At 34.9% G+C, this 72,089-nt stretch overlaps 4 protein-coding genes and 1 long non-coding RNA gene across 5 annotated transcripts; 3 read left to right on the top strand and 2 right to left on the bottom strand.

Moving 5' to 3' along the window:
* Positions 1 to 32,180: 32,180 nt before the first annotated feature.
* On the top strand, positions 32,181 to 33,653 carry LOC110867695 (protein FAR1-RELATED SEQUENCE 5-like). Its single transcript, XM_022116698.2, has 3 exons — positions 32,181 to 32,506; positions 32,602 to 32,860; positions 33,144 to 33,653. The coding sequence occupies exons 1-3, from the start codon at positions 32,193 to 32,195 to the stop codon at positions 33,336 to 33,338; spliced, it is 768 nt and encodes a 255-aa protein (XP_021972390.1). The 5' UTR covers positions 32,181 to 32,192; the 3' UTR covers positions 33,339 to 33,653.
* LOC110866166 (protein FAR-RED IMPAIRED RESPONSE 1-like) lies at positions 33,389 to 34,381 on the top strand. The gene is made up of 2 exons (XM_035975689.1): positions 33,389 to 33,631; positions 33,752 to 34,381. The coding sequence occupies exons 1-2, from the start codon at positions 33,389 to 33,391 to the stop codon at positions 34,379 to 34,381; spliced, it is 873 nt and encodes a 290-aa protein (XP_035831582.1).
* A 4,516-nt stretch (positions 34,382 to 38,897) lies between these two features.
* Positions 38,898 to 40,310, bottom strand: LOC118480542. The gene is made up of 3 exons (XM_035975521.1): positions 40,138 to 40,310; positions 39,984 to 40,046; positions 38,898 to 39,410 (listed from the first exon to the last, which is right to left on the bottom strand). The coding sequence occupies exons 1-3, from the start codon at positions 40,226 to 40,228 to the stop codon at positions 39,046 to 39,048; spliced, it is 519 nt and encodes a 172-aa protein (XP_035831414.1). The 5' UTR covers positions 40,229 to 40,310; the 3' UTR covers positions 38,898 to 39,045.
* A 4,555-nt stretch (positions 40,311 to 44,865) lies between these two features.
* On the top strand, positions 44,866 to 46,762 carry LOC110867693 (tubulin beta chain). Its single transcript, XM_022116697.2, has 3 exons — positions 44,866 to 45,322; positions 45,415 to 45,684; positions 45,827 to 46,762. Exons 1-3 carry the CDS (start codon positions 44,929 to 44,931, stop codon positions 46,504 to 46,506), a joined length of 1,344 nt encoding a protein of 447 aa, XP_021972389.1. The 5' UTR covers positions 44,866 to 44,928; the 3' UTR covers positions 46,507 to 46,762.
* Positions 46,763 to 48,141: 1,379 nt separating this feature from the next.
* Positions 48,142 to 50,698, bottom strand: LOC110867694. The gene is made up of 3 exons (XR_002551791.2): positions 50,573 to 50,698; positions 49,818 to 49,906; positions 48,142 to 48,229 (listed from the first exon to the last, which is right to left on the bottom strand). It is a non-coding gene; the product is annotated as an uncharacterized LOC110867694 (long non-coding RNA).
* Positions 50,699 to 72,089: the final 21,391 nt, after the last annotated feature.

Genomic DNA, 72,089 nt, shown 5'->3' with positions numbered 1-72,089 from the left:
TTCCAAGAAAGTACTTAAGTCTTCCCAAGTCTTTCATTTCGAATTCTGTGAATAGACTTTCCTTTAACTTCTTCATTTCTTCTTCATCGTTCCCTGTAATGATCATATCATCAACATATATAATCAAACAAGTAACCAGTTTACCTCTGTGTTTAAGGAACAACGTATGATCGAAGTTGCTTTGTTGAAATCCATATCCTTTCATTGCATGAGTAAATCTGCCAAACCAAGCTCGAGGAGATTGTTTGAGTCCATAAAGAGTTTTTTTCAACCGACATACTTCCTTTGTCTTGAAGGTTTTTATAAACCCAGGTGGCGCTTCCATGTACACTTCTTCTTTTAATTCTCCATGAAGGAAGGCATTCTTAACATCAAACTGATGAAGAGGCCATCCTTCATTTGCGGCAATCGAAAAAAGGACCCGGATTGTATCAATCTTGGCTACCGGAGAGAATGTCTCTGAGTAGTCAATACCGTACGTTTGAGTATAGCCTTTCGCCACTAACCGTGCTTTATATCTTTCAATGGTTCCATCTGCTTTGTGTTTGATTGTGAAGACCCAACGGCATCCCACTGGATTCTTTCCAGGAGGAAGGTTACACTTTTCCCACGTGTCTTTCCTTATAAGTGCTTCCATCTCTGTTTCCATAGCATCCTTCCAGTTCTTTGAATCCAAGGCTTGTTCCACAGAATTTGGAATTTGTTCATTGTATAAAGAGGAAGTGAACGCCTTAGCTTCTTTGGATAAGTTCCCTTTGGAAATGTTTGCCATCGGGTACTTGGAAGATCTAGTTTGTTTCTCTGGAGAGTACCGTTTTGGTGGGACTCCTCGATTGACTCTTGGAGGAAGGACATATCTCTCTATTGTTTCTTCTTGTATTTGCTCCCCCTGTTATTCCTGCACTGTGTTTTCTATAGGCATCTCATGATTGTCAGATATATCAATGTTCTGATTTTCATGTGATACATCATCCTCGTGTGTTTGAGAATTACTTACCTCAGACACTGGACTAGGAGGATCTTGGTTAGTAGCACTGATTGTTGGTTCACCAGATTGTTCGGAAGCTAGTGACTCGTGTTGGGTACTGTGATTAACTTCTTCAGATGATGGGGCCCATTTTAACCAACTCAGTGTGTCATCATACTGCTTCTCCCCCTGACCACTGTGTTGTGAGGTATAGAAAAAATTGGTTTCAAGGAAGTCACAGTTCATTGTAGTGTAAATGTGACATATTTCCGGGCTGTAGCATTTATATCCTTTTTATTGACACCATAGCCCACAAACACACATTTTTCGGCACAAGGGCCAAGTTTTCCCTGATCTATTTTTGGTATGTGAACGAAGGCGGTGCACCCAAAAACTCGAGGTTGTAATGTGAAGGCAGGTGGGAGTTTGGTAAATTCAGAAAGTGCTTGGAGAGGAGTTTTTAGATCAAGAGCTTTAGTTGGTAGCCAATTTATAAGATAAGTGGCAGTGTTAAGAGCTTCGGGCCAAAAAGACGTAGGTACTTGAGATTCAATTAGAAAGGCCCGAGTTATTTCTAAGAGAATGCGGTTTTTCCGCTCGACTGTGCCGTTTTGTTCGGGAGTGTGAGGACAGGAAGTTTGGTGAATCACTCCTTTTGTTTGACAAAATTGTTTCATTGAATCATTTATATACTCACCTCCATTATCTGACCGGAGGATTTGAATGCTTGTTTTAAATTGTGTTTGTACCATAGCATAAAACATAGTAAATTTATCAAAAACTTCATATTTGTGTTTTAGAAAACAAATCCACGTCATACGAGTGCAATCATCAACAAATAATACAAAATAACGAAAGTTTTACCCCCCAATCACTTCCACCGGTCCCCAAACGTCCGAATGGATAAGTGGATCAACTTTTATGTTATTTGGTTTATATGTTTGTTTGTGACTTTTAGCCCAAACACAAGTTTCGCAATTTAAAGTTTTATTATAAGGAAATAACTTTGGAAATAAAAGATGTAAATAGCCAGTGGAAGGGTTTCCCAATCTTCTATGCCATAACCAAGCTTCTCTATCTGTAGTCCCGTGAGCCAACATCATAGTACCATGTTGAGTCACTTCTTCCACGTAATACAATCCTTGACGTTCAGTGCCACGCCCAATAATCGTCCCCGTCCTTATGTCCTGTAAGAAACAAAACGTGGGATGCATTAATACGGAACAATTTAATTCTTTTATCACATGACTTATTGATAACAATTTATGGGACAAAGATGGTACATAAAGACAATTTGAAAGTTTTAAAGTTGGGGAGATTTCAATAGTTCCCCCTCTCTTAACGGGAACTGCTTCTCCATTTGCGGTTTTGATGTGATTAATTTTAGGTTTAGTTTTAGAAACCATGTCGGATAGTTTAAACGTCATGGTGTCGGTAGCACCATAATCAAATATCCAAGCTTTGTCGAAATTCTCATTCGTTTTAACCATATTAACTTGCCCAATAAATTCTAAGAAATTTTCTTTTGTCTTAGACTTCCCCATAATTTCACTTTTATTTTTTTCATTAAAAACACATTTTTGAAGGGTTTCACTTGGCAAAGTATAACTATTTTTAATGTTTTGATGGTTTTTGTTATTTTCATAAAAAAACAAAATCTTTATGAGATCCATTTGGCAACGTGTATTTATTTTAAAACTTTGACTAGGAGTATCAAAGTATATTTATTTTTTAAACTTTGACCAGTGGGAATATCACAATTTTGATCGGTATCGTAATCAGCAGAATTATTCATGGTCTCTATAGGGGGCCTAATTAACATTTTATAAACATTAGGGTCAAAGAAGCAAGGGTTAAAAAGAGAGGGGTTTGAGAATATATCCTCAAACCCGTTACCTCCATCCTCATTCATATCCTTGCTGCTAGTTCCGTCTCCGGCAAAGGCGATGCTGCCGAATCCACCACTTTTCTGCTGATCTTCACTGCTACTAGTGTTTTCTAAGTTGCCAACGACGACAGCCGCTTTCCCCCAACCTTTATTTCCCTTTTTATGTCCGTCATTCCACCACTCCGGGTAACCGACGAGTTGGAAACACTAATCCTTGGTGTGTTTCATCATACTGCAATGATCGCATTTTAGGTTGATTTTATCAGCCCGGAATGATGGTCCTTTACCTGCGCTTTTCTGACCGGTTCGCCCTTTTGACAGGAGACCCAATCCTCCGAATTCGTTGGACCTGTTGGCGACTAAACCTGCCGCAACACCGTTTTGGGAGGATGGGTTGTCGATGGTTGTTCCCAAAATACCCCGGTGTGCTATCTCTTTCCGAACGGCTGCGTAGGCGCCTTCAGCCGAGGGTAGCGGGTCCCACCGGAGTATCTCTCTTTTTATAGTGTCGTATTGTCGGTCAAGGGCGTTCAAGAATTGGAATAGTTTTTGTTCTGACCGGAGTTTATTGTAGGTCGTTATGTCAACCGTACAGGTCATCGGGTTCGGATCTCTCCTTTCAATCTCTCCCCAAATACCTTGCAAAACGATCCAAAAATCTTCAAGTGGCGAGCCATTCTGTTTTATCCCGTTGGCCTTGATATGGAGATCAAAAGTTTGCAATTTGTCTTTCCCGCTACTGTAAGTGACAACTAACGCGTCCCATAACGTTTTGGCCGTGGGAAATTCGGTAAGGTTACTTGCAAGCGCGGGTTCGATATTTTGGATTAACCATGAGAACACGACTAAGTCGTCTTATTCCCATTGTTCATATTTTTCATCTGTTGGTTCGGGTGGTGCCGGATTTCCCGACTGGTGACCCAATAGGCTTTTTGATTTCCCCCCGATTGCTACTCGAATCATTTGAGCCCACAATGCATAGTTTTGACTGTTAAGTTTGAGGCTTATTTTCAAGCTATCAGAAAGGTTCTGTTTTGGGGTTTGGTTTTGGCTATTGAAACTGCTTTTGAGAAGATTGGTGATTTGTAAAGCAAGATCATCATTTTTATTGTTTTCGTCTGTCATGATGGCTTTGTCGGGATCGATTACGGGATTGAAGGGTTTGAAATGGAAGGGTAGATGATGAGCATGCTAATCTTAAGATCGTGTGCTCTGCTCTGATACCATATTCTCTAATGGTAAAATTGAGAATTGTATATATTGTTGTTAATTGTTTTTACAAGGAAGAAGAATACAAAGATATATAGGTGGGCATATGGTAATAAACAAGGAAATACAATCTCTAAATTGAGGAGATTGATTCCAACGATCCTTGATTGAGAGAAGGTAGCTGTCCATATCCACAATAAAGGAAATGATTATTATAGTCTGATCCTTTTTATTTCTCCATTTTCAAACACCTTCCCCCAAAACCACCAGTACCTTCCCCTCACCACTTGTGCCCCTGCACTATTTAATTCTGCATACCACTCTCGTCCTCTTGTGGTTCCACTTTTGCCACCATTATCTTTTCTATATAATTCTCTACTTGTATGCATTCATCTCCTTCATCAAACCCTGGTTTCGAATCGATTTGATTTGATGATTTATTTTGTGATTCAGGATGAAGTAAAATCAGACGGTGTTTTTGATCCTCAAATTTAGGTTTTTTTTATCAATTTCTGGTCTCGATTAGTGTATCATTTGTGAATGATGTTTTTGAAGCTTGAATTTAGGTTTTATGGTCGATTTGTGTAGTATGATATTGTGAGCGATTCAGACCATTTTGAATCGGAGATCTATACGTTGTAGATCTTGATTTTCGGTACCCAATAAGAACGTTGCAGATCTTGAATCAAAGATTTGTGGTGTTGGTGTGGTGGTGCCATGGTCTCTGGTGACAACCAGTCACCGGCTTCCAAGTTATGGTGTGGGCTGGAATGAGGGTGGTGCTGGCATGGTCGTCAATGAACCTATTGTCGGCTTCAAGGTTGTGGTGTGGGGTGGGGTGGTGTTGGTGTGAGAGTGATGGTGGCAGGTGATGGTGTTAAAGAGAGAGAGAGTGTGTGTGTTAGAGAGAGAGAGAGACAGAGTGTGTGAGAGAGAGTAGATATATATAATTCTTTTTTGTTTTTTGTTATTAAAATCATTAAAATTGGTTTTCTAAATAAATAAATAAGTAAAAAGACCAATCTGCCCTTCACGTAATAGTTAAAGTTAACTGGGTTTGGACTAAAGGGCATAACGTGCAAGGGTTTGCGAACATTAAGTATGTTTTTTGTAATTTTTGAAAGAGAAAAATGCTCGGATAGTCCTTGTGGTTTGCCTATTTTTCACCTTTAGTCCCTAACTTTCCAAAATTACAGCTATAGTCCTCAACTTTTGCAATTTTGTTCCCGAATAGTCCCTGGCGTGGATGGAGGTTAGTTTTTTCTGTTAAATGGGTGTGAAATGACAAATTTACCCTCAATTTAAAACAAAACAAATTGATTAAATACATATATTATATAAATATGGGACCCACTAGTTATAAAAATAAAAAAACAATCTCACCACATCCCCTTCTCTCTATTGTCTCTCTACTCTCTCTCCACAACAACTTGCAACAAAGAAGTTTATCAAACCCATTATTTTGCAACCCAAAATCTTTTCCATTCAAACCAAAATCTTCAAATCCAAGTTTAACAAGACAACAGTAAAGAAGTTTACCAAACCCACCATGAACCCACCACCGAATCCAAGTTTAACAAGACAACAGTAAAGAAGTTTACCTCCACCTTTGACCGCCCACCGCATCCCACCACGAACCACCACCGCCTGAACACCTTGTTCCACCATCAACGACCAACAACCACCAGTGAACCACTGGAAAAACCGACCACCCTCCATCGCTTCTTTCACGATTTTGATTTCGATTTGTAGCGGCTGTTTGAATCCAATGAAGATTCAGATCTGGAACTGGATACGGAGGCGGACGAAGGTGGAGAGGAAGACGGTGGTGACATCAGACGTCGGTGCCAAAGCAGGAGCAAAAGCGTCAGCGGCTGAGACGGAGACGACGGCGAAGGACGTCATCATCACCAGCATTACGACGAAAAGGTTGAGCATCTTCATTGCCTCCATGAAAGAGTTTTGTGATATGAATCCAAAGATAATGAAATTGCAAGAGAGTGGGAAATAAAAGCAATTGAAAATTGGGGTTTTATAGACAAGAAGGGTTGCCTGCCAGCTGCCCGTTTATGAAATTGGTTTGAGGTCTTTTTAGGAATTCCGATGAGTGGTGGTGGTGGTGGTGGTGGTGTGGAGTGGAGTGGAGTGGGGAAGATGATGTGGGTGGTGGGTCCCACATAAATTGGTAGTCACAATTGGTGGAGAGTGACTGTGGCGGTGACGGTGGAGGAGGGTGATGGTGGGTGGAAGTTGAAGATGAAGTGTGGTGGTGGGGTTTTACAAATAAAAATGAAGAAGATGCCCGGATAGTCCCTGTGGTTTGATCTTTTTAAGGAAAGGGTATTTTTGTCATTTCACACCCTCTTAACTGAGGGAACTAACTGATGTTAGGCATAGGGACTATCCGGGAACGAAAATTGAAAAGTTGGGGACTATAGCTGTAATTTTAGAAAGTTAGGGACTAAAGGTGAAAAAGTGGCAAACCACAGGGACTATCCGGGCATTTTTCTCTTTTTGAAGATAAAGGGCATAGTCTGCAATTTGATGTCAACATAAAGGACGATCTTTGTACTTTACTCTTTTGTTAATTTTCTTTGTAGTTTTTAAAAAAAATTCCACATGGCTGGCCCCCAGCTAAGTGACGCCCCACTACACCTCTAGTTTTTGAGTATTAGCTTGTGGTTTCCACCTTCGCTTTTACCTAGCCAACTTGTGACATTTATATGCTTAAGTTTTTCTTATTAAGTGACAAGTGTATGCTATTTTTTTCTTACGGATGGCAGTAATTAGGGACGGATGTAGTGTGGTGGACCAAACCTACCTAAGTCTAGTCCAAAAGGGAACCTTATTCAATGCAGTTGAGCCTCCAACACATAATAAAGTAGTGATTGTGGGTTGGATCAATGGGCCAAACCTACCTAAGTCTAGGCCCATATGTTAAGTTCAATTCAACCCACACTATCTGAATTCATAATAGTTTTTTTATTTAAAAGTCATCTAAAAGTTGAAAACCCCCCATTGTTTTATCCGCAAAAACATGGGTTAAAGTTTGAAACCCATTTCTACATATTTAAATCCATCACTTAGAAGCGATCGTTCATGTGGAGAGACACACATCGTAACTCTTTTCTAACCTCGTACCTAAATTGAACAAAGTGTAGCATCTATGTGAGGTCCCATTAGTTGTATCAAGTTTAACTACGTACTGTTCAAATTTAAACTTGAAACCAGATGCAAGACGCTATGTATATGTTCGGACTAGCTATGGCATATGGTATGGCAACAAACTCCCTTGTCTTAATAACAATTTTGTGACAACAAGAATATACCTTATAGTTTAGATCAATATAAATGAAATACATCTCCAAGACTCCAAGTGTGGGTATAACTAGCGGTGGTGTATCAAGGAGGCAAAGAGCCTTTAACCCATCTTTAAATGTTTTTTTTTTTGGGTAAAGGCCCATCTTTAAATGTTTGTGTGAAAGAACAGGTAAAATAGTATTATCGGCCAGGTCGTTCCAGGTTCAAATACGTTGGACATCAATATAGTTTTCCAGGTCCTCCTGCTTCGTTCGTGTATGGGGGTTGCTAACTGTTGTTTGGGCTCAGGGCGTGTCAGCCTTCTTATGTTGGAGAAGCCATCTCTGTTTTTGACAAAGGGCTTCAGAATGCGATCGAGGACATTTTTGTTTATGGGAGTGCCTTTTTTGGGGACCTACAATGGAGGTTAGCTTCCCTCCCGACACGCTTTGGGGGGCTTGGGATTTGCTCTGCAGAGGATGCCTCTTCCTACGCTTTTGTGGCTTCAAGGGCCCAATCTTGGGTTCTTCAAGACCACATCCTTCGTGAATGTGGGGGTAGGCTGTTGGACTCTGATTACAAGGGTGCGTTGGACAATCTGCATAGTTCTCTTCCCGATCTTGATCTTGGCGGTTTCTACATTAAAGATACCGCCCCCATTAAAGCCCAGAAAATACTGGCGAATGCCTTATATGGAGAAATCGTCAGGACAGTTGAAGAGAAGTTTGCCTTTTCCCCTCGACAGCGAGCCGCGTTTGAGTGTTTACGAGCCCCCCATGCTCAGGATTTCCTGTCTGTTGTTCCCATCGAAGTTTAGGGCAATGTATGTCGGCTGTGGAATACCGGGCTATCCTCAAGTACTAATTGATGATACCCCTTTTCCCGGTTGATGACCCGTGTCCTGTATGTCGGAAGTGTTGCTTGGATTCTTTTGGGGAGCATGCAGTCCATTGCAAAGAATTACCGGGCTTTAAATATCGACATGATTTAGTCCGAGATGTGCTGTATGATATCCTTAAGCGAGCAGGGATCTCGGCAAAAAAGGAAGCTCCAGTGAACTTTTTGACTGGTCCGTTAGAAGGGAGATCTACCCTACGGCCCGCTGACATTCTTGTTTTTTGATGGGAGGGAGGGAAACACGCGTGTGTCGATTTAACAGGTGTGTCCCCCTTCGTTGGGCTAAGGGACCATGGGTTTGTGGCAGGACAGGCGATAACCAAGGCAGAGGCGGGCAAAGTAGCTAAACACGAAAAAGCTTGCATTGAGAATCAGCACGTGTTCGTCCCGTTTGCTTTCGATACCTTTGGCACTCTCGCCCCTGACGCGGTGCGGTTCCTAAAGTGGGTTCAACAGGTGGTAAGCAGTAACACCGCACATGTTAAGGGGCAGAATTTTGTGTTTAGAAGGGTAGGGTTTGCTATTCAGAAGGGGGTATCGGCGCAGCTTGTTGCTCGCCTACCTGCCATTAGTTTGTAATCGTATTGAACTTGTTCCTAGTATTTAAAAAAGTAACAATTTTTTTTTAAATTTTAAAATTACATTAACTTTCAATGGAGGAACTAATTAAGCTTTAATGTTGGTTATAATTTAATTTTTATGTATTTAATAGTTTGAGAGGTCTAAGAGTATTTACACCATTTCCATCATTTCTACCCTATAATTACACTAAAAACAACTTAATTTTTTTCTCTCATTTCAATTAAATAACAATGTTTTATACTTTTATCATTATCTTTTCTCTCTCCTCCATTTCCAACCAGTTTTAAAATATACTAAAAAATTATAGAGGATGAAAAGTGTCCTCTCAAATATACAAATGAAAATTAACATGTTTTCTCTCCTACACTCATAACTACTTTTTTATAATATAAAGACCACCATCATGGTGTAAGGGATGTGAATGCTGTAACAAGTTACTTCATAATTCCTTTTTGTATAGATATGATTTTTAAAGTATATATCGTACATTACGGCTTAACATACTTCACGTACGACAACGTGCGTGATTTGTTCTATAACATGCGTGATTAATGTTTTCTATATGCGTGATTATTGTGTTTCAACATGTGTGATTTTGGATTTTCGAGTTATAACATGCGTGATTTTAAAATGAACATGCGTAATTACCTGTCATACGTGATGTACGTTAAGCCGTAATGTACGTTAACCTTCCTCTCTCTCTCTCTCTCTCTCTCTATATATATATATATATATATATATATATATATATATATATATATATATATATATATATATATATTGAAAGTGTAAAATACAGTGTCTCTTAACGTACAATACGTACGATATAGTGAAATCACATGTTATAAAATAGCATGGATGAAATCGCATGTGATAATTTTGATGAAATCGCATGTTGGTTTTTTGTAGCAATTTCGCATGTGATAATTTTGATGAAATCTCATGTTGGTTTTTTGTAACAATTTCGCATGTGGTAATTTTGATAAAATCGTATGTTAAAAAACCAACATGCGAAATTGTTACAAAAAAACCAACATGCGATTTCAATGTGGGATGAAGATATGACGGCTGAGATGGGCGAGTACATATTGTACGATAAGGGATATTGAACGTTAACCTAACCCTATATATATATATATATAGGGGTCCGCTAAAATGAGAACCACCTCGAGTTGTAAGAACCGTGAGAACTACACCGTACGGGGCGAGGTGGACCATATTTTTTTTTCACAAACGTAGATGCGTGTATTATAAACACATTTGTAAAAAAAATTCAAAAAAAAAGTTTTTGAGCACCACAAGTGTATGTTTACGGGTACCGTAAATTTTCCGGTAGGATTTACGGTACCCGTAAACACAAACTTGTGGTGCTCAAAACTACACACACGACATTTATTTTTTTGAATTTTTTTTACAAATGTGTTTATAATACACGCATCTACGTTTATGAAAAAAAATTTTGGTCCATCTCGCCTCGTACGGTGTAGTTCTCACGGTTCTTACAACTCGAGGTGGTTCTCATTTTAGCGGTCCCCTATATATATATATATATATATATGTAGGGTAGGGATCCTAATAGAAATCCACCCTATTTGAGAAACTTGAGAAATTCTAGACCACACATTTTCCCTAAGCAAAAAATGCAAAAAAAGGTGAAAAAAATGCAATTTTTTTTTTTAAATCGGAGCTTTTTCTCTAAGGTTTTAATTTTCTATTTTAATTTTTTTTTGGGATTTATACACATGTGTATATTGTTAATCTTTTAACTATACATATATGTATATTGTCAATTATACATATATGTATATACATGTTTATAATTGAAAAATATATGTTATAAACCCTAAACCCTAAAACTAAACCTTAATGCTAAACCCTAAACCCTAAAGCTAAACCCTAATTCTAAACCCTAAAGCTAAACCCTAATTCTAAACCCTAAAGCTAAACCCTAATACTAAACCCTAAAGCTAAAGCTAAAGCTAAATCCTTAATGCTAAACCCTAATGCAAACACTAAAGCTAAAGCTAAACCCAAAAGCTAAAGCTAAACCCTAAATACTATTGTTAAACCCTAATGCTAAACCCTAAATACTAATGATAAACCATAAACCCTAATGCTAAACCCTAAATAACACTTATTTTTCAATTTTAAACATGTATATACATATATGTATATTTGACAATATACACATATGTATAGTTAAAAGATTAACAATATACACATGTGTATAAATCACAAATTTAAAACAAAAAACAAAACCTTAAAGAAAAAGCTCCGATTTTTCAAAAAATAAAAATTTGCATTCTTTTACATTTTTTTGCTTAGGGAAAATGTGTGGTCCAGAATGCTTCTCAAGTTTCTCAATTAGCCTACTACTTCTCTCATGATCCTTATCCTATATATATGTATATATGTATGTATATGTATGTATGGTGGGAGTTGGCTACAAAGTCATTTTTTTCTACAAAGTGTAGGATGTGATCTTGTGGTGACATGTGGCATCTAGAGAATTTTAATAAAAGGGTACAAAGGTAATTCAATAAATAAGTTATTTTTGGAAGTGATAATATTAAAACAATAAAATGAGATTTTTAAGGAAACTCTTTATCATTAACAATTCAAATATATGAGTTACGTAATTAATCATTCATGCATCATTTTATCATCATTCAATGATTTCAGTTCATTTTCACATAACACACCAGTTGATCATTCATTAACAATTTCTTGACAATGTGTTTTACCATTTACATGTTCACTGGCAATGTGTTATATAAGTTTATGGTTTAAGAAGGTTATGTAGATGATTTTTGTTCAACTTCACCTAACACGCTAGTTGACCATTTACTAACAATTTCTTGACGATGTGTTTTACCAGTTACAAGTTGACTCACAATGTGTTATAGGAGTTTATGTTTTTAAGAAGGACATGTAGTTAAAATTATTGACGTTGTGTTTTATCAGTTATTGGTTTCATCACGATGTGTTATATCAATTATAATTCGCGAATGACATGTCTTTATATCTTCTTGATGTTGTGTTTTATAAATATTAGGGTCTTCATGGTGTGTTATATTGTATATTCTTGACGATGTGTTTTACGAGTTACATGTTTACTCATAATGTGTATAGCAGTTTATGTTTTTAAGAACACGTAGTTGCAATTATTGGCGTTGTGTCTTATCAGTTATCGGTTTCATCACGATGTGTTATACTAATTATGATTCATGAAGGATATGTCTTTGTATTTTCCTTACGTGTTTTATAAATACGAATGTTCTTCTTGGTGTATTATATTGTATACTTTTTTTACAGGTACTAGTTTCATCAAGATTTATCAAATGCTTTCACAATGTGTCACACACAAATAAAAAAACATTACTACATGGCCACTAATAATCTGTAGTTAAATTTTATCATAATAAATCACTAGCCATTAACATTTTTTTCTTCTAATTCATGAGAGCAATTGCTAAGATTTCATATCATGTTCTCATGGCATATATAAATCTCCTTCACGTGATCCAAGAAATATAATACATACTAAAGATTAAGCATTATTTACTTAGTTTGTTCTTCCATTAAAAAATATAATAATGCTTAATTCATGCCATATGAAATTGTTATAAAAAGATTTATCAGTTATACTAAACCTTTACATGTATGTACGTATCTATGTTGAAATTATCCATTGTAGGTTTGGTATATTTGGGTGTTTAAGAAAAGAGAAGTTAGATAGAGAGAGAGTATCGTGAGAAAGATGGTATGTGTTATGATATAATGGTTATTTCCATATTTAAAACTAGTTAAATGACACATTTACCCTCAACTAATCAATTATCCTATTATTAAAACACTCATATTACCAAAATGCCATCAAGATGATCTCAACCATTAAACACACCCATCCAATGGTCAAGATCACTTCCTACATTTTGTAGGAAAAACACACTTTGTAGAGGAATATAAATGATTAATGTGGTGTCAATTATATGCTTTAATATAATGGATATATACAAGGTGGGTGGGAGTTGGCTACAAAGTCTATTTTTCCTACAAAGTGTAAAAAGTCACAAAAGTTACGCCGATAGACGATCTGTTGAAAGCTCGGAGTCATCAAAAAAGTTCTCCAAATTCGAGACAATATGCTGAAAGCTCGGGGTTGTCAGAAAAGTTACACCGATAGACGACGCAAGCCCCTTGAATTTGACGTTGGCGACTACGTACTCCTAAAGGGATCACCTTGGAAGGGTGTGGTCAGTTTCGGCAAGAAAGGGAAACTAGCGCCTCGATATGTTGGACCTTTTAAGATTCTGGAAAGGATCGGAAAAGTCGCCTGCAGACTCGAACTACAGGAGGAACTTAGCAACGTCCACCCGACTTTCCACATTTCGAACCTCCGAAAGTACCTGGCTGAGCATGATTTAATTGTACCCCTTGACGATCTCCAAATAAACGAAACACTACACTTCGTGGAGAAGCCTGTCGAGATTATGGATCGCCAAACCAAGCAGCTCAGATGCTCGCGCATTCCTATTGTGAAAGTCCGATGGGAAGGCAAACGAGGCGCAGAGTTCACTTGGGAACTCGAAAGCGACATGAAGGCAAAGTACCCGCAGTTGTTTGTTACGGCTGAAGCCTAATTTCGGGACGAAATTCCCTTATGTGGGGGAGGCTGTAACACCCCGTGTTTCGAAAGTCAAAGTCAAAGTCAAGATTGAAGTCAAAGGAAGAGAAGATTGCTAATTGCGATATGTCACTCCTTGCTCAATTCCTATTTTGACTTCTTTGACTCGTAGCTAGTCTATGTAATTGTTTACGTCAGTTGTATTATGTGGAGTACTTATTAACAATCGAGGTTTATCGATGCTTATCGCGTGTTTTATCGCTTTATCGCTTATCGCAATCGCGCTCGCAACTGGAATTACGCGTTCTGGATATTATTTTGTGTGTGTGTGTGCCTTATGTGTTACTTGTGCTTGTTTATTTATGTTTATGTTTATGTTTTGGTGATTAATCGAAACGCAATCGCAAACGCTAAAGGCAAGTCAATTAAGGATGATTGTATGTTGATATAGTAGTTGGGATTAAAAGTAATTTGAATGGGAAACTCTATCGTATCGCAATGCTCGCAATCGCAATCGCAATCGAAACGGCAAAAACTCGTCACACCGAACACTTGAATCAAGTGGCTAATCAACCAAGTAACCAGCCGCTCGATCGAGCTACTACTCGATCGACCAACCATTTGATCGGGTTGCCACCCGGTCGACCAGCCCCTCTCCTCCCCTTTCCTTTTTGGGAAACCCTACAAATACCCCTGTCAACATCACAACTTACCACTTTTGCACTCTCCTGTCCGACCAGTGCTCCAACCTCACCTTTTCTTCGATTTCTCGCAATTCCGGTAAGATCTCGTCCTAAATCTTGTACTTTCTTAATCTATACGCACTCCTACACCTTTCTATCTTTCGAATCTTAACTTTTAACCGTGAAATCACTAGATTTAAGGTATTTTAGGATGATGTCATCATGGTGCTCTTAGGAACTTCATGTTTCGACTTCAATCCACCAAGAACAACTTAGATCTGAACGATTTCCACACAAATAAACAAAGATCTTTCATAGATCTAAACATATTCATGGTGAAAAGGACTGAAAGATAGATTTCCAACTTTCTTTCAACTCTTTTACACTCAATGCACCCAAGACCGATAGAATCAGAGCTCGTACTGACCTTCTACTCATTCTTGTGGTTGTGTTGTTCAAAATCTGGATTCTATCCACGAGATTTTCGATTTCGGGTAAACATGGAACACCGTCTCGAACAGTTAACGGGTCGGATTTGGGTGATTCCTGTCCGATCAGGATTACCAAGTATGGACGAGGTTTCTGTTGCTTAATACCTTATCAAAACATCTTGATAGAACGACAAACTACCAAAATGACCAAGGAAGAAGACGACTGGGACACCGGAACAGAGTGCCGCCCGATCGGACTGCTGTCCGATCGGATTGTCACCCGACCGGCTTGCACCTTGGTGTAACAACTCTCATTGAAATTAATATTTAGTATGGTAATTAGCTATTAAGGAAACCCTAATTGAGAAACCCAAGTAATTCCGCATAAACCCTAAAATTTTCGAAACAATCGGAATCAGGATCAGGGCCCCTAAAACTCAGGGGGGCTAAACCCTATGGGACATTTATCCTTCTAATTTGCTGTAAATGTTGAAATTGTTCGTACACTTACTCATCTAGGCTATCTGGGACACGAAACACCCTAGGCCAGAAAATAGACCCGTCGCGCCACGCGACGCGCGCAAGGGAATCCTTCGCGTGGCGCGAAGGGGGGCATTTTCCAGATATAAATAGGGGATGTTGGCACTTGAAATTTGTTGTTCATTCGACGTTAAAACTCAAATTACACACGGAGATATCATCTGTATACTGCACAAAACACACACTAATCTCGAAACGCTGCCGCACTCAGGGTAATAACTCGATCGCTATTACGATTCAACGTCCGATCGATTGTAACTATCCAACGATTGTTTAAGTGCTGCTCAAATTGAGTTTATACTTTGTTATTCATCATGATTTCGACTTGAATGTTTGAGTGTTGTTCGAACTCGGACTATACTCTGTCATTCGTTGTGAATCCGCTGAATTGTTAATTATTGCACTTGTAAATCGTTGTGAGGGTTTAATCTCGTGAATTGTCGTAACTGCTGTATTAGTTACTAACCCATTTGTGTGTGCATTGTTATTTAAATTAGGTTAATCAGGGCTATTCAGTAGGCTTATACTCAGCTCGTTAAATCTGCAATGTGAGTCATTCTCTTTTTATCAACTGTTTTACAAAACTCCAAATTATTTTCCAAAGTTATAATTACAGGGATTAAGTCTATGTAATCACCAAATTACAGCCGGTATGTGGGGGTTTTGTATACATTACTTGTTTCCCATCACACTTGGACAAACGGGTGGCCAAGGGGTGATCTGACCACAGTCACAGACACCATTGGACAAATGGGCTAGCCAATGGATGGTCAAGTGACAAATACTGTGGGTAGTTGGATTGATATCAGAAACATTGTAATCGCTCTTAATACTGTGAATTATAACAAATGCGTCATTTTAAGTAAACTGAATGATTCACTCAGTATTTCCCCGCTGACAAAATCTTTTTCAAACATGTTTCAGGTGATCTGTTGTGAGCAAAGAAAAGTGCCATGGAGCACTACCAGCTTAGAAAAGTGGCTCAATGTAAATCATCATCATCATCATACTCAGTATATCCCACCAATAGCAAAGCTAAGGTAGGGTCTGAGGAGGGTGAGATGTAGACAGCCTTACCTCTACCCCGTAGGAATAGAGAGGCTGCTTCCAATGAGACCCCCGGCTCGATTGTAGTTTTGCATCAATGTAAATAAATAAAGAAACATGTTTTGAGAAATAAAGATTTCCCTGTGAAATCACCTTATTGTAAATTATGGGATTTTATCCCTAAAATTATGTAAACGGGCAGAGATCCTATTTTAAAAAGACTTCCGCTGTCGCCTAAATTAAATACCACGGGATTTCTGTCCCGCGGCTCCTGGAACGGGTTAAACCGGGCTGGGGGCCGTGACAGAAAAGGTGGTATCAGAGCCACTGTTTTAAGCTTACTGATTTAAGCCACTGTTTTAAGCTTATTACTAATTTAAGCCTATTACAGTAATTAAGGAATATCTAAGAAATTCTAATTGCCATTCTGTGAATATATGTTTATTAACTGATTAATTGTTAAATTACAGTATGGGTAAACAAAAGCTTTCCGCTATCTACCACAAATTAGATAGTACACCTAAAGAAAAGGGAACTTCTTCCTCAAAACGCCCAGCAAATCTGGAAGAAGGGATTTTTTTCCGTAAGGCAAACTATGAAAATCCTCTTACCCCAGAGAAAAGAAATTCGATTATTAGAAAGGGTCAGGAGAAAAAGAAAACCCAAGTCAAGAAAGTGAGGTTTAATCCAGAAATCCAGGAATTAGGCAATGATTTACCTTGGGAAAATAGACTAGATGAGAAATGGGCAAATCTGTATATGCTAGCTACCGTAGCAGAAAATGCAAATCTTTAAATTACCAACACCCTAAATCTAGTAATAGCACTTCCCATTACCCAGTAAATAAATAAATAAATCCTAGTGTGTTCTCTTTCCTATTATCTTTTGTACAAAGTAGTATGCAATAAAACTTCAATGTTTATTTGTTAAACTTTGTTCCAAAGTTTTAACTTAGCATTTTTGTGCATTTTGCATATATGCTACACAGCATGAGTGAGCTATCTGAAGCATTTCAGAATTTCAACCTCTACCCAGTGCCAATTAAAGTCTCCCACAACTTCACTGGTTACATTGCTGACATAGAGGAACCTCTGGAATTCCAAGCTCCACCGCTGGAAAAAGCAAAACCTAAAAAGAGAAGAAGATATGTAGGATGGAGGAAAGTGCGTAGGAGAAAGCCAGCCACTAGGAGACTTCCTAAAATAGAAAATCCTATAAGCAAAGGAAAAGAAATAGAGACCGGAGAGAGTTCCAAACAAGCAGAAATAGAAATAAGGGAAGATACTAGGCAAAAGGGAATAGAGATCGGAGAGAGCTCTAAACAACCTGAGGAGATCACATTCCAAGACAAAATAGACCGTCTATTGGCAAATTGTGATGTCATAGAACCTGTCAACAATAATCTCTACTCTTACCCTGCCACAGCCCAACTCCCAATAAACCTAGAACCAGCGATTCCAGACCCACTAATCCACACACGACCTTTAGGCCAAATGGAAGAATGGTGGATAAATGACTGGCAATTCCAAAACATGATAAATAGTCCTTATACTTTTCTCCCACAGTTTGATCCAGAACCTATCCCCAACCCGCCAATGAGCTATGAAAACTTAGCTGAACTTCGTCAGTTTGGTGAAGAACTGATAGGCACCGGGAATTGGATCCGGGAAATAGGAGAACAAATTTCCTGGAAGTATGACGAGAGGGAGCGTCACTATTAAACTGCCAGTTGACCAAAGAATAGTGGGGTTGAAAAGTCTGTTTGTATCATAACCATAATAGTAAAATCTAACTCTGTAAAATGGGAAATAAAACATTATAAGATAAAAAGTGTGTATGAAAGCATATATAATCTATAAAACAAAATAGAAGTCGAGGCATCGACAATTTTGGTTATAGATATGTGTTGTACGAATTTATGTGTTTATGTGTGCTTATTTTGTTATCAATAATTAGATACTAATAATTCATACCAATACTCATTAGTAGATGGAAAACGCTAATAATGAACCAGTTAATGAAGTAAATCAATCTGAGCAAAATCAGGAAAATCAATACATGACTAGGCAAGATATCGAGAACATTGTTGCTCAAGGGATAGCCAATGCTATTCCAGAAATTATGGCTGCTGCTCAAAAACCTGCCGAACCACAATAATTAATTCCTAGTAAACGTACTTCGGAAGATAACGGCAGTAACAGCATAAATGAAGGCGGCAATCATGACGATCAGGAACCACGACAGGCCCCACTTCCTAAGAAAATGAAAGCTGCAACGCCTGGTTGCACTTACAAAGAATTTCTTGCCTGTAACCCAGCAGAATTTGCAGGTAATGAAGGGGCAACTGCAACACTGCGTTGGTTAGAGAAAACCGAAGCAGTAATTGCAATAAGTAAGTGTGCCGAAGAAGATATGGTGATGTATGCGTCCAATTTGTTCAAAGAAGGGGCGCTAGAATGGTGGAACACAGTGCTACAAGCAAAAGGAAGAAGGATGGCCTATGCGATGAACTGGGAAAAATTTAAGAATCTTGTAGAAAGAAAATTTTGTCCCGAATACGAAAAGGAACAAATGGCAAACAAGTTCCTGAGTCATCGTATGATAGGCGTAGACTGTCGAAGATATACTTCGACATTCTTCGAATATGCGAGAGTGGTACCTACCTTGGCTTCGCCGGAACCGGTACTCATTTCCCGTTATATTTGGGGATTAATCGGAGAAATCCGTAGCATCGTTAAAGCTGCGAGACCACGCACTATTGACGATGCTGTGGAGTTAACTAATACCTTAACCGATGAACTGGTACGCACAAGAGAAGAAGATCGAAAGAAGGAATTGGCTCAGAAGATTACACAAGGATTTCGTGTGGATAATACTAAGAAAAGAGGAACAGGGCAATCCTCATCACCTCCTTTCTGCAGAAATTGCAAGAAGAAACACTATGGACAATGCAATATAATCTGCAACTTTTGCAAGGCAAGAGGACATCGTGAAGAAGACTGCAAAAGGAAAACAAGAATCTGTTATAACTGCAGAGAAACGGGACATTTCCAATCTGAATGTCCTAAGTTAGCCAAACCAGCAGACAATAAAGCTAAAACGGCTGACGGAACAACCAAGAAGAATGCCCGAGCATTTCAATTAACTACTCAGGAAGCCGAACTGATTCCTGATGTTATAGCTGGTACGTTTTTAGTTCACGACGTATATGCAAAAGTATTATTTGACCCTGGTGCAAACCAAAGTTTTATTAATACTTCATTCTGCCAAGCTCTTAATTTACCTTTAACCACCCTTAGGCAGATTTTTACTGTCGAAACGGCAGATGGGAATTCTGTCAACATAGACAAGGTTTTGCAAGAAGGAAAGATAGAACTTTTAGGCCATAAGTTTTCTGCAAACCTGTTACCTATGAAATTAGCCGGATTCGATGTAGTGTTAGGAATGGATTGGTTAGTAGCCAACCATGCTCGAATCCTTTGTGATAAGAATTCCGTAGAAATCCGTACCTCCGCAGGAGAAGTAATTTTAATTACAGGAGATAGACCTCGAAAACCACTGAAATTCATTTCAGTAATGAAGTTGGCTAGTTATTCAAGAAAACAAGAAATGGTGTATATGATTTCTGTAATCATTAACACTAAAAGTAAGGAACTTCAGGACATTCCTGTAGTCTCAGAATACCCAGATGTTTTTCTAGAAGAATTACCGGGGTTACCACCCGATAGAGAAGTAGAGTTTAGAATTCATTTAATCCCAGGAACTACACCAATAGCCAAAACACCTTATCGATTAGCACCCACGGAAATGCTAGAACTGAAAAAGCAATTAGATGAATTATTAAGCCAAGGATTTATACAACCTAGTTCAACCCCTTGGGGAGCACCAGTATTGTTTGTGAAAAAGAAAGACGGATCAATGAGAATGTGTATCGATTATAGGGAACTGAATAAGGTTACAATTAAGAATCGGTACCCATTACCTAGGATTGATGATCTTTTTGATCAATTGCAAGGAGCTAGGTATTTTTCTAAGATAGACTTACGATCTGGATATCATCAGTTGAAAGTACAAGAAGAAGACATACCTAAAACTGCTTTCAGAACTAGGTATGGTCATTATGAGTTTACAGTCATGCCCTTCGGACTAACAAATGCTCTAGCAGCATTTATGGACATGATGAATCGGATCTGTAAACCATACTTGGATAAATTTGTAATCGTTTTCATCGACGATATACTTATTTATTCCAAAAGTCAGAAGGAACATTGTGAACACCTACATGCACTCTTAACTTTGTTAAGAAAAGAAAAGCTTTATGCCAAATTCTCGAAGTGCGAATTCTGGTTACAAGAAGTGCAATTTTTAGGTCACATGGTGAATCACGAAGGAATTCACGTAGATCCTGCTAAAATAGAAGCAATCACCAAATGGAAGGTTCCACAAACAGCTATGGAAATTAGAAGTTTTCTAGGCTTAGCTGGATACTATAGACGATTTATTAAGGATTTCTCTAAGATAGCTGTACCTTTGACTAAGCTAACTTATAAAGCAGTTAAGTTTGAATGGGGACCTAAACAAGAAGAAGCTTTTAAGATTCTAAAGCAAAGATTGACAAATGCTCCAATTTTAGCTTTACCCGAAGGAACAAAAGATTTTGAAGTATATTGTGATGTTTCAAAATTAGGATTCGGATGTGTGTTGATGCAACGCAAGAAGGTAATTGCGTATGCTTCCAGGCAGTTGAAAAAGCACGAGGAAAATTATACGACTCATGACCTAGAGTTAGGAGCCATAATTTTTGCCCTTAAAATCTGGAGACATTATCTGTATGGAAGTAAGTTTACTATCTATACAGATCATAAAAGTTTAAGGTATATATTTGGGCAAAAAGAGTTAAATATGAGGCAAAGAAGGTGGATGGAAATCCTAAGCGATTACGACTGTGATATTCAATATCACGAAGGAAAGGCTAACGTAGTCGCAGACGCCTTAAGTCGTAAGTATCATGAAAAGCAAAAGCGAGTCCGTGCTCTTAGGTTAAATCTACAATTAGATTTAATGGAACAATTGAAGAAAGTTCAGGAAACGGCAATCAATGACGATTCTGAAGGAATGAAAGGTTACATAAAAGAACTAGAGCAAGGAAATGATGGAATTTGGAGATTCCACAAGAAACGAATTTGGGTACCTAAGCAGGGAGAATTAAGAAATAAGATTTTAGAAGAAGCTCATAAATCTAGGTATACCGTACATCCAGGAAACAATAAGATGTACCAAGATTTAAGAAACAATTTCTGGTGGAAAGGAATGAAAAAGGACATAGCTGAATACGTAACCAAGTGTCTTACTTGTTCACAAGTTAAGGCTGAACACCAGAAACCTTCAGGACTACTACAACAGTTAGAAATGCCTGTATGGAAATGGGAACTAATAACAATGGATTTTGTTACTAAGCTACCCAAAACCGGAAAAGGTAATGATGCTATTTGGGTAATTGTAAACCGATTAACCAAATCAGCTCATTTTCTACCAACAAAGGAAACCTTTAACATGGAAAGGTTAGCAAAGTTGTACGTAGACGAAGTGGTATCCTTACATGGAGTCCCACTCTCCATTGTATCAGATAGGGATAGTCGTTTCACTTCCCATTTCTGGACAAGTTTCCAGGAAGCAATGGGAACCCGACTAAATTTAAGTACTGCATATCATCCTCAAACAGACGGACAAAGTGAAAGGACGATACAAACCTTGGAAGACATGCTCCGAGCATGTGTAATTGACTTTGGTGGTAATTGGGATAACCACCTACCCTTAATTGAATTCTCCTATAATAATAGTTATCATTCAAGCATCGAAGCTGCTCCATTCGAAGCACTGTATGGACGCAAGTGCAGGACCCCAGTTTGTTGGGCAGAAATAGGAGAAAGTCAATTATCAGGTCCAGAAATCGTACAAGAAACCATTGACAAGATAACACAAATCAAGGAAAGACTAAAGACAGCTAGAGATCGCCAGAAGAGCTATGCAGACAATCGCTACAAGCCACTAGAGTTTCAGGTAGGAGACAAAGTACTCTTGAAAGTTTCTCCTTGGAAAGGAGTGGTACGATTTGGTAAAAAAGGAAAACTGAGTCCAAGGTATGTTGCACCATTCCCAGTAATCCAACGAATAGGACCAGTAGCTTACCGTCTACAACTACCAGAAGAATTAGCTGGAGTACATGATGTATTTCATGTATCCAATCTCAAGAAATGTCTATCCGACGAATCCCTGGTAGTACCTCTTCAAGATATAGAGGTAAATGAAAAGCTGAAATTCGTAGAGAAACCCCTACAGATAGAAGATAGAAAAATCAAGTTTCTCAAGCACAAGCGACTAGTACTAGTGAAGATCAAATGGGATTCAAAGAGAGGACCAGAATACACTTGGGAACTGGAATCAGAAATGAAGCGAAAATACCCTCATCTATTTCGCTAATCTCGAGGACGAGATTTTTCTTAAGGTGGGGAGGATGTAACAACTCTCATTGAAATTAATATTTAGTATGGTAATTGGCTATTAAGGAAACCCTAATTGAGAAACCCAAGTAATTCCGCATAAACCCTAAAATTTTCGAAACAATCGGAATCAGGATCAGGGCCCCTAAAACTCAGGGGGGCTAAACCCTATGGGACATTTATCCTTCTAATTTGCTGTAAATGTTGAAATTGTTCGTACACTTACTCATCTAGGCTATCTGGGACACGAAACACCTTAGGCTAGAAAATAGACCCGTCGCGCCACGCGACGCGCGCAAGGGAATCCTTCGTGTGGCGCGAAGGGGGGCATTTTCCAGATATAAATAGGGGATGTTGGCACTTGAAATTTGCTGTTCATTCGACGTTAAAACTCAAATTACACATGGAGATATCATCTGTATACTGCACAAAACACACACTAATCTCGAAACGCTGCCGCAATCAGGGTAATAACTCGATCGCTATTACGATTCAACGTCCGATCGATTGTAACTATCCAACGATTGTTTAAGTGCTGCTCAAATTGAGTTTATACTTTGTTATTCATCGTGATTTCGACTTGAATGTTTGAGTGCTGTTCGAACTCGGACTATACTCTGTCATTCGTTGTGAATCCGCTGAATTGTTAAGTATTGCACTTGTAAATCGTTGTGAGGGTTTAATCTCGTGAATTGTCGTAACTGCTGTATTAGTTACTAACCCGTTTGTGTGTGCATTGTTATTTAAATTAGGTTAATCAGGGCTATTCAGTAGGCTTATACTCTGCTCGTTAAATCTGCAATGTGAGTCATTCTCTTTTTATCAACTATTTTACAAAACTCCAAATTATTTTCCAAAGTTATAATTACAGGGATTAAGTCTATGTAATCACCAAATTATAGCCGGTATGTGGGGTTTTGTATACATTACTTGTTTCCCGTCACACTTGGACACACGGGTGGCCAAGGGGTGATCTGACCACAGTCACAGACACCATTGGACAAATGGGCTAGCCAATGGATGGTCAAGTGACAAATACTGTGGGTAGTTGGATTGATATCAGAAACATTGTAATCGCTCTTAATACTGTGAATTATAACAAATGCGTCATTTTAAGTAAACTGAATGATTCACTCAGTATTTCCCCGCTGACAAAATCTTTTTCAAACATGTTTCAGGTGATCTGTTGTGAGCAAAGAAAAGTGCCATGGAGCACTGCCAGCTTAGAAAAGTGGCTCAATGTAAATAAATAGAGAAACATGTTTTGAGAAATAAAGATTTCCCTGTGAAATCACCTTATTGTAAATTATGGGATTTTATCCCTAAAATTATGTAAACGGGCAGAGATCCTGTTTTAAAAAGACTTCCGCTGTCGCCTAAATTAAATACCACGGGATTTCTGTCCCGCGGCTCCTGAAACGGGTTAAACCGGGCCGGGGGCCGTGACACTTGGCCCCCACACGTAACTCTTATTTTCAAACCTTGAAGGATAAATATTGAACAAAGTGTTGCCCGATCGGATTACCTCCCGATCGGACTACCACTCGACCATGTAATGCTCTGACTTCAACACTTAAACGATTTTCAAACATGATCAAGAAAACGGGTTGCCACCCAATCGGACTACAATCCGATCAAGTGACAAACTGTTGTGAACTTGTTCTCACTAATTGTCCCACCTATCGGATTGTTGCCCGATCGGACGGTTGTTCGATCGATCGACCTGAAGGGAAGAGACACTTCTCTGTTTTCTAAATGCTACAACGAAAACTTCAAAAGGCAAGCCATCATACACAAACACATCCTTCCCAAAGGAAGTAATAATCCACTCGAAAGGTCACCCGATCGGACAACCATCCGAGCAGATTGTCACTCAAACGACCGGCTACCCGATCAGATTGCCATCCGATCGGATTGTTGTTCGACCCACTGACACCTTGTTTCGTTTTACGCGCCGCTTATCGTTATGCTCTCGTTCTGATCAGGCTAATCTTACTCTCTAGCGCTCCCTTCAATCCACCAATCGCGATGAGTATACTCAATCCATTTTTGCTTTACGCACTTTTGGGTGTTACATACGTTGCTTATTCTAAATCACATCAATCACACTACGAACTACTTTAAACCCTAACCGTTACTGCATGTTATACGTGGCTTAATGAATGCTTGTTTGTTATGTTTACACATGGAATGCTGTCTACCTGCCTTAGCAACGGTAGTACTATTTGTTTGGACTTAGCGCTTGTTCACTCAGGGGTTGTTAAGGACAATTTGTTACATGGCTCACAGTGGTGAGTGTGTATTACGAACTGCCTTGGGCAGTCAACCCGCAATCATTGGTATCGATAGGTTCATGTCGATAACTAACATGCCTCATTTTACACTGTGTACGTGCTGGTTATGCGTAACGATTTCTAACTCTATTATATCTGTTAAACTTGTATGCTCACATTTACACTATGTGTATTGACTTTTACTTTAACGTATGTGACAGGTACTTAGGATGCTTATGTGCTTAGCTTGCTGTGAAATCGAGGCTAGGAAAGGTCTAGAAACAAATAAACAATTGTCTATATTTTGAAATCTGAGTTGTTGGAACAGAACAATTTGACTAGATCATGTCTGTATAATTATGTTATCTTTTATGACATGGTATGGGACGTGTTGCTTTAAATAATTGGTAATTATAGTTGTTATAGAAACTTCTGGACAATCTGTTTCGCTCAGTGTCGTGCTCCGATGATTCCGCCATCGGTTGGAGTGTGACAAAGGTAGCCTTACAAAAATAAAATGTTTGTGGTTGTTAGGGGAAAGATCAAATAAAAAGTGTATTTTGCCTAAGTAGGATGGGAAAGAATTTTAACCATTCATTTTTCAACACAATGGTTAAGTTGAAAGTGTAGGAGAAAGGAAGAGTGTAAGGGTATCTTAGGAAAATCTTATTTATAGACTTTCTCTCTCCATATGCAATACACATGCATATTCCACCCTCATTTTTTAAACGTTCATAACTTTTCTATACGAGATTATTTTTTCATAAAAATTTCACTGTAAAATCGAGCGTCTTTTTATCTTTAATTTGAGTACCATATTGCTATATAAAATATGAAGATTATAAAAACCCACTAAAATGTGTTGTATTTCTATGTTGTATAACATTTTTTTGCTGAATTTTTGTACTATATTTTTGTGCTAAATTTTTTGTACTGAATTTTTTTGTCTTAAATTTTTTTTTCTCAATTTTTTGTGCTGGAATTTTTTGTACTACATTTTTTTGCTGAATTTTTCCGTGCTAGATTTTTTTTGTGCTATATTTTTTTGTATTATATTTTTTGTGCTTTAATTTTTTGTACTAGATTTTTGATGCAGTTTCGCATGCGATCAAATGGCTCAAGAACGATTGATAATCATACGTCTCAAAAGGAACCAAAAAGGTTCAAGAACAAAGTTCTTATACATTCAATTCAATCAAAAACTGTCTAAACAATAACCCTAAACACCCTATTTATAAGATATGAATCATAATTCGAAAAGGAAACAAAATAAGATAAAATATTAAATTCAAATAAAAAGATAATTAAAGAGATCGGGTCTATCCGCATCATTCTCCCCGTCTTAAAAAAAACTCGTCCTTGAGTTTTGTCTTCAAACCAAAGCCACCTGGGTCGAAAGGAACATCAATCCGATTCCGATCTATTATTATCACACGCCACCCAAAGAATTCTACTTCACGATTCGTCTCGCCTAACTCTTGACCTGAACTGAGTAGTACACAAGTCCACCGACTTTTTTATTTTATTTGAGATTCCTGAAGACGTGTTCCCATTAGCCTTAATGTGCGACACCTGATCTTTAATCCCAAAACCATGTGGGTCATCGCTGAGTGTTAAAATTACAACCGCCAAGATGGGCTTCAGTGGATGATGACTCTCAGTCTCATTAACCAATGGGCTCCTACAACCTTTAGATCCTCCATTAATATCTAAAATATTATTTTCAATAAAGCCCACAAACACAAGCTTACTTGTCTCGTGACTTTCCACCTTTGACATAATTAAGGCATCATCAATATTAGCTGTCAAATTGTGATGATTCATTCAATTTAAATCATCCTTATCGCATGCATGTCCTTTAAATATCACGTTCACAATATCTTCACTAATTTGAAAACTATTTCCAATTTCAAATTCCAAGATTTTGGGATCATTTTTCAACTCAATCTTCGGCAATGGAAAAGGGATCTCCACCCGCTCTTGAGGAGGTTCCTTAATCACCGTTCGTCCACCCAGAGCCACCTCTATGACACCGGCAGGAATACCACTACCGAAGGCTTTATCCTCTTTCAAAAATTCAACAAAATTACTCGAAAAAATTGTCGGATATTTCTGTACTTCAAGCCTAGCATCACAATCAGTATCGTCTGTTTTTGTCACTTGTTTATCCTCTTGAACGGTAATTCCGCTAAGAACCTTCCGCACAAATGAACATTCTTCCTCATCGGGTTCAATCTCGTCTTGATCGAATTTGGGTTGGTTTTCTGATGGGAAATCCGGATAGGTTGGTTTAGAGAACCGGTGTGGATGACCGCTACACGGCTGCTGCTCTCTGTCACCACCTTTGTCCCAGACAACGGTCGGACTCGTTGATGGAGCCGTCTGATCTCTTCAAGATCTCGGACTCGTTGTTGGAGCCGTTTGATCTCTTCAAGATCTCGGACTCGTTGTCAGAGTCTTTTGATCTGAATAATATCCCGTGGATCACGGTTTCCGATCTCGTTGCCTCGCACGGCGGATCTACGGTCACGGTTTAATCGATCACCACGAACACGTGAATCACCAATGTTCTTGTCGATGCCTCGGTCGGCGACTCTTCGATCAAGAAAACACCCGCCTTCACGTTGAGCCATTTGATAAACCATAGCTCTGATACCACCTGATGCAGTTTCGCGTGCGATCAAATGGCTCAAGAACGATTGATAATTGTACGTCTCAAAAGGAACCAAAAAGGTTCAAGAACAAAGTTATTATACATTCAATTCAATCAAAAACTGTCTAAACAATAACCCTAAACACCCTATTTATAAGATATGAATCATAATTCGAAAAGGAAACAAAATAAGATAAAATATTACATTCAAATAAAAAGATAATTAAAGAGATCGGGTCTATCCGTAGCATTTTTTGTGCTAGATTTTTTTGTACTAGCTTTTTTTGTTGTATTTTTAAAAAACAAAAGGGGTACCACATGTCATTTTCACTCCTATTTATAAGGACCAAAATGCCCTTCATTCCTACTTATTAGGAGTGCCACATGTTATTATCATAATCCTTCTTAGACTACTAAGGCAAAATATACTTTTTAGTGGATCCTTCCACGTGGTTGTTACACGCATCCTTGTAGGTGTATCTCTCTCAAAATGATGTAGGAAGGTGAAAGCAGCCAATTAAATTATTATCGTATTGATTTTAATCCTTTTTTTTTGACCGACAAATTTGGATCACTGACGGACCACTGGAGTATCCTCGTGCCACCAGCGGAACCACCCGATCATATCCATCTCCACTAGGATACACCAATTCAGGAGGAAACCCAATAAATATGGGAAAAACCCCCTTGTGAGAATCGAACCCAGGACCTATTGATCCAAAGTCTTATCTCACCCCCAAAATACCACTAGGCTATAAAGCCATGAGTTGATTATTTTTTTTTAATCCTAATAAGTGGTTAGTTGGAATGATGAATGAGGTGGGTGCTATAAATCTCAAGAAAATATTTTAAAATTTAAAATTTGTTTTTTTTTAATCATATTATTAGTAAAAAGACATTATAATAATGAATGATGCATCACCAAATCATTTACAATCGTTGCTATACTTCCATAGAAGTCATGAAATTAGGTAGGTTTTGAAAAACAAATACCCTTAGAAAATTTGGACTTTGACATATAAACACTCATATGTGTTTTAACTTATATAATTGTATAACCGAGAATTTTTCCCTCTTCCACTATATTTTGCCAATATTAATGCTTATTTTACTTGGTTATCATGATTCTTCACTTAAAATTTCTTTTTATTGAAATACTAGGTTAGAACCCCGTGTATTACACGGGTTAAATAAATATAATTTTATATATTAAGTAGTAAAATAGTTACATCTTTTAAAAACTCGTGTATTGCACAATTTGAATAAACACATGTCTTACACCAATAATGTAATCGTTAACACATTTAGTCATCAAGATGTGTTTTCTAACAAAATGAACTTTAAGGTACTATTTACGTGTATTGCACAATTTGAGTAAACACATGTCTTACACGAATAATGTAATCGTTAACACATTTAGTCATCAAGATGTGTTTTCTAACAAAATGAACTTTAAGGTACTATTTACTTATTGTAACATCTCACTTTATTTTTTATTAGGTTAGAGAGTTGTGTATTACCTGATGTTGGATAATTAGCAGAGAAAAAAATAAAATAAATATTTTAGTAAAAAATATTAAATATATAAGAGATAAGCTGGATATTAGGATTTAATATTATTATTTCATTGAAGTGTAAAACGGGATAATGGGATCCTTTATTAGAAGTTGGATTCACCACATGTATAAAAAATATATATGTTCTACATGTATTGAATAAATCATTTTAACGAAACAGTTGATTAAAATAAATATTTTCATTTGAATATGTGATTATCAGTTATCCTTGTTCTTATCATCAAAATATAAAAACAATTACAACTACCAAGAGTAAATTGCCATTTTAGTCCCCGAGGTTTGTTTCAAATTGCCATTTTAGTCCAAATAGTTTTTTTTCTCCTCCCGGGTCCCTAACTTTTCCATTTTCTTGCCATTTTGATCGTATTGCCTAACTCAGTCTAAAAATCTGGTTATAACCAGGGGTATTTTTGGCATAACTCTTGTGTAGTGATAACCAGTGGTAGTTTACAACATAATTTATAAACCTCATAATAGTTTAATGCCAAAAATACCCCTGATTATCACCTGCTTTCTAGACTAAGTTAGACAATGTGATCAAAATAGCAAGAAAAAAAGAAAAGTTAGGGACCCAGAGGAGAAAAAAACTATTTTAACTAAAATGGCAATTTGGACAAAAACTCAGGGACTAAAATGGCAATTTACTCAAACTACCAATTAAATAAAATCTTTATCTTTATAAATATTTAAAAAGCTATTATATTTTTTTTAGATTTTAATAACTAATATATGATTATAATAATTAATATATTATTATCAGTTATCTTTGTCTTTATCATTAAAATCTCTTCTACAAATTTTAAATTTTAAATTTAATATTATTAATAATTGAATTTCCATAATAATTATTTAGAAAAATAATTAAGAACGCCTCATAGAGCGCCATGTGTCCCAAACATAGTTTCTTTTATTATATAGTATAGATCTTTTATAAAACAATAAATATATTGTTTTGAATCAGTAAAGATTTGGAAATTTTCAACTTGGATGTGTATCAAAGGATCACTTAGTTTATCTCTCGGCTAGAAGGGCTATGAGCTGGGTTGGTTACCAAAGATACTAGTTCCTTTTAAAAGAGTTAAACTTCTCATCAGTGGCGGAGCTTCTTTGCCAATATTTTAGAAAAAAAAAATATCTCTTTGTAGTGTAAAATATTGGATTTTTAAGACCCGGCCTCCGTCGATTTGGATTTTAAGAGTCCGCCCCCGTCAAGTTTTCGTTCAAACTCTGCCACTGTTTCTCATATTTGTGGGTTAAGGCCGTCACTCCAACTTTGTTTAAAAAACTTAGGCTGGTCCTTACAAAACTATCTATAAATACAGTTTAATTTAATATGATGCAAAAATGGAAAACCGACAGCTTACCTCTTGATCATTGCCTTGGTTCTTGATGATATCGACTCTCCTTACTTGAAAATGTTATTTCAACAACAAGATGGTTCCTTGTATCTACTCATTTTATTGTTAAATTACCTATTTGTCCTTTGCTGAAATCATCAAGTTGATTTTGATTTATATATTTTGCAGAATTTAAAACTACCCAATTATTTAATTAGATAAATACTTTGTTATTAAAAAAATTAATGATTCATATTTTCAGTTTTTGTATAAGAGGGTCCCTTTTGGGGGGATTAATTGCTATTTGGCATCCTTTAGGCCACACGTAGTCCGGCGATATCCGGCGCCACAGACCATCATTCCGCCCCATGGCTTCGGGTACACCGCCTCCAGGCACCATGGGCTTGAAAAATTGAAGGCCATGATGTGCATAGCGCCTGGTTCATTGGGTTCTCTCTCTCACACATATATATACATACATATATAGGTAGAGGTTCAACTAAGAATTTAATCTTCCCTAAGTTTCCTAAGAAGCAATCTTGAGCTTACATGTGGCAATCTCATTAATTTAGATGAAAGGGTAATATTGGAAAATGCAAATTTCAAACAGATCTGTACTTAGTTTTAATCACACGATTTTCATTCCTTCTTTCATATTTTTCATTCATTCATTCATTGAGCTTACCAATTTCATCGAGATCGTTTTCATCTAAATCAATCGCAAATCTCAATCTCAATCCTGCTGAATCGTTGATCGTTTTCATCGATTTGCCGGTACCTGCGAGATTGAGATCAATCCTGCTGAATCGTTCATCGTTTTCATCGATTTGCTGGAACCCTAGCTCCTCTATTCATTCATTGATTTGCTGATTTATCCTCCTCTATTTTAATGATGTCTACTACTGTCGATGGTAAAATACCTTCTAGTTTTAATTTCATCTACTTTTTAGGTTTTTAGTTTTGATCTAAGTTGTGCTGGTTTTTATTTAAAAGTGTAGTTCTGAAGTTGTGCTGGTTTTTTGAAGTTGTGCTGGTTTTTTTATATTACATCATATTTTAAAGTGTAGGTTTGTAAAGTTGTGCTGATATCTTTATTTTGTGCTAGTTTGTCTGGTAAAGTTGTGCTTGTTTTTTGTGCTGGTTTATTGTAAAGTTTGTGCTGATATCTTTTATTTGTTCTGGTTTTTTGATTTGTTCAGGAGTTCGTATCTGTCCAACTACTGGTAATCAGTATTATACTCCTATTGTTCCAGATTCTTCCAAACCTGTAGTTGGTATGCATTTCCAGTCAATTGATTCTGCCTTTAATTTCTATAAGAAGTATGCTAAGTTATCTGGGTTTGAGGGTCGAAAGCATACTCAATCTTCAAAAAATGGTGTTGTGATTAGAAAGTACTTTGTTTGTGCGAAAGAGGGTTCAGCGACATCCTGTGCTGTTGACACGGTAAATGATAGTGTTGGTGCTGATAAAAAGTTAAATGACCGAAGGAGGAGACCTTCTAAACGTACCGGATGTAAGGCACACATCCGTTTGTCTTTAACTCCAAAAAATACTTATAGAATTTCTCATGTATTTGAGGAGCATAATCATTCTTTTGTTGATGAAGAGGATTATCATCTTTTAGCTTCGTCTAGAAAGTTGACATTCACTGAAGAGCAACTGCTTTCTGATTTTCCTGAGATGAATATTGGTCCAGTTAGGGCATTCAACCTTATGAGAAAGATTCGTGGTGGATTTGATAAGGTTAGAGTGACGTCTACTGATTGTAAAAATTTTAAAAGAGATATTAATTTGTTCATTGGAGAGTTTGATGTGGATATGGTTGTCCAACGTCTTATGAAGAAGAAGCTGTATTTGCCGAATTTTTCTTGTGAATTTTATTGTGATGAAAAAGGTGCTCTTGCTGGATTATTTTGGGCTGATGAAGAAATGAAACTGAATTATGAGGTCTTTGGGGATGTTATGTCTTTTGATGCTACGTTCCGTACGAACAGGTATTTTATTCACTTTTTGTAGATCATTTATTCATATTTTTATTAAACTAGCACAATTCAGCAAGCAATTGTAATATAATCAATTCAATTTTTAGGTATGACTTGGTATTTGTTCCGTTCACTGGAATCGATAATCATCATCACAATGTCACGTTTGCTGGTTCTTTGTTAGCATCTGAAACTGCTGAATCATATAAATGGCTTCTTCAAAGTTTTTTGAAGGCTTTTGGTGTTGCACCTAAGGTGGTTGTGACTGATCAGGACGCTGCAATGAAAATTGCCATCCGAGATGTTTTCCCAGATACCAGACATCGTTTGTGTATGTGGCATATAATGATCAAAGTTTCTGAAAAGGTAACTTTCTTAAACCAGCAAACTTTTAGCATATAAACCAGCACACTTTAAACAATCCATTTAAACCAGCACACTTTAGCATATAAACCAGCACACTTTTAAACCAGCACACTTTGGCATATAACTCAGCACACTTTTAAACCAGCACACTTTCTTTAAACCATCACAGTTTAAGCATCATAGTTTAAGTTTATACATCAACTAGCACACTTTAACATATAAACCAGCACATTTTAGGATTTGTTTGCTGTTTTAATATACTAATTATTTTTTTTTGTTATAGGTTGGTACTGAGCTATCACAAGATGAGGTTTTTAAAGAAGATATATGTGATGTTGTATGGACTGATGCTCTTGAACCAGCACAGTTTGAGACACAATGGTGTGATTTAATGATTAAGTACAACCTTACTAGTAACAGCTGGCTGTCTGATATGTACAACCTCAGATCAGTGAAAATCATTTTTTTGGTCAATTAACCAACACAAAATTGTCATTAGTTGAGTTTTTGAGCCATTTTGATACTGCAATGGAATCTCAGAGGTTTAAGCGCAGCAAACGTGATCATGATACCAGATACACACAACCTCGCATGAAAACCAATTATGAATTGGAACTGGAAGCTGCAAAGATTTATACTCGGGGGATATTTTTTGATGTTCAAGAAGAAATTCGACTTGCTTGCAAGAATTGTATGTGCAGGCGTGAAGAAGAAGTTGGTGATTCAATTAAGTTTTATATTCTACAGGTCAATCTTCCTGGCCTTCATGAGGTATTTATTTATACCTTTAGTAGCACAAACATGTTCTGCTTTTTACAATACATTTTAAACTATAAACCAGCACACTTTTGTTATAAACTAGCACAATATAAGCATTTGTTATTTGTGTAGCTTCTTTTTACTCCTAAGGATATGGTAATTAAATGCAGCTGCAACCGATATGAGCAGTATGGTTTGCTACGTAGGCATGCCTTTTGTGTTCTTCGTCTTTGTGGTATAAAGGAGTTCCCTAAAAAATATGTTATGGGGCGTTGGACAAGAGATGTTGTTCCAAAAAAGACAAAAGTTTCGAGTTTTGATCAAAATGCTGCTGGTAATCAAGTTGAACGTGCTTCCAGCATTGTGTGTGAGATAATGACTGCAACTGAACATATTGTTAACCGTCTTGTTACAAATATTGACCTGTTATCGTTGTATAGAGACCAAGTGATCGAGTCGAAGTTGAAGGTTGATTCTGCTGACCTTCCTGCAGAATCACTTGACAAGAATGCAAGATTAGCTAATATTCTTCATGCTGATCAGCCATGTTCATCGTCTTCTGCTACCATTCTTCCACCTAGTGGTATTAGAAACAAGGGGTGTGGTTCAAACAAACGCTTAAAGTCTTTTCGTGAGGTATCATCTTCAAGAATATCAAAGAAAACTAAATCTAGAGGTTGTTTGATATGTGGAGGTCATGGACATAATAGTCGGACTTGTAAGATGAAGACTACTGTTGCTGATTCCCAGAAGAGCAGTTAGTCGTGTGTCTTGGAAATCATGATATTTGGATTTGTTATTTTTTTCATTTCAGTTTGGATTTCTTGTATTCTTATTATGTTTACAACATTCAACCAGCACATTATTAGTTTTTGTTGATTTTGTAAATGCAATTGTCAAGAATTTGATTTTTCAACATTCAATATACTGTTTAAAACCAGCACAATTTTAAACTTTGTTCTTTAAAACCAGCACAATTTTAAACTTTGTTCTTTAAAACCAGCACAATTATAAAACCAGCACAATTTTAAACTTCTTCTATGAAACCATCACATATTGTCATAGTGAAACCAGCACAATATTAATTGTAAAACCAGCATAAAATTAACTTTCCTAATATAACTGTTAAAGCAGTACAATGTAATTGTTAAACCAGCACCATATTAATTGTTAAACCAGCACAAAATATTACAGACAACTACCAAACTAATGTTATATTGTTCAACCAACACAATCAATATTTCTGGTTCAATCTGTCATTGATTTTCGTTTCCGCATTTTTCTTGCATTCCTCTTTCTTTTCAGGCTCCATCTTCTCATACTTCTCTAACAGTTCCATCATTTCACCTTTCGCTAAGTTGATGTCGGATAAAAGTATTTTGCTTAAATACTTGTATCTCAGTTCAACCAACTCTTTGTCTTGTTTCGGTGACTCTTTCGACAGCCCACTATCCCATTCCTTCTTGCTCACATGATTCCCTGTGTATGTCTCCATGTGTCTCATTGCAAAGACACCACAATCTACAAAGTTCTTTCCGTTTGCCACGACATTTTCATTATTTCTGGTTCCAAGGGCGACATCTTTGTGTGCATTGTTGGGTATTCAACTTCAAGGTAATCACATACAATTTCTTTCTGTAATTTGAAAATTTTCAAAATCAAAATCCCTAAGCATCACAAATATAATTAAAATAAACAGCACAGAATTAATGGGCATCAATATATTACCACTCTTTTAGCACGTGCCATTTTTTGTGCTTTTGCTTTCCCTTTCATGTTGTCTATAATCTTGATGGCTTCTCCCTTGAAATCAAAACATACAATGTAGTAGTGCTTGTGTTGTAGTATTGGAATGAACAACATGTCCACTTTCCTAATAGTTCCAAACTCGGTAGTCATCAATGTCGCGGCAATGTTTTCTCTGAAATTTTGTGTGCAGGTCTTTTTGTTCAGTTTTGGTTTGAAGTTGTTTTCTCCCTGCACAGAAACCAGCACAATGTGTTATAAACCAGCACCAGCACAATGTGTTATGAACCAGCACAATAATAGCATTTCATATATTAGACTAACCAGCTATTAATAAAACATTAATATTTCAAAACCAGCACAATGTGTAATAATCCAGCACATTTTATTAAATGTGCTTTTTCTAATCTGTTATTAAAACCAGCACATATTAGAAAACATACCAGCATGTTGCATGGGCAGAAAACTCTTGCCGGCGAACCTTTGCTTCTGTAGACCTCTTCACTGTTTAGTACCAATGACCAAGTTGTTAGGACTTGGACATGTATGTATAAGTTCGGGTGAAGCGACTCCAGACATACCCTTGAAAGGTTTGTGTTAAATGCTGTCTCATATATAAACACCCTGCATTGTTGTAATACACATTAGTTTAAATACTTATTTTTATCCAATTAAGATTTTGTTGGTTTTTATACTTACCAGGGGTCGTCAACTGTCGAGAACATCCATTCGGCTATCCTTACTTCAATTTTTTCAGTTTTTGTTTTTATTTGTACAACTCGCTGCATATATGGTGAACATAAAGGTTCGGCAGGGTGAGTTGTACGTTTGCTTTTCTTCTGGTCTCCGGCGTTTAGGTCTTCACCTATGAATTCTTGTTTTTCACTGTCTTTTTTGGGTTCCTTTTCTGGTGTTTTAAAAACCTCTCCTTGCTGTGCTGGTTGACCAGCAGCCTCATTTCCTTCTTTCTTTGCTGGTTGGCCAGCAGTGTCACTTTCTCCCTTTGGTGGTTCATTAGCATCTTCACCTCCTTTCTTTGTTGTTTCCCCATCAGGTTTACCATCTTTAACCTTTTCTCCACCTGCATCCTTTTCTTCTTCACCTATGAATTCTTGTTTTTCACTGTCTTTTTTGGTTTCATTTTCTGGTGTTTTAAAAACCTCTCCTTGCTGTGCTGGTTAACCAGCAGCCTCATTTCCTTCTTTCTTTGCTGGTTGACCAGCAGTGTCACTTTCTCCCTTTGGTGGTTCATTAGCATCTTCACCTCCTTTCTTTGTTGTTTCCCCATCAGGTTTACCATCTTTAACTTTTTCTCCACCTGCATCCTTTTCTTCTTCACCACCAACTCCATGATCAGCACCATCTTTTTTGCTGCTTGCTACCTGTTCTGCCTTTTCTATTTCTTTTATAATCTCTGGCCACATTGAACTGGTGATTCTGAAAGGAGTTGAATCAAATTGTGAGACCACCATTTTTTTTTGTGATTGGGTAAGTTTAACTTCATTCCCTTCTTCCTTTTCATTCGCTCCTTCTGTCTTCTCTCCACTTCCTCCTTTTTTCTTTTCTTCATTCCCTGCTTCTGATTCTTGCTTCTCGAAATTGTACTTTTCACCATATACTACCAATCTTTTTCTCCACTCATCCACAGCATCCACAACCTCCTCACCTTTGTACTTTGTTAAACATTCTGCAATCATTTCGTGTGTTTCTTTGACATGCATGTCCAGCTCTTTTGTTTTGGATTTTATCAGACAAATCCATTCCTGAAAAGATAACCAGCACATTCTTTTTATAAAGTAGCACAAATTGTAAAAGTAGCACATTCTTTTTATAAAGTAGCACAAATTGTAAAAGTAGCACATTTTCCATTTTTATTTTTACATACACATGATAAAAGTTTACAATAAAAGTAGCACATTTCAAACTAGCACAGTTTTATAATCCATTTAAACCAGCACACTTTAGCACATAAATCAGCACAATTTCACATTCCAAATTCTAACATTAAACTAACATATACTAGGTATAAACTAGCACAATTTAACATTCCAAACACTAAATGTCATAAAAGTAGCACATTTTTTCAATAACCATCTAAACCAGCACTTTTTTCAGTAATACTACAGATAAACACAATAAAATAGAAATTACCACTCCACTTGTTGGATTTGTAGGTGGAATTTGTGAGAGTTTTTCCTGGGATTGTGGAATGTCCAAACTTTGTGTAATGTCTAGAGATTCTGGGAAGTCACTAAAGTAATGATTTCTAGCTTCATCAGTTTCCTTTGAGATTTGTTGATATGTGGATAGAGGTTGTTCAGCTGGTGCTTTTTTCTTTATCTTCAGTTTTACCTTCAAATTCTTTCGTTTTTCACCAGTTGTTGCTGCTTTCAAACTTGTTTTCTTCTTACTCTTCACCACCTTTTGAGTAGGTGTTTGTGTTGTCAAGGTGAGTTTCTGTGCTGGTTTCCCATCTTTTTCACTTCTCTTTCTTTTATTGCTTTTCACCACCGGACCAAGCTTTTTAATTGTATCATTTTTATGATACATTACAGCTGGTATCATCTTCTGTGTTGGATTTGTTCTTTGGTATGTATCATGCGCATAAACCAACTGATTGATTTACAAGTTAGTTTTTGTTATTATGTTTGATAAAAAACAATAAATATAAATCATTTTTAGATAACTACAACATACCACTAGAAATGTTATCGGTCCGATGTAATGTGCTGCTTTAGATTGGAACCAGCTTGTTGTCTTTCTGTTCAAGCAGTCGATCACGTAGCTGCACCAGTCAACATCCTTAATATCTACATCAGGTTGCAATGTTGTAAGGAATTTCATGTTGACGTTGCCACCGTGTGTGAGCTCTGCCATTATTGAGTTGAACATTACAAGAAAGTTCAGTTGAAATAGCCTTCCACTCTCCTTCTGTTCTTTCACAACATGAATAATATGATGCATTTTTGGCAGTTCATCATCAATTTCAAATTGATTTCTAAACTCTGTAACAACTGGATCACTCATTGATGGTTTACTCAACTCCTTAACCTTCACTTTACCCATTGGTATGCCAAGAACTTCTTGTACTAGGTTAGGTGTTATCACTACATTATGTGTACCTAGATTCAGTGTGTTGATTGTAGGTTCATAATTGTTAGTGAGCCAGTATCCCAGATCAGTTGGTATTTTTGTTATATCAAAGTTCTTCATGCTTTCAAATCCCATGTTATCTACTTCTGCTTTCTGTTCGTCAGATAACACTTGCATGAATTCAGCAAGGTTTTTTGGGCTGTTCCTGATTCTAATTCTTTTTTTCTTATCAAATTCCTTGAAAAGTGTTGATCGTATAGGTTCAACGTTTGTGGTAACAGCTTTTAGTGCTGTTTTTTGTTTCTTTTCCGGTTGTTCGAAGTCACTGTCTGATGAGCCTGCAAGTAATTTCAGAAGAAACATAGTAACCAGCACAAGTTATAAAGTGTACTATATATTAAAAAAACAATAACCAGTACCATTTTGATCATTTAATACATAATAAACCATGATTTTTATAATTCAAAACATCATTGTTACATAAGGTTCAGAAAAACATGATCATAATACATAACAGCATTGATAACATTAGAAAACTAAAACAAACAACATAAACATGATGATCATAGCAGGAGCTGGCTAGATTGCTACTTCCTTCCAAAATTCTTGACTGAGATTATAGGTTTTTCCTCATCTTCTTCATGTTTAGGTTGTAGGATGGGGATCTTTTGTTTTTCATCATCTTCTTCTTTTTTGGGTTGTACAACTGAGATTTCAGGTTTCTCAACAATCTCTTCTTTTATGGGATCTGAAGGTTCACCACCAGAAGTATGATGATTGGTATAGTTTGGCCCCCAGATTGCTACTTCATTCCAAAATTTCGGACTCATATAATATTCCTTTTTTGTTGGTCTTACAACTTTTAGTGGAATGGGATGCAAAGGTTCATTATCAAAAGTAGGGATTGGTTCTCCTGGTTGTACAATTTGTAGTGGTTTGGGATTGTACAGCTCTGTTTTCACACACAAAAAAGCAACTGAAACTTATATTACTTATCTCCTGAATTTAAAAGTAGCACAGTCGGTAAACCAGCACAGATTTGGAACCCAAAAAAACCACTTGTGCTAGTTTCTTCTAAAACACTAAAGTAGCACAGACGGTAAACCAACTAGAATTTGTGCTAGTTTACTAGAAAACACTAAACCCTTTGTGCTAGTTTCTTCTAAAGCAATAAACTAGCACAGATAGTAAACTAGCACAGATAGTAAACCAGCACATATTTGGAACCCAAAAAACCAACTAGAACTTTGTGCTAGTTTCTTAAAAAACACTAAACTAGCACGGAAGTTAAACCAGCACCGATTTCAAAACCAGAAAACCAACCACAACTTTGTGCTAGATATTTCTAAAACACTAAACTAGCACATAGGTTAAACCAGCACATAAAATAAACCAGCACAAAAAATAAACCAGCAATATTTCATTAAAACACAACGATGGATCTGTTTTATAAAATGCAGAACATGAATCAGTTTAGACATATTAAAACCCTAGAAATCTGTTCGTTTACAGATCCTTAACAAACCTTCGAAATCGTCATCAGGTTTTGTTTCTTTATGCTTCTGGCTTCTTGTAGATCTCTTAGAACCTGTGTAATCGATCTGATTTCGAAGAAACTTAGAAAAACCGTACAAAATTGAAACGAATACACCAAAATGCAAAAAAAAAATGGAACGTACTCTCTGAATCCATCGTTGATGCTGTTTTTGTTGTTGTTTGTTCGATTTTCGTCTCTCTTATTGTCGATTTTAGGGGACGTTTCTTAGCCATTGGGAAGTTTTGAGAGAGAGTGAAGAAGAACTGTTTTGAATCGTCAATAACTGCTTTCCTTTTTGTCCAGTACTATTTTTTTGTTTATGGCGAAAATACCCCCGCGCGTTTTAGTTGTTTACTTATCTAGTTTAATATTAGGGATTTAATCTGGTCCATTGGTTGTTTAAAAACATGGTGTAGATTGCTTCTTAGGCAACTTAGGCAAAATAGGCTTCTTAGGGGAACCGCCCCCTACATATATATGTCTAACTGAAGGGGTATAAAGTATAATCCTACTACACACTCAAGTTATATAACCCCTCATAACCTCACTTTCTTACACATTTATAGTGGCGGACATAGGAATTTTTTTATGGGGGTGCGGAAAATTTTTAAAGATTTTAGGCCTATTGGTATATAAAAAAAATCGATTCATATTGGGTCGGATCCGGTCAGTTCAGGTCGGGTCATGTAAAAAACAAAAGTACATCAACCTAAAATTTATATATAAAGTCTAGAACAACCAAAAAACATCAAAATACATAAAATTCCAAACACTTTTTTATGACCTCTATAACTTTATTTCTTCTAAAAAAAACATAATTTTATGATTTCTATAACTTTATTTCTTCTAAAAAACAACATAATTTTATGATTTCTATAACTTTATTTCTTCTAAAAAACAACATAAAACAACAATAACATTAAAAAACGTAGGTACCTTGCATTGTTTGGATTCCATTGAGTTTGGTGCCGGATGTTCGAGATTTCCGGCAAGAAATTGGAGTTGGATGACTGTTGTTGGCTGTTGTGTCGTTGGGGAAGCAGATCGCAGAGGCAGACGAGGTCACGAGAGAGAGCGGGAGAAACAAAATTGGAAGATGGTTTGGGTTGGGTTATTTTATTATAGTTCAAATTTTGTTAGGTTGGGTTAAGTGGGCTTGAGTTGGGCTAAATTGTTTAATAAGTGAGTTACAAACTTATAAATGATGTTATACTATTATAAAAGTCAGTGTTTAGTAGGGCTGAGCAGTATACGGTTCAGAACCATCAGAACCGGGAACCGAAACAAAACCGCTAGATCTAAACTGTATTTTTGTATATAGGCTCCGGTTCCAGTTCTTAAACTTGGGTAAAAACGGTTCCCGGATCGGTTCCGGTTAAAACCACGGTTCCAGTTAAAGAACCGCTAGAACCATCCTATTTTATTAATGGGCTTTTCAACATTATACGACCATCCTAATTCTTGTTCTCTCCTCTTATATTCATTCCACAATCTCATCTTTCATCTTCTAATTCTTCTAATTTTCTCCATCTCTCAATCCTAACCCTAATTGCTATCATACAAGTTCATCTCCCTCAACACCCTGCAAATACAGGTGCGCTATTCTACATGACCTTTTTTATGATTGCATATATTTTCTTTCTTGATGTTTGCTTTCTGATACATATAGTTTTCTGTATGTGAAAATAAAAATTGAACAAAAATAATCAAATCAATGTTGATCAAATTGTAAATGTGTATATAAATAGTGTATCGCTTGGTAAATACAGTAGATGCATTACTGATCAATCTATTCATGTGAACCAAATACAGTAGATGCATTATTCGTTTATTTTTTTTAATTGCTAACACTTTGTTTCATTTAGATGTTTATAAGAAGATTGAGAGGATGAAGATCGAATGAAGTTTGAAGATGTTTGTTTTAATTGTTAACACGATGGTTGTAATAGTTTTATTTATAGTTTGTTTTATGGCTTGAAATTTTTTATTGTTGCTTTGCTACTTTTATTTAGGTTGGTTTGAACTTTGAATGTTGCAACTCTTAGTTAATGTTTTAAATGGTCTGATTTGTTTTTATTGAATTGTTAATTTTACGATTTAATTGTCAACCGGTTCCCGCGAGAACCGTTTAACCGGTTCGGAACCGAACCAGAACCATTATAATACGGTTCGGTTTCGGTTCTTAACTTTAGCCATTAACGGTTCTGGTTCGGTTCCGGTTCGGTTCGGTCCGGTTCTGAATCGTTGCACAGCCCTAGTGTTTAGGTTATATTTTTATAAAAAACAGTGTTTATTACAATTTTTTATAAATTAAAAATATGATTTCTTTTGTCTAAGGGGGCGATTGAAATCTCCAATGGGTGCGGGTGAAAAATTCCAAATGATGCGGTCAAGATTTTATCGAACAATTAACACTAAAAAATATTTTTTCAAGGGGTGCGGCCGCCCATCCACAAATATGGGTAGGTCCGCCCCTACACATTTACCACATATCATATAACCCCATATGTATAGGAGTATTCGTGCTTTCACATATTTTAGGGTGTTTCATCGGTAATCTATGTGGAATGATGGAGCTAAGAATGTTCACGTCTTTTTAATCAAAATATAATAATATTATAAAAGAAACTTAAAGATGATTTGTATATAAATATATAAATGTATCAGAATTAATAATTCTTAATTATAAGGTTATGACAATAAATTATAGTTATGTTTATTTATGAAATTTATATGTAACAAAACTATATTTACTTTAATTTTATTAAATATATTGTTTTAAAAAAAACAATTTAACCATAAAATGCTTGTGTAAAAAGTGTGATACAATTAAAATAATTGTAAGAATAATCGTACAAATAAATGCATTGATAAAATTTGGTTTTCAAATTAAAATTTATAGAAGAAATTTGACGATAAAGATAAAGATAAATGATAATCATATATTAATTATTAAAATTAAAGTATTTTGATAATAAGAATAAGGATAACTGATAACTATATATTAATTAATAAAATTAAAAACTATATATTAACGTTTTTATTATTTATAAAGATAAAGATAGCTTTAATTGTTTATATAAAAGTTTATAATCTTTATCTTTATTTACTATCTAATAACCAACGGGTAATGAAAATTAAAAAAATAACCTTTTTTTTTTTTCTTTTAACGTTTTCTTTTACTTTTTCCGCTTATTATAACTATTTAATTTAAAATTTCGTTGATTTAACCATACGTAATACTTAAGGTTCTAACCTATTAATAAATAAATAAAAAATATTACACAAGTTTCTAACCTAATAATAAATAAATAAAAAGCAAAGTAAAATGTTATAATACATCAAAGTTCATTTTTTTTCAAAAACATATATTGACAACCAGGGGCGGACCTACGTTACAAGGAACGGGGTCCCCGGACCCCAATCTTTTTTTAAAAAGTAGTAGAAACGGTATATAAAATTGTCTATGGACCACATAAAATTATTTAGTTGGACCCCATAACAATGAAAGTCAGCCTAGTGCAGTGGTAAAACCTCTTGTTTACAAACAAAAGGTCATGGGTTTGATACATGTTTCTCCGTTTTTTTTTTTTTTTTTTTTTTGTGTTTTTTTTTGGACCCCATTGTCCAAAAATTCCTGGGTCCGCCATTGTTGACAACCATATGTGTTAACCGATTATATTATATTTAATCAACCCGTGTAATACACGTGTTTATTCGACCCATGCAATACACGTTTTTAAAGATGTAACTTTTTTATTATCTAATAATAGGAAAATGTCACGGAATAGTAACTAAGTTTTAAAAGTGTTCTAATTAGGTCATTCGTATATTTTGTCTAAATTAGATAACTTAACATTCAAATCGAGCCTTGTCCTTTTTTCCATGTGTCAAGAAAAAAATGGAGCATAAGATGTTGAGCTCGGATTATTTTAATATATGAAATTATATTTATTAAAAATAAAAACACTTTAATTACATTAAAAATTAAAAAAAAAAAAAGACAAGTTGCAATCCACATCACTCGAGTTAGCATCAAATAAAAGGGAAAAAAGAAATAAAAATCCACATCACCATGGTTACTTATGAAATAGATGAAAAAACCCTTAATTTTAAAGAAAAATGAATGTTGAGTGATCTGATTGGAACACTTTTGAAACTTAAGTGACTTAACTGGAACACTTTTAAAACTTGGTTATTATTATACAAAGTTATTCCAATAAAATATAAAGTTATATTTATTCAACCCATGTAATAGACGAGGTTATAACCTAATAAAATATATTTAAAAACCATCTTGACATTATATGATAGGAAAGAAACCGATGTGTAACTTAATATTTGAAGAAATGTAAACATATAATATCTTTTTTTTAACTTTCAGAAAAGTCTGATCGTTCGGGTATACTCATAAACAAAAGGTCACTTACACTCGCAATCACAATCACAGACTAAAGTTAGTGACTGCATAAAAGCTTTAGAATGTAATGAAAAAATTCGTGCATTATGTTTAATATATAAATTTATTCATTATATGTTTTATTGAAGATGAAGACTAATGAAATATAAATAATATCAAAATAAAAATAAAACAAAAGATAGTGACAACAAAGGGCAAATTTGGCAATTTCAAGTGAAGTAGGCCACTCAAGATAACATTATGCATCTTGGCAATTGGCATCTTGCTCACATGTACAACTCATAATATCTTGATTTAATGTTTTTATTTCTTAAAAAAACATATTCATATGCAATTATTAATTCCATTTTTCTCAAGTAACAATGATATGTATTTTTCATTTTTAATATATAAAAATCAAAGTCACCATCAAAATCCTCCGTTGCCTATCCTACATAAACCTATGTCCACTCTTCTTCTCACACAAATTCTTTTCATTTACAATATAAAGAAAATATAATAATTTTCAAGAAAATGAGAGAAATTCTACACATTCAAGCTGGACAATGCGGAAACCAAATCGGTGCAAAATTTTGGGAGGTTGTTTGTGATGAACATGGAATCGACGCGACGGGAAAATACAACGGTAACACTCATGTTCAACTAGAGAGGGTGAATGTGTACTATAACGAGGCAAGTGGTGGAAGATATGTCCCAAGGGCCGTCTTGGTTGATCTTGAGCCCGGTACTATGGACAGTCTGCGTGTCGGGCCCTATGGAAAAATTTTCCGACCCGATAACTTCATTTTTGGCCAAAATGGCGCGGGAAATAATTGGGCTAAGGGGCATTACACCGAAGGGGCCGAGTTGGTTGATGCAGTCCTTGATGTTGTTCGTAAAGAAGCCGAAAATTGTGATTGCTTACAAGGTATAATATTAATTACATAAATATTTTATAACAAACTTTAAATAACTTGTTAATTACTTCTTGAGTATTAATGAAAATGTCACGTGTTACAGGATTTCAAGTGTGTCATTCACTTGGAGGGGGTACGGGATCTGGTATGGGAACCTTGTTGATATCAAAGATCCGAGAGGAATATCCTGATCGGATGATGCTGACCTTTTCGGTCTTTCCATCACCAAAGGTGTCGGATACGGTGGTTGAGCCGTATAACGCTACTCTTTCCGTCCATCAACTCGTCGAAAACGCCGACGAATGTATGGTTCTTGATAACGAGGCATTGTATGATATATGTTTCCGAACACTCAAACTCACCAATCCAAGTTGTAAGTAACTAAAAAATCTCTTCATTTTTTAATCCTTATCTTATTTTTTTAATAATTATGTTAAATTTGTAAAAAAAAAAAAAGTACAAACTTTTAATCTTGTTTTTCTAATGGCTAACACAAACAACACTCTCTTTTGTAGTTGGTGACTTAAACCACTTGATATCAACCACCATGAGTGGTGTCACTTGTTGTCTCCGGTTCCCGGGCCAACTGAACTCTGACCTACGAAAGCTCGCGGTTAACCTAATCCCATTCCCCCGGCTCCACTTCTTCATGGTGGGGTTCGCCCCACTAACCTCGCGCGGATCCCAACAATACCGCGCCCTAACCATCCCAGAGCTCACCCAACAAATGTGGGACTCCAAAAACATGATGTGCGCCGCAGACCCACGCCACGGACGCTACCTCACAGCGTCCGCTATGTTCCGCGGCAAAATGTCCACAAAAGAAGTGGACGAACAAATGATCAATGTACAAAACAAAAACTCCTCATATTTCGTCGAATGGATCCCCAACAATGTGAAGTCAAGCGTGTGTGACATCCCTCCGACGGGGCTGGCAATGTCGTCGACGTTTATGGGGAATTCGACGTCGATTCAGGAGATGTTTAGGCGAGTTTCGGAACAGTTTACGGTTATGTTTAGGAGGAAGGCTTTCTTGCATTGGTATACAAGTGAAGGTATGGATGAGATGGAGTTCACGGAGGCCGAGAGTAATATGAATGATTTGGTGTCGGAGTATCAACAATATCAGGATGCAGTGGCTGATGATGGTGATGAAGATGTGCATGAAGAAGATGAGGAAGAGGAGAATTTATAAGTGTAAAATATGGGCATGGTTATTTGTTATTTTTATTATTATTATTATTATTATTATTATTATTATTATTATTATTATTATTATTATTATTATTATTATTATTATTTTATTTTTGAGTTTTTGTTTTGTGGGTGTGGTAAGAGTTTTGGGGAATTTGGGGTGTTTACAATTTGTTTTGGTGATATATTATTATTGATGTATATTTCTGCTATTATATGTTGATGTTTGTTATGAATAAAATAATTTTTAAGATAGATATTTGTGTTTTGTATAACGATCCGTCGGTAGCACCGGGAAATCCTAACAAGTTTAATTAAAAACTTGCCCGCGTGCGTTGCGGTGTGTACATTGCAAACATCGAATGGTTTAGTCCAAGTGTTACGTAATGAGTCGGTCAACCACATGAAAACGTGTGTTTTGACGTATCCGATACAACTCAATATAACTTATATACGCATTGTGGTTAGATCTAAACGTAAAGTAAATCGAATTTATACCGTGTAAAAGAAATGAGACTGAAATCGGGTTGGTTCGTTTAGAGGGGTTCCACCTAACCACTACAACACCATTAGGTTTGCATCAAGACTTAGCGGCGTCAAAACGTACAATAACTCGTACGTCAAAATGTAGACCAACAAAAAACGTACATAAAAATAAGCAAAAAAAACATATTATACCTAACTTGACTCGTTTTCGGAAAAAAAAAATGTTGAAAAGTGATTTTATACTGCTTACGTCGAAATGTGAATTTATACCAACACATACATAAAAATAAGCACATGAAAAAATAACGGTTTTTTATTTACATCATAACGTAATCCAACTAAAAAACATACATAAAAATAAGTATGAAAACGTATTATATTTGACCCGACTTAATTCTGGAAAACTTTAGGTCAAAACATGAGTTTACACTGTTTACGTTGAACGTCGAAACGTGAATTTATATCGTTTACGTTGAAATGCGTATTTATACAGACACGTCCATAAAGATAAGCACGTGAGATAATAGTTTTTTTAAAGTTAAGGACTGAAAACAAGGTGCCCGTGCATAGCGGCGGGACACCTTTTCTACTACGTGTTTTGTAAGTCCCAAAACAGGACTCACAACGATATCACACAAAGTTTGATTGGTGGCGGAATCACACAATCAAACTGATTCAAACAACAAAGAAATAAAGATGAAATAGAATAAGATCAAAACATAACTTGCATACAATCAAGATTCTCTTATACAAGTTACAACAATTGCAATGATCAACAGCCCTAAACCCTAAACCATAAGACATGAACAACTATTTATAGGGAGGGTTTAGTCCAACACTCCCCCTAAACCCTAAGCCCAATAGCCTCTAAGCCCATTCCTTAAAAGCCCACTTTAATAAACAAATAAACTAGCCCAAACACTACATATTAACTAATGTATAAACCTTAAGGGCCCAACAATCTCCCCCTAGGTTTATAACATTAGTGCTTCATGTAACACCCTTTCTATCAATTCAGGGTTTAACGTCTAGTTTACGAAAACAATCAAGTAATTAGGATTACATATACATTGAAAAATACTGGTTAATTAAAACCTTTTACAATTTAAAAGTTTACAACGTAATGTAATTAAGTTCGTCATTTAAAATATACAACGAAACGGTGTGCGGAAGCTTGTATCTAGATCGTGTTCGGTTCTTCGATGAGCTTGATCATCACCCGACATTCCAAGATATACCTACGATTTAAAAACCATCATAAACGTTCGTTTTGATAGTTTTATAATGTAATAAACCAAGTTCTTTAGGCTAAAAAATGAACAAACAACAAATCTACAGCAATTATGCCCGTCGCGTGCCGCGACGAGCTTATCCCCAGTTGTCGCGTGCCGCGACAGTGATCTTGATTGGTCGTCGCGTGACGCGACGGCCTTGTTTCGGCAGAAGGGTTGTTTTCTTTGAGCTGCAGATTCCCAGCTCAATTACTCAACTTATAAATTCACAAAAACGTGCATATCTTTCGAACTACATATCCGTTTTACACGATTTCTTTTCCTACGTAACCGTAATTTAATTGTCCATCATATGGAGTTAACATCCGACACCCGGATTGACAAAAAGTATGGGCTTTTAAGCTTTAAGCTTAAAATATAATTGCTAAATTTTTGACCCATTCATGTATTTATCAAACAAACAAGTTTGTTTGATCCCTATTTCTCATAAATCTCTTAAATTCAATATTGTCTATCATATTAGTCTCAATCACATGTTATTACACATCATTAACCCGTTTATGGTTATGTGCTTAATTTGACCCGCTAAGGGTATTAACGCACTTTTACGCATAGCCTCCTGTATTCAAGTTTATCATCACAATTTCTCATTTCAATTAAGTGGTATTCCGCCACAACTATTATGGTGGTGGATTTTAGGGGTCACAATTATTTATTCAAAATTCACTCCCTTTCGGTTGTTATTTTACGACATGAAGCTATTTTGTGGCATTTGATCCGGAAAGGATTTATACCTATGCTTCAACACTTAACTGGGCTTTACTTTATCCTAATACATGTTTCTAAACGACTCTTAAGGGTCATTTATCCGATTTACCCATCAAGGGCGTTTTGGTCAACTTTAGTCCCTCGTTTACGGCGAATGACTTCTATCAATATATTTGACCAAAATTTCACCTTTTGACCATATTCTTACTTATACATACCTGGCTCGGGTCAAAGTTTTAACCCGTTAAAATACCTTTCGCTATTAATCACTAATTAATAGTTTCGCGAACTTTATAGCTCTTCCCTGTGATCATAAAACTCATAAAGCGATCATCAGTTATTATAGTCAAGTGGTGTTAACAACACCATTTGACCCGTTTAGTCTAAATGACCATTTATCTTAATAGGATGGCATTTTGACACCATCTCGCCCCTTGAACCTATCCCGGTTTACACCGTGAGTTCTCATTATTTAGAAGACATTTATTAAATTATTTGACCCGTTAAGACTTACACCCAATAGTGTCTTTTCACATCTTTTATACTATCCGTCAACTCGTGTCTGGATATTTATTTAACCACTTTTACCCGTTACGATTCACCCCATAACGTATTGTTTCGAATTCCTTATTTACTAGTCTTCACCCGACTAGTTTACCATTTTACTCCCCCTTTTTACCATAACTTATGGTTTTTCGTCAGTTTTACTTATTCCGACTTGCATTGTACCATGTCGGAACATCATATTTCAAATACTTAACATAATTCCCAATCAATATTCACAAGTAAATGTACCGTAATTAAAAGGGGTGTAAGGTTAACTTACCTTGCATCAGAACTATGCTTTACTTTTCCTTATTGATTCGTTTGACCCGTTTCGTCCTCAAGCTTCCACCTAGCTCGTTTAGCGTCAAACTAACATCATCATTCACAAGGTGGTTAGATTAGTCATTAACAAATACGACTATTCCACCTTACGTATTTTCTATGTCGAAATCATTATTCGACTTCATCATTGATTAAATTTTAACTTTCTTCTAGTTAACTACCTCTAATCATATAATATGTGAAACTAATTAAAATCCACATTATGATTAGAATCCGTATCATCACTTATCACCCCTAATAAATCAAATTAGGAATTTATGCGTTTTGTTCAAAATTTTGACATACGAACATTCGTTTAGGCATTTTAACAAACACCTTGCGGGCAAGATTTTTATACTTCTTTTATCAAGTTCATATCTAACTTTTCACCAAGTTTTAACATCAAAATCAAATCTCTATGTCTAGTGTTCATGAACTACAACTAGAACTTATATCATAACATCAATATTCATCAATTTAACACCCTAATCCAAGTGTTCATCACAATGACATAAAAACCCACTTAGCACCTACATAACTAGTCAACCGAAACACTAATTTATGGTGCTAAATTAACAAGTTTACATCTAGGGCTTGTTCCTAGACTTGTGCTCATATCAATTGTACTACAACATTCATTATTCATGCCATAATTTCATTCTTGAATGTTAATCAAAATTTTGAAATATCATCAAATAGCAAAATTCAACATACCTTTCGATCCCTATGCTTAGGTGATCACGAATTTGTGTCCATGCATTGATTTAAGACTGAAATCGACCTTCAATTTGATGAATTGGATTGAGTTAGGGTTTTGGCTCCTTGGAGCCCTCCTGATCGTACGCACCCTCACACACACTTAGTGTGTGTGTGTGTTATGTTTTATTTTCTTATTTTTAATAAAATAAGTTTCCCCCACTTGGTACTATTAGCCCCTCATGTTTTGTTTTTATAAAAAGGTTTAACTATTTCAAGTTTCCTTTATTATTCTAACAACACATAACTAACTAGGTTAATATTCCTAGTCACTTAGTGGGTTCAGGAAGTCATAACCCGTTTTATTTTAGGTCTCGTTAACTCGGGCCTTCTATATACTTTGTTTTCTCAAAGTATTTATCTTCCGTTTTAATTAACATGGAGTTTATTTATTTAAATCCTAATATTTACCGGGTTAATTTTTACCACTAACGGTATTTTACCCGTCTTTACTATTAACGTGGTTTGATTACCAAACCCGTTTTTGGGGTGTTACACTTCATCAGCTTGACAGTCCACCAGGCGCATTGTTGCCATACAGAGGAATAACATCAACAAATAATATGTTTCCGATCACGTTCACCCCGCACTCATCCAGGATTTTGTACACGCTTCATATTGTTCGTTGGTGTGAATCTGATGCTCACTCAAGACCTTAATATCCTCTTCATGAAAACTAATCAGATCCAGTGTGTCTGCTAACCGAAATGAATTTTCTTTGGTCACAATCACCGCTTCGCCCATGTACGCCCAGAATGTGAAGTTCTTTAGCACACCTTTAGCAAATTTAGGAGCGACTGGAATAACCTTTTCCTTATCAGTAGTGGCCAGATTACTGTCTTGATTGTTCGTTTTGTATGTGGATCACGAACTCCATGGCTTTTCTTCAAATAAGATTCAGCAAATTCTATTGCTGCAAATCCTGTTTTTCATGATAGAACAAAACATTTTGAATTAGATCTTTTCTTTTTGAGAGAAAAGATCCAGAATGGTAGTATCAAAACCGCTGGTATCAAAACAAATAATCAAGTTGCTGATATTTGAGTTAATTACTGTTTTCGTCCCTATGGTTTGTCAAAAATCACTATTTCAGTCCATTAGTTTAAAAATTGCGATTTCAATCCCTGTGGTTTCACTTTCGTAACCATTTCAGTCCACCTCGTAACCATTTCAGTCCCTGCACTTAACAGAATAATGGATTGAAATGGTTACGAAAGTGAAACTAAAAGGACTGAAATGGTTACGAAAGTAAAACCACAGGAACTGAAATCGCAATTTTTAAACTAATGGACTGAAATAGTGATTTTTGACAAATCACAGGGACGAAAATAGTAATTAACTCCTGATATTTTTACTAAAAGGATCGTTGATTACACAACATAATTTGGTGTGTAATTGGCTTAACATGTTTGATGATTTGAATAATAAAGGGGGGGGGGGGGGGGGGGGTTGTTAAATATATAATACTTTTATGGCTTTTGTTATTTTTATTATTTTTCTTTTCTAATTATGTTCTATTTCTTATGTTTTGTTATGGATTGGATTGAGCGTTGGGCTTGTTGATTGGGCTTGGAGATGGCTTTGCTTGGGCTTGTTGCTGCTGCTGTTAAAAGAGGGTTTGTTGGATCAGTTGTGGGTCGGTTACAAATGCTGGTTATCCGGATGTCTCTCTAGGCTATATAAATACTATTTGTCTCTAATTCAAGTGCATTATTGAGTGTGAAGTTGTTACAGTTTCTCTATGTTCTCTCTCTTAGGGTTTACTCTTTAGATCAGATTTCATCATTGTTTTACAAGATCTTAGTGTTAAGATCTTGTTGTGAGTTTAGAGCTATTGTTCAAGAGTGTCGCAGATCATCTAGTTGATGATCTGCTTGTAAGGAGAATGTGAGAGTTGTACAAATCTTCGTTGTATCAGTTTTTGGTGATTGTTTCAGTGTTAATAAAGTTTGTTCTTAAGATCCATGTGTTTTGACAGGAAAACAAGTAGAGAACATCATTTGAGTGACTTAAAAGAAATTAAGAAATATAATTGATCCAAAGAACCCTTAATGTGTCTTACATTAGTGAATGGAATTTTGATTATTCTATTTTACGTAATTATTTTCATAGCTTAATGTCTAGGACCGGCCCAAGGGCCATTTAAGTGAAGCAAGGGCTTTGAGCCTCCAAAAATTTAGGGCATCCATTTCAAAAAAATAAATAAATCTAATGTGGATATTAACATTTATTTAATTTGATTGCCAAATCGATATGCTAAAAATGAAAACCCTGGTCTTTTTTTCTTTTTGCCCCGAATCTTGAAACTTTAAAAGTCACAAGTGTGGAATAGTTAGATAAAAATGAGGACTTGTCCAACACAAAAATAAGGCCCACGTAATAGTTAATATTGAATATAAACAAAGGAATAAAATTTAATACTTTGATGACATAATCAAAATCAATTATTTTCATGATTTTTTTTACTTACACAAGAAAAACTATTGAAATAACATATTTCATAAACCCAATCGAAGACTCCGGATTTTTTTACTTTGCTTTGGGTCTCCAAAACGGTTGAGTCGACCCTAGACTCCGGATTTTTTTACTTTGCTTTGGGTCTCCAAAACGGTTGAGTCGACCCTGATAATGTAAAAACTCAGAAATGGTCATGGCTACACCTAGACTTGCTGTTGCTATTATATAGTTTATCTTAGGTGCAGGTGCCATTAACTATGATAAGTTGATAGGTTGCTAATTGAGTGTAATGAGATTTTCCAATTTCATATGTTGTTAGGTGTTAAAACACAACCTAGTTAGGCAGTTAGAATAAGCAAAACAATACTAACACTTTAACACTGACTGTCATTGAATGTAATATGTAATAAACCTATATTTCGTTTATTTATACAGTTATGTATTTTATAATTTTTTATTGTTCAACCCGTGTAATACCCAAATACATAACCTAGTTCAGATATAAACACATACTTGACAATAAAATAAAGAAAGAGAAAAAAACAGATAACATAATGTAAAATCATATCAGTATTATACAAACCCAATTTATAGAAAACTAAATAAACATTTACACATAAGGCTAAGCAAATGTAATAATTAGTGATAATCAAATATAATGAAAAATGGGGAGGAGAGTGGATTATTAGCTACATAAACACATGTAGGGCGGTAGTGGTGTGGTGTTCAATAATCGAACCCTAACTGATTAAATTGAAAATTGAAGTGAAAGCCTGTAAAAACCGAACCAAGTTACATATGGGGTTTTTGATTCAGTTTGTAATCGAAACCAAATCGGGTTTTAGGTTTTCAGGTCAGTTTTCGATCCAAATTTGGTTAAAACTGAACTCATATATACCATTACTAGGTTATCACCCGCGAACTTCGCGGGTAGAAAAATTTACTTTATATTAATCGAGTTATGTCATTAAATAAAATAAAAATACATGTTTTCAAACGTAATTTTTTTATAATTGTTTTGAATTGAAAGTTGTAGTCAATGGGTTGCGAGTAAGGTCAGAAACTTCGGGCAAGAACCGGAGGCAGAAACTTGCATCTCTGAACGACCCATGAAACAAAAAAAAAACTTTTATTTTTTATAATAAAATATACACATGAAGTTGTTCGAACCTGCAAAACAAACTCATTTAATTAAATTTAGAAGTTAATTAAAAGTTTAAATTAGAAAATATAAACAACAAAAACTTTATTCATTAAAATATACACATGAAGTTGTTAACCTGAGCTTCTCCAACATCTCTGCATCATCGACATCGCAGAGTACATCCAAAATCATTTAACATCCTAAACCTGTAACAACCACCCAGATAAGAGACTTAATCTTCCAAGTACCTCGAATGGTTTGTCGGATCGTTCAAAATCCAGTATGTTTAATGCAACTTCACAGCTTTATGAAACAATCGGCTCTGAATCTTTGGAGAATTCCTCAAATAGAGATATACATTGGTCATCTACGAAAATGGTTTATTAAGGTCAGAAACATCAAGTTTTTCATAAAAGTGTCCCGAGTCAACCAACACAGCCGTTTTGACCCTAAAAACCATGTTTGACTACCTACCCAATATAGTCCATTTTCCACAAAATATTATTAAAAAAGTATAGTAGATTTTAGAAGCATGGTTACCTATATTTTTGGTTTTAAAAATGTGGCAACTCTCTCTCTACCCTCTTTTCTGTGTGTTAAATTATTCTTTTTTTCCTTTTCCTTTCAGTTTTTTGTTCAGAATATAATTCAGATTATAACAACCTCTCATTTTTTATACTTAAATGTGAATCTAATTGTTCAAACTTATTTGTCTACAATCAACAAAATCTCATATAACCAGCAATTCCATGCACAATCAAAGGTGTCACAATCAAACACAAACATAATTCAATCTACACATTTCTCAAAACACAATCTCTAACATCACTAACCTGTAGCAATAATTCAAAACCCTAACTAATGTGTTGTGCACTCACTAATATCTGCTACACATGTCTCACTTATTCATCTTCACAACTTCAAACACATCTTATCTAACACCTTATGCCAATCAACAAAATCTCATATATACATAAACCTTGAATATTACTCAAACACATCTTATTTAATGAATCAAAATAAAAACACATAAACCTTGAATATTACTCAATTTATGACTACTATCCCACAAAACAAAACTTTGTCAACAAATTATACTAACTTATGCAATGGTAAACCATAAAAATAACAAATTAATTTAGATGATTAGCCTTGCAGAAAACCCAAATCGGGAAAGTTTACCAGAATTGTTAACGAAAAAAATCAGACTCAGATTGGGTTACTCAAGCGGATATTAATCACGAAAAAAATCAGACTCAGATTGCCATTACTTCAAAATTTAAATTTAAAATAATGATTGAGTTCAAAATTTAAAATTTAAAATCTGAAAATCAAATCACTAATATCCAATCCCGTAAATCAAGCAAACTTATTAGGAAAGTCTAACCTTTCAAATTTAAATTCAATTTACAGTTTCGAAATTTAAAATCAAACACATTAATGACAAACTTTCAAATCTAATAAGTTCTGTTCAAACTTATTTGTCTACAATCAACAAAATCTCATATAACCAGCAATTTCATGCACAATCAAAGGTGTCACAATCAAACACATACATAATTCAATGTACACATTTCTCATAACACAATCTCTAACATCACTAACCTGTAGCAATAATTCAAAACCCTAACTAATGTGTTGTGCACTCACTAATATCTGCTACACATGTCTCACTTATTCATCTTCACAACTTCAAACACATCTTATCTAATACCTTATGCCAATCAACAAAATCTCATACATCAATCAGCGATACAATGCACAATCAAATACCTCACAATCAATTTCAAACATCAATCAATATACAAAATTTCTCAAGGCACAAATTTTAATATCACTAACCTAATGCGCTACTACTCAATAATGTGTCGGTGCCATGAAAAAACATCATAACCTTAACTAATGTGTTAACTTACCAAGGATCAAGGCTGTATATTTTCCCAATGTTGTTTGTCCGACGCATCGTCACAAATCTAACAACCGAGTCAATCAAATTATTAGTTAAAACCCAATAAACAAAGTATACTAATATCCAATCCCGTAAATCAAGCAAACTTTATTAGGAAAGACTAACTTTTCAAATTTAAATTCAATTTACAGATTCGAAATTTAAAATCAAACACATTAATGACAAACTTTCAAATTTAAATTTAACATAATAATTGACTTCGAAATTGAAAATTTAAAATCAAACACAATAATGGTTTATTTCAAAATTTAAATTTAGAATAATGATTAACTTCAAAATTTAAAATTTAAAATCTGAAAATCAAATCACTAATATCTAATCCCGTAAATCAAGCAAACTTATTAGGAAAGTCTAACCTTACCAAGCAAAACCAACCGACATGGTACCAATTTACAGCAATAGCAAGCATATCTCTGTCCAACATAGTTGCAGGGAGAATTTACAAGTCGCTTTCAGATGTAATTGAAGGCAAAGAAGGAAGAGTTCGCGAGACTCTGCTTGGTAAACGAGTCGATTATTCAGGGCCAAAAACTCCGGACCATCCAAAATAAACACCTAATGAATCAAAATAAAAGCACATCCCTAAAATTACAAATAATATAGTCAAAGCATCTCATAAAAAAACATGAGGGTTTCAAAGCATTCAAAATTTAAAATCAAACACAATAATGGTTTACTTCAAAATTTAAATTTAAAATAATGATTGACTTCAAAATTTAAAATTTAAAATCTGAAAATCAAATCACTAATATCCAATCCCGTAAATCAAGCAAACTTATTAGGAAAGTCTAACCTTTCAAATTTAAATTCAATTTACAGATTCGAAATTTAAAATCAAACACATTAATGGAAAACTTTCAAATTTAAATTTAAAATAACGATTGATTTCAAAATTTAAAATTTAAAAATCAAATCACTAAGGAAACATACCAAAAATATAGGATCATATTACTCAATCAACTTTAACAACGAATAAGAGTTGTTTTTAGGATCCGTAACTGCAAATGAAGTAACCATTGTTTTAAAAAATATATAATGGTAATATATTTATAGAAACAAAGACTATTTACAGAAACCGAATCATAATTCCGAATACAAAAATAATCTTTAACAACAGTAATCTGTTTATAGAAACAAAAACAACTTTAAAATTGAAATCAAAGGCATCTTTAAAGAATTAACAACTAACTAAATACAAAATTTATAACTCAATGACTCACGATAAATCATCATCAATAATTTTAAGACATTGACATATGGAAGTTGTTCTCCCCACAATAAGGTTGCAAAATCATATGGTATTTCCTATCAGTCGAAACAAAAAAAAAACATATAAGTTGCAATAACTTATTGTGTGCACAAAACTGAAAACTTAAGAAACATACCAAAAATATAGGATCATAGTCCCCAATCAACTTTAACAACGAAGGAGCGTTGTTTTCATGATCCATAACTGCAATGGAAGTAACCACTGTTTTAAAAAAAATATAACGGTAATCTATTTATAGAAACAAAGTCTATTTACATAAACCGAATCATAATTTCGAATACAAAAATCATCTTTAACAACACTAATCTATTTATAGAAACAAAAACAACTTTAAAAAGAAATTAAAGACATCTTTAAAGAATTAACAATTAACTAAGTACAAAAATCATAACTAAATACAAAAAATTATAACTCACAAAACAAACCATAAGAACTTCAAAAGATAATCACATAAAATTTCAAATTAACACCTAAAGACAAAAATAAAAAAGAAAGACTATACATATCAAAAAACAAACAACACCAACAAAACTGAACTAACATGTTTTTGGTCGACGAACAATTCGAAAAATATAGGATCATAGTCCTCAATCGACTTTAATAACGAAGGAGCATTGTTTTCATTATCCATAACTGCAAACGAAGTAACCATTGTTTAAAAAAAATATAACGGTAATCTATTTATAGAAACAAAGTCTATTTACAGAAACCGAATCATAATTTCGAATACAAAAATCATCTTTAACAACGCTAATCTATTTATAGAAACAAAAACAGATTTAAAAAGAAATTAAAGACATCTTTAAAGAATTAAAAACTAATTAAATACAAAAATTATAACTAAAATACAAAAAATTATAACTCACAAAACAGTGCAAGATATACCTTTTCTTCAACTTCTCATAGGAACCCATTCAATAGTTCCTTGTAGGGGAAGGAGTCTGAAAGAAGCTCTTCACCTAAAATTACAAAACACAAAAAGTTTGTGAGATATGCAACTCGAGTACAAAAACAATAGTCAAAGACTCGAAGCATCCCTAAAATTACAAATAATATAGTCAAAGCATCTCATAAAAAAAACATCAAGATTTCAAAGCATACAAAATTTAAAATCAAACACAATAATGGTTTACTTCAAAATTTAAATTTAAAATAATGATTGACTTCAAAATTTAAAATCTGAAAATCAAATCACTAATATCCAATCCCGTAAATCAAGCAAACTTATTAGGAAAGTCTAACCTTTCAAATTTAAATTAAATTTACAGATTCGAAATTTAAAATGAAACACATTAATGGAAAACTTTTAAATTTAAAATTTAAATAGAAACCTTAATTCCAGAAAAATTATCATACTAAAAATAAATCACTAAAATTTAAATTTGAGGTTTCAAAAAAAAATCATTAACGAAATTTAAACTGTGACAATCAAAATAAGGATTTTTTTATTAGTACTCAACAAATGATCATTAAATAATTAATTAAAAGTGTAATACCATATAAGAAAACAAATATTATATAAATTTTGATAAAAAAATAAATTATATACATCAAAATTATTTGTCATTCTATTGTAGTTTCCATTTTACTTAAATATGATTGTTAATTAATAAAGAAACAAATTTATCTAAAATAACTTTAATATGTTATTGCATTATAAATGGAAATATTATTTTACAAAACTTTGGAAATTACGAATAGACAAAATCGACCAAATAATTTAACATAAATAAATTATCATTGTTTTGTTAATTATTATAAATTTTATAAGTTTCCTAAAATTAATAATAAGTTAATAAAAATATAAGCTATACATCTAGAAATAAGTCAACATAAAAATTCAAACATCAACTTATTTGGTAATTTGACTGTTATGTTTTATCGTGTGTAAGATATATTCAATTGTTGTATTTTTAAAAAAATATATATAAAACTAACATTCGTATTGAAAAAAATACATAAGTAACTATCATAATTCGAACAAAATATCAAATCAGAAATACTCACATCAGAAAAAACTATGGAGGACAGACTCGGTTCAGAAATAAATATCTATAACTGCAAAGGAAGTAAGCAATTTTAAAAAAAATATAACTGTAACATATTTATAGAAACAATGTCTAATTAAAGAAACAGACTTGTAATTCAAATTTCAAAAATTAACCTTAAAAAACAGTGGTCTATTTATAGGAAAAAAATAAATTTTAAAAAGAAATTATATGTTTCTTTAAAGCTAAATTGAACAAATGATAACTGAAAAATCAAAGAATATGAACTTCAAAACATTGATAACTTAATAAGAATAAAACACACTATATATATCAAAAAAAAATGATAAACTAACCTCTGTTGCTTGACGAATGGTGGGATTCAGATTGTTATAACGGATGTAAGGAATCACATAAAAAAAATACAACAACCAAAATCATTAACTGCGATAAATGTGGAATAGATGATTAAGAAAAACCCGGAAACTTGATTTTATACATAACAAAAATCAACAAAAAACATCTGATGTAGATTTTGGTTTAAGAAAAAAATAAACATGTTCAATCTCTTAGATTAAAGATGTATACTACATAAACAACCGAGTAAAACAACATACCTTCAAGATTTATGGTATGATCTATAAAATCAGAAAAAAGAAGTTAATATAGTTAAAAAAAATTAAACATGTTCAATCGCTTAGATTAAAGATGAATACTACATAAACAACAGAGTAAAACAACATACCTTCAAGATATATAGGCGGATCTACAAAAAATCAGGTAAAAAAGGTTAATAGAAGTAGAAAGATTAAACAAAATAAAACATCATAAAATCTTTGAAAAATCTGAAATGACTATTAAATCCTGAGACTACTTTTCCAGCTTTGCTTTCAAATACAAACCTTCATTGTTCTCACAATCACCCATACGCGGTTTAGTGGAAGACAGAGAAGAACATAAATCCACATCATAAACGGCATCCAAATTACGCTTAAGTTCATTCTCCAGCATCTTCTACCCAACATTGTATTAAGATTCTGATAGTAGTTAAAATATAAATGAAAGCGTATTAAGATTCTGATAGTAGTTAAAATATAAATGAAACCATAATTTAAAATGAACAACAAAATATAAATAAAAATTTAGTTGATAAAATTAGAAAAATTAAAATAATAAATTTTGCTCACTTTTCCTTAAATGTCAGTATCTGATCAAAATTGTCGTTAAATGAAAAGCCGTGTACCATCAAAATTTGTAGATATCCCCCATTTACCTGTTATTAAGTAACATAAATACACATCACATTTACTCGAGATATTGAAGCTTAAGATTGAGCCGTTTTCAAATTAACATGAGATTGAACATTTACCTTGCATAACCCAACTTTGATCAAAACAAAACCTCAATTGCAAATAGAAAACTGTGACAATCAAAATAAGGATTTTTTATTAGTACTCAACAAATGATCGTTAAATAATTAATTAAAAGTGTAATACCATATAAGAAAACAAATATTATATATATTTTGATAAAAAAAAATAAATTATCTACATCAAAATTATTTGTCATTCTATTGTAGTTTCCATTTTACTTAAATATGATTGTTAATTAATAAAGAAACAAATTTATCTAAAATAACTTTGATATGTTATTGCATTATAAATGGAAATATTACTTTACAAAACTTTGGAAATTACGAATAGACAAAATCGACCAAATAATTTAACATAAATAAATTTTCATTGTTTTGTTAATTATTATAAATATTTATAAGTTTCCTAAAATTAATAATAAGTTAATAAAAATATAAGATATACATCTAGAAATAAGTCAACATACAAATTCAAACATCAACTTATTTGGTAATTTGACTGTTATGTTTTATCGTATGTAAGATATATATTCAATTGTTGTATTTTTTAATAAAAATATATAAAACTAACATTCGTATTAAAAAAATACATAAGTAACTATAATAATTCGAACAAAATATCAAATCAGAAATACTCACATCAGAAAAAACTATGGAGGACAGACTCGGTTCAGAAATAAATATCTATAACTGCAAAGGAAGTAAGCAATTTTTTTTTTAAAATATAACCGTAACATATTTATAGAAACAATGTCTAATTAAAGAAACAGACTTATAATTCAAATTTCAAAAATTAACCTTAAAAAACAGTGGTCTATTTATAGGAAAAAAATAAATTTTAAAAAGAAATTAAATGTTTCTTTAAAGCTAAATTGAACAAATGATAACTGAAAAATCAAAGAATATTAACTTCAAAACATTGATAATTTAATAAGAATAAAACACACTATATATATCAAAAAAAATATGATAAACTAACCTCTGTTGCTTGACGAATGGTGGTATTCAGATTGTTATAACGGATGTAAGGATCACATGAAAAAATACAACAACCAAAATCATTAACTGCGATAAATGTGGAATAGATGATTAAGAAAAACCCGGAAACTTGATTTTATACATAACAAAAATCAACAAAAAACATCTGATGTAGATTTTGGTTTAAGAAAAAAATAAACATGTTCAATCTCTTAGATTAAAGATGTATACTACATAAACAACCGAGTAAAACAACATACCTTCAAGATTTATGGTCTGATCTACAAAATCAGAAAAAAAAGAGGTTAATATAGTTAAAAAAAAATTAAACATGTTCAATCGCTTAGATTAAAGATGAATACTACATAAACAACAGAGTAAAACAACATACCTTCAAGATATATAGGCGGATCTACAAAAAATCAGGAAAAAAAAGGTTAATAGAAGTAGAAAGAACAAAGATTGAACATACCTTTAAATACAAAGGAATAACATAAATTCAACATCAGATCTTCATTCGGAACATATAATAACGAAGATTTAAGTTCGATTTGGTGTACGGAATAACATAAAATCAACATCCGATCTTCATTCAGAACATATAATAACAAAGATTTAACTTCGATTTGGCGTATTTACCTTTGATCTTGATTCAATGTTGAATATCCGGTGAGAAGATGACGATTCTAGAAGAAAGAGAAGAGAGAAAAGAGTAAAGTTGTGGTAGGTATGTATGATTGTTATGACAATTCACATAGGTTTTATATGATCCGAATATATTCCGGAAAAAAAACCCGACCCAATACATAAAACGGATCCCGCCTCTTTTCTATAGAAATTGTGAATGTAGAAAGCAAAATGGGATTTCCCTCCCAAACCAAATTGCCACATCAGCTTACATGGCCAAAGACAAATGCCACATAGCCCAAATCCATCTCATTTATATATATATATAGATATTTAGCACATATTCTACACAATACCATAATCATACTCTATATTAAGTAACTTCAACTTAGCCCAATACCATAACACAGTTACACATTGAGGTGCACCAACCGGTTAATTTCAATAACCGGATGATCTGGTTAATTACTTTAATCGATTCGATTAATAATCGGTTAATTAACTTGTTTTTTTTTTTTGCCTTTTTTAATATTTCGGATAACCGGTTTACCGGTTGATAACCGGTTATTTGTGCACCTCTAGTTACATAGTAACACTCATTAGACCAGAGTCATCACTCCTCAACTCACTTGATTGACTGTTATCAGGTTTTGTATGTTTTTGTTTTGGCTTTAGACTGTTGGTCTTAGACTATATTAATGAAATGTGTTGTTTGAACTTGTTGTTGGTCCGAACTATAAACAGAAACCGAGACTACATCATATGTAATAGTTAGGCTACACGGTATGGGGTCGTCCCCCTACCGTCCCGGTCCGGCGACGGTCTAAACACCGTGCCCTCCCCCCACGTCGCGTCGTCTCCGTCGGTAAAAGGACGTTGGCGACGATCAAACGAAGACAAAAAAAAGTGGGCCCCCGAATTGAATATGACCGTTTAAAAAAAATTCAAATTCTTAATTATTAATTTTAAAATAACGGTTAGTTTTTTAATATTCCCCTATTTCACTTCCATTTTTATAAATACTCACCTCTTTTACTCATTTTTTCACAACTTTTCACCCACTACAATCTCACATCTCTCTCACATTTTATAACCGCTCTTCCCTCTTTATAAAAAAACTCATCTATTTTTATACCCGCTAGCACCCCATCTCTCTATAAAAAATTATCATGTCTTCACCTTCTCCCATTTCTTCAATTTCTTCTATGTCTTCATCGTCTTCGTCTACGTGGTATTCATCATCTTCGGAAGAGGATGGTATTATGCACAACATGATTATGAACGCGGCTCAGATCTTCATGGCGGGTGATGAAGCGTCGTCCCAACGGCTAACTAGACGAGCAAAATATAACCGAGACCAAGAAGGTATTTTACTTTTTTTTCCTTATGTTTTATATAGATTTGAAAATATATTTTATAATTAATTTTCATTTATGTTTCGTTTTAAATTTATAGCCGGCCACGTTAAACTAGTAGCCAATTATTTTGCCGACGAACCCGTGTACTCACCCGAGATTTTTCGACGTCGGTTCCGCATGAGTCGTCCACTGTTTTTACGTATTGCAGGCGACATGGCCCAGTCTGATCCGTTTTTTACATTGCGATACGACGCTAGGGGGCAAATGGGTTTCAGTAATTTACAAAAATGTACGTCGGCCATTCGCCAACTTGCGTACGGTTACGCACCCGATGCATTAGACGAGTATATTAGGATGTCTGAAAGAACCGCACGTCGATGTTTGCACAAGTTTTGCGAATGGGTTGTCAAATTGTATAGCAAGCGATACCTGCGGAAACGGAACGCAAACGACGTTCAAAAATTATATCAAGCACACGAACAGATACATGGTTTCCCAGGAATGTTCGGGAGCATTGATTGCATGCACTGGCCGTGGCAGAACTGCCCAGTTGCCTGGCAAGGTCAGTATAGTAGGGGAGATCATGGACATCCGACTATTATTCTAGAGGCTGTTGCGTCACAGGATCTCTGGATATGACATGTTTTTTTTGGTCTACCTGGTTCGCTCAATGACCTTAACATCATATACCAGTCAAAGATATTTGAGGATGTAGTGGCGGGTACAGGTCCACACACAAGCTTTATTGTTTCGGGGGTGGAATACAGGCGAGGTTACTACCTAGCCGATGGGATATACCCAACGTACTCGACAATCGTTAAAACTATTCCGCACCCGACAGACGACAAAAGAAAAAAAGTTTGCGAAGTATCAAGAAGGTGCGAGAAAAGATATTAAACGGGCTTTTGATGTTCTACAAAAAAATGGCACATCATTGAACATCCAGCACGTTCGCAAACACCAAAGAGGTTACGACACATTATGTACGCTTGTATCATCCTTCATAACATGATCATTGAAGACAAAGGTAGAGCGATATGCGAGTACGACGAAAACGCGTCTACTGGAAATTCTGTTCCAGTTAGTAGGGAACAACAAGATTTGAACATGTTCGTTCTACGTAACGAGTACACACATCATAACCTACAAGCGGACTTGGTGGAGTACATATGGAACAACGCTCAAAACGAACCCGACCACGACATGGAAGACGAAGACTAGTAGCTTACTGGAATATATTAGGATATTTTTAAGTTTATGTTTTTTTTTAAATTTATTTTTTTAAGTTTAATTTTTTTAAAGTTTATGTAATGTTTTTTAATATTAATGAAAATATTTTGTTACTTTATTTGTTAAATGTTAAAAAAAGTTGAAGATTAAAAAAAATAAAAAAAACATAAAAGTGGTGGAGGACTATGACTAGGACCGTCCTCCCATGCCCTCTAGTTTTGGAGGAAGATACATCCTTGGGAGGACTATGACGTGGCGTCTACGTGGCGTATCATCCTCTAAGGATGGACCATCACCATACTCACTAGCCTTAGACTATTCTCATTCACAACCCAACCCAACCTAACTTTTAATAAAAAATTAAATTCTCTCTCTTCCACCTACACACCCCAACCCAACCCAACCTTTCACATTCATTAACAATAACTTAAACCATTTTTTATTAAATAAATATGGCTTAGGTTATAATTTATTCTATAAAATTTATTATAACTAATAAAAATGTTTGTATTTTTTAACTTTATTATTTTAAATATAAAATGTTATTAAAAATAAAAAAAATTATCAAAAAATCTAACAAAACAATAGAATGTTGACATGTGGCAAATAAGATAATGTTAGATAAAAAAACAATTAAAATATTATATCAATTTTTATAAATTTTATATCTGTATATTCAGAAAAAAAACTGTGATTTTGGATTTTTAAAAACAGTTAAATTTTATAAGTTATTAGAGATAATCTAATTATATTTATAAGTAATTATGTTAGAAGGAAAAAAGGAAATATAAACAATTATTTTTTTAAACAACTAAAAGTTACTTATTTTTAATATAAAAATTAAAAAGTTAAACAATCAATATATATATAATATACTGGAAAATATATATATTTTTTTCAAACGAACTCCGTTTTTTAAAACATTTATATATCGTAATGTTCACAAATTTATTTTAGGAAATACGGTGTATTTAGTTTTGTTATTAAGTTTAAATATTAAAAATTATTTGAGTAATTAAATTATTGGAGGAATTGATAGTTAGAATATAAAATAAAAAAAGAAAATTAGAAAATGAAACCAATCCAATTTTGACAAGTGGCAAAAGAGCATGAGCAACCTCTTGCAACTTTGGGTTGCTTGGTCAACTAGGTTGTGAAGAAAAATAGAATTTTTCTTTTTCTTTAATTTATTTAGACAATCTAGGTTGAGAGAAAGTCACCAATGGTGATAGTGTTACAACTTGTGTCCTAAATATTATAAAAAGTTTGAAACATATAATTTCTCTTATTTTATATCACAATTTGGAGATGGAGAGACCAAAACTCCCCTTGTTTCTTTGCTTTCTTAAAACAAAACTTCTGAAAGATAAATTGTAATATTCATTTCTTAAATAAGAAAAATACTATGCATTACTTAATAGATATTTAAGCCTTTTAGTAACGCTATCCACCATAAAATGCAATAAAAAATATTAAATTACGTTAATAAAGTAATCACAAGTCACATATTTCAACTATAATTTTTCTTAAAATTGTATGAAAGTTATTTTCTATTTGAAAAATAATTAAAAAAAAGTAATTTAATTTGTATTCTTTGTACATTAACTAGTTGATGCCCCGTCCGCGTTGCGGGGTGATGGCCGAATAATGAGCGAGTGTTAGTTAGCTCATTGACATGAAAAACAATTAAATCGAGTCAACCAGTTAAAACAAAACACTTTTATAGTTTTGATAAAAAAACTAAAACAATGGCAATATTGTAATTGTTAACTGAGGGGAAGTTGTATTTTTTAATTGAGGTAAAATTTTAATTTGAAAAGGCTAAAGTATGGCAGTACTGTAAATTTTAACCTGGGGCAAAATTGTAAATTTTCACAGGGCTAAATTTGTAATTTTAAACTTGGGGTAACAACGTAATATAAATTTGAACTAAGGGTACAATCATAATTTTAAGCTTGAGGCAAAAGCACAATTTTATTTTGAACCGAGTGCAAAATCGTAATTTTGAGTTGGGGGCAAAAACATATTTTTATTTTGAACTGGGGAAAAAACGTAATTTTGAATTGAGGGCGAAATCACAATTTTTAAACGGGGAAAAATCACATTTTTGAACAGAGGGCAAAATCGTAATTTTTAAGTGGGAGCAAAAACAAAATTTTATTTTGAACTGGGGGCGAAAAGGTAATTCTGAGCTGAGGGCAAACTCACAATTTTATTTTGAATGGAGGGAAAAATCGTAATTTTGAGTTGAGGACAAAAGCGTAATTTTATTTTGAGCTGGGGGCAAAACCGTAATTTTAAAGAGTGAGAAAATCGTGATCTTAGAATGGATATAAAATAATAAACTGGTTGGTCCAATTAGAGAGTGCGAAGCAAAGTTGTAATTTTGAATTGAGGGCAAGATCGTAATTTTGAGATGAGAACAAAAAGCATAATTTTATTTTGAGCTGAGGGCAAAAACATAATTTTAAAATGGATATAAAATAATAAACGTGTTGGTCAAATGGGGGATTGCTCCCCCATTTGATTTTTGTATATGTAGGAAACTAGTTTTTGCCCCGCCCGCGTTGCGGGGCAATAAACCGAATATTTCTCTTTCATAACATGTATGTCTGTATAGAGGGCAAAATCGTAATTATATTTTGAGCTGGAGGCGAAATCATAATTTTAAACTGAGAGCAAAATCATAATTTTGAGCCTGGGGGGGGGGGGGATCATAATTTTATTTTGAGCTGTGTGCGAAAACGTAATTTTGAGCTGAGAGCAGAATCGTAATTTTCAGGTAGAGGGAAAACCAAAATTTTATTTTTAACTGGGGGCAAAACCGTAATTTTAAACGAAGGGCGAAACTGTATTTTTAAACTGGGAAGAAAATTAAAAATGAGTTTTTTAGCCGAGGGCAAAAGCGTACTTTTGAGCCAGGGGCGAAATTATAATTTTATTTTGAGCTGGGGGCAAAAACGTATTTTTAAACAAAGGACGAAAGCGTAATTTTAAACTGTGAATAAAATTAAATTAAAAAAATTTGGTCCAATGGGGGAGTGCCGGGAGTGCCAGGCAGCTGCCTGACACTATTCCCCCATTTGTGAATTGTATTGCCTGGCACTATTCCCCCATTTGTGAATTGTATATGCAGGTAATGTCTACAAGCTTTTTTATGCTTTGTGGGCCCAGATTGGTGTAAAGTGATTTAGCCTGGTCCATTGAAGAGCTTGGGCCCAGTCTGTCATTCATATTGTTGAGAATTATTTCCCATTTTCACCTAACATTTTATTCTGTTGACTAATAAAATCGAATTTGAATCGTGGGGTAAAGATAGTGTCAAAAGGGTCTAAAATGTGAAAAATGTTTTAAATCATTAGAACTTTGATCTAATGGTTGAGATCAATAGAGACCAAATTGTAAATTGTGTTTAAATTATTTGGGCTGATTTGAAAATTGTCGGGGTGATATTGTCTTTTTATATGTTTCAAATAAGGTTGCCTCTCCTAAATTTCAGCGATCCTTCTCCTAAATTCCAGCGATCCTTGCACATCCTTATTCTACGAATCCGGAAACATGTAACTGCTATCAGAAAATATATCACTATAACACTATATAACACTATAAATTTATCATAGACCACCTACCAGAAAATATAACACTATATAACACTATACATCCATCATAGAACTGCTACCCTGAAATATAACACTATAACACTATATAAAAACCTTCATTCTGCAACCATCACTATATAACACTCTATAAAAACTTCATTATGCGATTTTCAAAAATTATAATTGATGAACGATAACTCACATAATCTTGATGCATCTTAAAAAAAAATATAAATTCGTATTCATATAATAAAGGGTGGCGGTTATGGAATGTGATCAATTTTAAATTGAGAACACATGTCATCTTCATAATATTTTTCACACTTTTCACACTTTGGGCTTTTACAGGATCTTCAACCTTGAATCATGTAGAATTTTTATTAATATAGTTATACATTTATGGTTCCTTTTCTATATAATTTTTTTTTTAATGGCTAATCTTACATATCTCTCTTATATATCTACAAATTCACCCCTTTACCAGGATCGAACCATGGCATCTAGGCCCAAACACCAAAGGTGTTATCACTGGGCCATAGCCCAAATGGCTTTCTATATGAGGCGTGATTTCTAATTAATACGAACTGAATATAGAAGAAACCTAAACAAAGCAAAAATGTTCATAAATATTTTTTAGGACAAGTCAGAAACAAAGCACGAAACCTGAGTAAATTTTCCAAAAAAAAAAAAAAAAAAAAAATCATTATGTTATTGATTTTAATATACATTTCTTTTTGACATGTTGACCATTCATAAAACATTTATATCTTTTCTTTTTTTCAACTACATCCTGCAAAATTGAACTCATAATTGGGTTTGTGTGTTATTAGGACCATGTAGTAGTAGGGACCTCATAGTGTGCAGGTTTGAAGATTTGCATGATCAGTTTAAAGATTTTCATACTAATCATCGACAGGGGCGGAGTATAGAAGGGGCGGGAGGGGGCGCCCGACCCCAGAACTTTTCGCTCAGTAGTGTTATATATGTAGTTTCGTATAGAAATTTTTTGGTATATACGTTTTCGACCCCCGTCATTCGAGTCAAGCTTCGGGGCACTGATCATCGACTACCTAGGAAATTCTCAAGTGTCATTTTTGGTTACAATGTATAGGTTTCAAGTAGACATTCACGTGGAAATTGGGGACGATGTTTGTTGGAACTTTTCATGTCTAAAACTAGGGTATGTAAACTAAAGGATGGCAGTCATAGTAGTGTGTGTGGTCGACGATATAAACTAATTCTACATTTGTGCGGACAGAAACAATTCCATCTTTAATCCTTCTTGCGCCTCAAACTTTAACGATTTTATCTATCAGATGGGGTTAGAGGAATTTGCAATGAAGGGTAAACGCTTTACCTACTGTAAAGGAAAGGGGTTGAGAGCAAAATTGAGTAAAATAGATAGGTTCTTGGTGACCCACAATTTTGTTGAAAAGTGGTCTTTTGCCTGTTGTACCGCGCTGCCTAGGGTGATGTCGGACCATTCACCTTTGATTTTAGCTACCGAAGCTACCGATTTTGGAGCTAGGCCCTTTCGGATATTTAATACTTGGTTGGAGAAAAATGGATTTGATGATGTTATTAAGCATGCGAATGAAACTTACCTTTCTTCTGACCCACCGGATTTGTTCTTAGCTAATAAGCTGAGGCATTTTAAAGTTGCAATAAAAAAATGGGTAGAAGAAAATAAGGTTAAGGAGATGGAAGCCTATGACACTATGCTGGGAGAATTTTCAGAGCTGGAAGATATTCTGGAGACCCGTGAGTTTTTAGAAGACGGGCTATGGGCCTACTCTGAATGTAAAGCTGGGATTCTTGATTTTGAATATAATAAATCGAAAGACTTGAGGCAGCAGTCCAGAATCAATTGGGCCTCTTTTGGTGACGATAACACATCATTTTTTCATGGTGTGATAAAAAGTAAGGAAGCGAAAAGTAGGCTACACGGGCTATTCATTGATGATGAGTGGTGTATCAATCCAAAACTTATCAAAAGGGAGGCGCTCAAGTTTTTCTCTAATAGATTCAAGGAGACTATGACAAGTAGACCTAAAGTCGTTTGCCCCTATCTCAAAAGACTTTCCTCCTCTGAAGCGGATTCGCTGGTAGTGAGCGTGGTAAAATAAAGGTTGCGGTGTGGGAATGTGCGGATGATAAGGCGCCGGGTCCCGATGGTTTCAACTTCAGGTTTATCAAGAGATATTGGGATTTGCTTGCGACTGACTTTTTGGAGGTTCTAAATCATTTTTTTGAGGCCGGAACCTTTTCAAAAGGTTGCAGTTCGTCTTTTATCTCGCTTATTCCTAAAGTGAGGGATCCCAATGGTTTTCAAGATTTCCGTCCTATAAGCCTTATCGGGTCTATTAGTAAGGTCATTTCCAAAGTCCTCACTAATAGACTCAAGCGGGTTATTAATTCGGTTATCTCCGAAACTCAATTTGGATTCCTAAAGGATAGAAACATTATTGATGGCCCGCTGATAATAAACGAAGTCATCTCTTGGGTTAAAAGGAAAAAAAAGGAAGCTTTATTATTTAAGATTGATTTCGAAAAGGCTTTCGATAATATAAACTGGGAGTTTCTGGATTCTGTGCATGAGCAAATGAATTTCCCTCCCAAATGGCGTTCTTGGATTATGGGTGTCCTGTCTTCGGCTAAGGCGTCTGTCCTTATCAACGGGTCGCCGACTTATGAATTTCAATTTCAAAAGGGGTTGAGGCAAGGCGATCCGCTCTCACCCTTCCTTTTCATCATTGGTATGGAGGCGCTTTCAAGTATGCTACACAAAGCCAAGGAGCTAAACTTGTTCAAAGGTTTTAATTGCCCTAATAGTGGTCCGACTTTGTCACACTTATTCTTTGCGGACGATGCTTTGGTTATTGGAGAATGGAGCCTTGAAAATGCGCTAAACATGGCTCGAATTTTGAGAAGTTTTTATGTCGTCTCCGGTTTGAAAATCAATTATGCCAAGTCTAAACTCATCGGGGTAGGAGTTGGTAAGGAAGATGTGGGCCGAATGGCTCTTAGTATTGGTTGTAATTCGGACACCTTGCCTTGCACGTATTTGGGTCTAACTATCGGCGCAAATATGAATCGGTTAGCAAATTGGGATCCGGTTATTCAAGCTTTTGATAGAAGGTTGTCGACGTGGAAAGCCTCGGTCTTGTCGGTCGGGGGTAGGCTTACATTATTAAAAGCGGTCATGGAGACGCTTCCCACATACTATTTTTCTTTATATAAGGCACCCGTGGCAATTATAAACAAACTTGAAGCGCGAAGGCGATCCTTTTTTTGGGGTAGTAATGGTGATAAGCATAAGATTAATTGGGTTAAGTGGGATAGAGTGTGCATGCCTAAGGAGGCCGGGGGGTTGGGTCTCACTCCTTTACGAGATGCTAACATCGCTCTTCTTACAAAATGGTGGTGGCGCTTCAAGACTCAATCTAATGCTCTTTGGAGGAAGGTAGTAGGATCTATGCACGC

Source organism: Helianthus annuus, chromosome 7, assembly GCF_002127325.2.
Source record: "Helianthus annuus cultivar XRQ/B chromosome 7, HanXRQr2.0-SUNRISE, whole genome shotgun sequence".
Taxonomy (NCBI): Eukaryota; Viridiplantae; Streptophyta; class Magnoliopsida; order Asterales; family Asteraceae; genus Helianthus; species Helianthus annuus.
Note: the sequence above shows the minus strand (reverse complement) of the source record. Positions and strands in the feature narration are given on the sequence as shown.

Excerpts from the sequence above, each read along its gene's own strand:
- LOC110867695 (XM_022116698.2), top strand. The coding sequence starts at position 32,193 with ATGAATATTGGTCCAGTTAGGGCATTCAACCTTATGAGAAAGATTCGT. Across the intron at positions 32,507-32,601 it reads GCTACGTTCCGTACGAACAG|GTATGACTTGGTATTTGTTC; the intron begins GTATTTTATTCA and ends TTCAATTTTTAG. Across the intron at positions 32,861-33,143 it reads TGATCAAAGTTTCTGAAAAG|GTTGGTACTGAGCTATCACA; the intron begins GTAACTTTCTTA and ends TTTTTGTTATAG.
- LOC110866166 (XM_035975689.1), top strand. The coding sequence starts at position 33,389 with ATGGAATCTCAGAGGTTTAAGCGCAGCAAACGTGATCATGATACCAGA. Across the intron at positions 33,632-33,751 it reads ATCTTCCTGGCCTTCATGAG|CTTCTTTTTACTCCTAAGGA; the intron begins GTATTTATTTAT and ends TTATTTGTGTAG.
- LOC118480542 (XM_035975521.1), bottom strand. The coding sequence starts at position 40,228 with ATGGCTAAGAAACGTCCCCTAAAATCGACAATAAGAGAGACGAAAATC. Across the intron at positions 40,047-40,137 it reads ATCAACGATGGATTCAGAGA|GTTCTAAGAGATCTACAAGA; the intron begins GTACGTTCCATT and ends TCGATTACACAG. Across the intron at positions 39,411-39,983 it reads ACCTGATGACGATTTCGAAG|AGCTGTACAATCCCAAACCA; the intron begins GTTTGTTAAGGA and ends GTGTGAAAACAG.
- LOC110867693 (XM_022116697.2), top strand. The coding sequence starts at position 44,929 with ATGAGAGAAATTCTACACATTCAAGCTGGACAATGCGGAAACCAAATC. Across the intron at positions 45,323-45,414 it reads AAATTGTGATTGCTTACAAG|GATTTCAAGTGTGTCATTCA; the intron begins GTATAATATTAA and ends CACGTGTTACAG. Across the intron at positions 45,685-45,826 it reads CAAACTCACCAATCCAAGTT|TTGGTGACTTAAACCACTTG; the intron begins GTAAGTAACTAA and ends TCTCTTTTGTAG.